This window comes from Accipiter gentilis, unplaced genomic scaffold (genome assembly GCF_929443795.1).
Source record: "Accipiter gentilis unplaced genomic scaffold, bAccGen1.1, whole genome shotgun sequence".
NCBI lineage: Eukaryota > Metazoa > Chordata > Aves > Accipitriformes > Accipitridae > Astur > Astur gentilis.
The window spans coordinates 1,229,963-1,299,212 of NW_026060824.1; the positions used below are offsets into that span (position 1 = coordinate 1,229,963).

At 51.8% G+C, this 69,250-nt stretch overlaps 2 protein-coding genes and 1 long non-coding RNA gene across 3 annotated transcripts; 2 read left to right on the top strand and 1 right to left on the bottom strand.

The window, feature by feature from the left end:
* The first annotated feature begins 26,525 nt into the window (after positions 1 to 26,525).
* LOC126036849 (uncharacterized) lies at positions 26,526 to 40,551 on the top strand. Its single transcript, XR_007505402.1, has 3 exons — positions 26,526 to 26,611; positions 30,570 to 30,906; positions 40,489 to 40,551. It is a non-coding gene; the product is annotated as an uncharacterized LOC126036849 (long non-coding RNA).
* Positions 40,552 to 41,756: 1,205 nt separating this feature from the next.
* Positions 41,757 to 44,412, top strand: LOC126036822 (electroneutral sodium bicarbonate exchanger 1-like). Its single transcript, XM_049797031.1, has 5 exons — positions 41,757 to 41,957; positions 42,766 to 42,834; positions 43,377 to 43,550; positions 43,650 to 43,805; positions 44,358 to 44,412. Exons 1-4 carry the CDS (start codon positions 41,769 to 41,771, stop codon positions 43,803 to 43,805), a joined length of 588 nt encoding a protein of 195 aa, XP_049652988.1. The 5' UTR covers positions 41,757 to 41,768; the 3' UTR covers positions 44,358 to 44,412.
* Positions 44,413 to 67,412: 23,000 nt separating this feature from the next.
* Positions 67,413 to 69,006, bottom strand: LOC126036844 (proline-rich protein 22-like; the record flags this gene model as incomplete). Its single annotated transcript, XM_049797061.1, has 3 exons — positions 67,413 to 68,337; positions 68,485 to 68,545; positions 68,928 to 69,006. Coding segments are annotated over 3 exons (1,065 nt in total), but the record flags the coding sequence as incomplete, so codon positions are not given.
* Positions 69,007 to 69,250: the final 244 nt, after the last annotated feature.

The following is a 69,250-nucleotide window of genomic DNA, read 5'->3' on the forward strand; positions in this document are numbered from 1 at the left end:
ATTCAGAGAACCCATCCTCATCTGCAAGTCTAGCTCCACTGACAAAGTACAATTAGCACCCTTCAGTCAGATCTCCTCCCCCCCCACCGCTCAAGAACAGAATACCTGCCTTACAGCTCATCAAGTTGAAGGACAGGGAGGGGTCACTCCCCACTTAAGACAGGCTCAACCTGGGGAAGAAACCAAATCCCTGTAATCTGCTACCCATCAAGTCACAACAAGGCTACGAGGAAGCAAAACCCAGCCTGAGAACAGCTTCCCCCCGGGGAGCCCTCCCGCCTTCCCGCCTCAACTCCACTCCCCGTTCTCTCCACCTCCTCCCCCCGGCGGCGCAGGGGAACAGGGGACGGGGACGGGGGCTGGGGTCGGCTCCTCACCCCTTGTCTCTGCCGCTCCTTCCTCCTCAGGGGGAGGAGGACTCCGCGCTCGGCCCCTGCTCCGCCCTGGGCTCCCTCCCTCCCACCCTCCCGCGGGAGACAGCCCTTCCCCAACTTCTCCAGCGTGGGTCCTTCCCGCGGGCTGCAGTTCCTCACAGACTCCTCCAGCGCGGGTCCCTTCCACAGACAGGGTGCAGTCCTTCCGTCACAGCCTGCTCCAGCGCGGGAGCCGCGGCCATTTTGGGGGACATCCGCTCCCCCGCTCCCCTCCACGGGCTGGGGGGGACAGCCTGCCGCCTCCCCGCGGGCTGCGGGGGCATCCCCTCCTCCCCCGCTCCTCCTCCTTCCCTGACCTCGGGATCCGCAGAGGGGTTCCTCTCACGTCCCACTCCCCCGACTCCCTCACGGGGCGTTCCCCTTCGGAAATCTCTTCTCCCAGAGGCGCTACCGCCGTCGCTGAGGGGCTCGGCCTGGGCCAGAGGCGGGGCCGGCTCCGAGCCGGGGGAGCTTCGAGCAGCTTCTCCCAGGAGCCGGCCCTGCGGCCCCTCAATACCCCCCCCCCTCCCCCCCCACAAAAAAAAAAACAACAAAAAACCGAAAGAGGGAGGGAGCAGATGCCGAGAAGAGCGGCGAAGGGCTGCAATGGTGCTCACCTCAGTCAAGAGGCTTCTCTCAGCAGAGGTGCAGCAAGCCTTCATCTTACTGGATTCCAAAGGATTAACAAGGAGCCAGCCTTCCCCCTACCTTGCCTGAGTCCTAGCAAGAGCCCATCTCTAGTGACCTGGTGGAGAGGGACCTACAGGACTCCTTTAGCACCTCTCACGTTTTGACACTCTCTGGGCAGCACCGAAGCTTGGCTGTAGCTACCTAAGCTAGTATGTGAGGTCTGAAAATCAGAGAGGGAGGTGATGCTATGCGGGAGAGCTGTGACCATGACCGCAGAAGAACAGGAGTTGAGGGTTAATCATCATCAGAAATCACTCTCCAGCCCATTAACAAACTAAACATTGCACAGGCTCATAGAAGTACACGGGTGACTGTCGTTACATCTGCCTCCATATTAGAGGGATCAGCACGGTAAAAATACCTGCAGTCAGCAAATATTCATGTTGCATTTATGAGCATTTTCATTCCAGTACACACAGTATGAAACAATATTATCCTGGTAGGAAGGCTAGGTAGGTATTCCAGCAAGGAACACTGCTTTGCTGCTATATTAATACCTTATATTATAGTGCAATAATCCTGTGCTCTACAGGGTCTCAGACTGGTTCATTGGAGGGGGAGGGGGAAGTGTATGGCTTTAAACAGCTTGCAGTATTGGGTTAAAGTAGGCACAGATGTTGCAGCAAATCCTTGAAACAACATAAACTCACCATGCTCATCTGAGCCTATCCAAAAACGTATTCACCGTGGCCATGTAATAAATAATTATAGGTAATTTGCTGATCAAACAAGTTAAGCAAGGGAAACGAACTTGTTACACCAGATGCGAGAACATCCTGTTTTGACAAGAAAAACTTACCTACGGAGTTATTTACTGCCATGAGAACGGAACCTTACAGTCTAGCAGTTGTTTAACAAAAATGCTGATGTTGGGCTGCAGTATTGTGATATCATGACAACCTATATCCTTGTTTAAATTTATGTAAAATATGTAAGCTTTCGATATACCTTGTGAATTTACCAAAAGCGAGCATAAATCCTGAGGAAGTCACGATTACGGAAGAAGGCAAGGGGTGTACCGAAGATGGAGACCGACCTCGGTGAAAATAAAAGAGACTGCTTGGCTTGCCTAATTTCGCCAGCCTTGGTGGAGCTGCGACTCCCCGACCGCCCAGCGCGCTGCTTTGTTTTCCTACCTTAATAAATATATAGTGAATACAATTTGAACTCAATTTGTCTCAATTCAAATATGACACTGGCGTAGGACATTCCCTTCTTCTCAGTCTTTTCGTTCTCCTTCAGGGGCCCAGTCGTTAGCAAGGCATGCCTTGTACAGACAAAGGATCTCTTATTTCACAGGACCTCCTCTTAAGAAAATCCCTCCTCAAGTCCATGGCTTCTCTCTCAAGTCCATCCTCTTTTGTTACTGTGAAATATGTTCATCTGATTCGTGTTAATACAAACACTGCTAATTGTTTAATTATTGCACAATTTACCAGAAATTTGTACAATGTAAATATACATATTCATAAGGTTATTCAATACAAAAACATACATATGCATAAGTGAGGCGGAGTAATTAAAAAGGCTCATGTCAGCAGTTCTAAAATGTATATGTCATCATTGCGCATGCTCAGATTTGTCTTTGGTAGTTGTTTACTTCTTCAGGGGTTCTACCTTCCTCTTCCTCTTCTGTCCTTTAGATGAACTTTAGTCATCTACGCATGCTCTCTTCTTACTAGGCAATTATAACAGTTTTATGGTTGCTTCTCATACATCTTATCTTAGACCTATATTTCAGTTCTTGTTATCACTTCCTTGGTTAACGCATCCGTCCTTGACCAGTACCGGTCCCTGACAAACTTAATCCCTGACAGACACCCGTCCTTGGTAAGCAGTGTTACAAGAATCACATGGTTACGAGAACAAAGGCAGGAGTTCGTATCTTTGCCAGCCCTATCTATTCAAGCAACAAGATTTTGTGATTGTTCATGGTTCCTTCTTACAAACACCAGTCTTTGTCTCATCTGTAAAGTTATAGAGAGACAATCATTGAGCAATTAGCAGTTCGTTCTCTATATCAATACGTCCATAGTTCCTTCTCTTTTTGCCAAGCCAAAACCGGTTTTGTTGTTAACTATCCTGGAGGAGAACTGAGGCATTTGGATGTGTGCTGGGCCTCAGGGATTGCAGTGCTGGGGATCTCGATGGGCCATTTGTGGTATGCATCTGCTGAGGGGGAGGTGTCTGTTGTGAACTTGTTTGGGTTCTGGTGACCGCAGCTGGTGCTGTGCAAGGTGTCGGCTGTCACACAGCATGTCTGCTGCCTGGTCAGAGACAAGTTTCTAAGCACCCACACAACCAGGAGATGGAGAAGAACACGCCTAGTATGAATATGTAATGGACGTTAGACTATAAAAGAAGCTGTCTTGTTTTTCAGGGCGCGCGTTGTGGTAGAGCAGAAGCTCCCCGCCTGCCCAGCGCTGTTTGCTTGCCTTTATGCATTTAATAAATTGTTAACTTTGTTTGGAATCCTGTTTGGGACTAAATTCATTTATAACAGTGACTCCTTTGGAATCCAGTAAGATGAAGGCTTGCTGCACCTCTGCTGAGAGAAGCCTCTTTGTTACTGATTGGTTATTGATTATGATTATGTTATTTGTTATTGACTAGTTAGTAGCTTTGATTTATTATTGATTTGGTAGTTGTTAGAATAGCTCATGTTTAATAAGAATATAAAATGGTAAGAAGTAGTTTAGCAAAAGTATCTCTATTGTATTTTGCACATTTAATTAACAACCCACAGCTGCTGTGAAACCCTCTGTATAACCCGGTACCAAGGCCGAAGGAATTGGCCAAAATCATCTAGTAGGAACATTTAGAATTTAGATAATAAGTAATAAGAACATATAGAAGCTTGGGAGCATGCAGAATGTGCTGTATACAATCACAAAAGAATAAGTATTGTCTAAAATTAGTTAACCATAGAAACTTTGACCAATTTGTTAGTATTACAGTGTTTTGTCTTAAGAAACTAAGAGAGATCGTTATGGACCTAGTTCTGTTGCTTAGAAACCCCACTTTGGTCAAGATTCCAGTTAGTGGAATTAAGTAAAATCAACCAATGAATGTTTTAGTATAAGAATATTGATGAAGTGGTGTGACTGAGGGCCAATCATTTGAAAGGTTAAATTTAAGAATTAACATTGAATGTATTTTATGTAATCAAATACATGATGGCGAAAGTCGTACTGCGCAAAACCACCTGAGAGGTCAACGATCGGACAAAGTGAGGAAGACTATGAAAGACCACCAGAGGACTCTAGAAGACCACCAGAGACCTTCAATGCGCATGTGTAAAGGACATTAGCATATGCTAATGACGTCCCAGAAATCTAATGGATATGTATAACGTTTCTCGGAAACCTAATGAATATGAATGAATAAGTTCAAGAGAAGGTGTATGATTTGGGTGTTCAGGTGGGCGTGGTCTTTTGAGAGGACTCACCCGCGCACCCGGCCGTTAATAAAGAAGTGTCTGCTTATCTACACTAAATTGGTGTTGATAAGTTCTTTATTCCGAGTTTTTCGGCAACATCATGACTGAGGTGAGCACCATTGCAGCCCTTCGCCGCTCTTCTCGGCATCTGCTCCCTCCCTCTTTCGGTTTTTTGTTGGGGGTGGGTGGGTGTGTGTGTGTGTGTGTGTGGCGGGGTTTGAGGGGCCGCAGGGCCGGCTCCTGGGAGAAGCTGCTCGAAGCTCCCCCGGCTCGGAGCCGGCCCCGCCTCTGGCCCAGGCCGAGCCCCTCAGCGACGGCGGTAGCGCCTCTGGGAGAAGAGATTTCCGAAGGGGAACGCCCCGTGAGGGAGTCGGGGGAGTGGGACGTGAGAGGAACCCATCTGCGGATCCCGAGGTCAGGGAAGGAGGAGGAGCGGGGGAGGAGGGGATGCCCCCGCAGCCCGCGGGGAGGCGGCAGGCTGTCCCCCCCAGCCCGTGGAGGGGAGCGGGGGAGCGGATGTCCCCCAAAATGGCCGCGGCTCCCGCGCTGGAGCAGGCTGTGACGGAAGGACTGCACCCTGTCTGTGGAAGGGACCCGCGCTGGAGGAGTCTGTGAGGAACTGCAGCCCGCGGGAAGGACCCACGCTGGAGAAGTTGGGGAAGGGCTGTCTCCCGCGGGAGGGAGGGAGGGAGGGAGCCCAGGGCGGAGCAGGGGCCGAGCGCGGAGTCCTCCTCCCCCTGAGGAGGAAGGAGCGGCAGAGACAAGGGGTGAGGAGCCGACCCCAGCCCCCGTCCCCGTCCCCTGTTCCCCTGCGCCGCCGGGGGGAGGAGGTGGAGAGAACGGGGAGTGGAGTTGAGGCGGGAAGGCGGGAGGGCTCCCCGGGGGGAAGCTGTTCTCAGGCTGGGTTTTGCTTCCTCGTAGCCTTGTTGTGACTTGATGGGTAGCAGATTACAGGGATTTGGTTTCTTCCCCAGGTTGAGCCTGTCTTAAGTGGGGAGTGACCCCTCCCTGTCCTTCAACTTGATGAGCTGTAAGGCAGGTATTCTGTTCTTGAGCGGTGGGGGGGGAGGAGATCTGACTGAAGGGTGCTAATTGTACTTTGTCAGTGGAGCTAGACTTGCAGATGAGGATGGGTTCTCTGAATGACATGCAAGAGGCGCCTGGTGACTCTTGGAAAGACATGTACAAAGACCATCCCTAGAAATATTTTGGCATTTGAACGTCTGCTGGGAAAAGTTGAAATTTCAGCAGAAAAGAAGTATGTTTTTTGGATGCGAGTCCTTCAGTGATCTCTCAAGTCTGTAATTTAAGCACTAAGAAACTCAACGATTAATATTGTATGGATTTGGTGCTTTGTTTTGTGGTTCGTTCTTTGGCTTGAAATACAGCCAAGCCACTACATGCTAAGCTCTAAGTTAACGTGGAGAGGATGGTTTTTACTGAGATGTGAAAACTCCCTGTTCTGTAACCAAATCTTTTTATGGGAAGCATTGTGGTCTTGGGCTTGGAATGAGCTGAAAGGTAGTGCTTATTTCCACTTGGAGCTTTCTTTTGGGTTTTCAGGCTTAATCCCAAACTGGTGGTGATGCAAAGGTGAAAAGTTCAGAGAGCATCTTTGTTTTGCAGACTGCTGAGAGGCTGGACAGTAGGCCTAGGAATGTGTTTTGCTGACTGTCTGGTTTTGCAGGGTCTAAATGACAGAACTGCTTGTGGAACACCGTTATCGGTGGGCTGACCGGCAACCTCAAGAAAAGGCCAAAGCCGAGGATCCTCAGTGACCCTAGACCTCCTGAAGAAAGCTCAGCGGATGAACTACCAGCAGTGGACAGTCCTGAGGCATTGGTGAAAACATCTTTCAGGTCTGGCGGATATGAGTTTACTTTGTTTATCCTCGAGAGAATATGCTTTTAAGATTAAGTCTGCAGCGTGGGTTTGGTGGGAGAAATCAGTCCCGAAGGATTCCGCAGTGCTGTGTATCTGTACTGAACAAGAGTGAAAACAGAGGTCCATAAATAATACTGGCTGGACTTGTCCTTTACTTCTCCGACCTCATTAGCCTTCCTAAAAGATGAAGAACTAGACAGATATAAAGTCTGTAAGTAGTCAAAATGGTCAGGAAAGACAGCTCATTCTAGGAAGATGTCTTTGAAGGTTGGCACTGTTTCTTCTGAAAGTGGTGTAGTGATGAAGACTTGCGCTTTAGGTCAGATGATGTGCTTTATTGATGCGAGGGAGAGCTAACCCTTTTCCTGTTGATGTGATGTCTTGAGAACTGTCTAGCATTAATTTATTTTGCCAAGGAGAAGGATTCTGGCCAGGGGCTTGCAAGCAAGCGGTCGCTGCTGTTGTAAAGTGCGTGATAGATCCTACCTCTTATTTAATCATGTGGACGTACAGTTGTCCGATGTTTCTTGGAGGCATGTCTTCTGAAAATGATTTTCCCAAACTGAGGTAAACTGGAGAAGCCGAGTGATCTTTGTCCAAAATGTGAAAATCGGCGTGCGCAGCAAAAGCGGAGCGAGTGGCAGAATTTATTTTTTCCAAGTGTTTTTTGAGCCTTTTTTTGGTCGTTGTTGAAAACCTATGCTCTACTTTTATAGTAAACACACATGTGTGCAAGCATGAAATGGTTTTTGCTTTGGATAAATTTCTCTTGACTACAGTGATTTTGATTATACCTCAGTCTGTCAAACTTATTTCAGTCTTCGTCTAAGTGTGATTTTGAAGGCGCTGAAGTTCAAGTCGTTGTATTAGGTGGTAATTTCAGATACCTTGTTTATGCTGCTTGACATTTAAAAACGCGTTACCACAAAGTGAGTTTGTCAGTCTATATAAATGAATCCTGTAATTCCCTGGGGCGTTTTCATTCTTTAATATTTCCATTGAAATGATTCAGGACAAGTGTTTCAGAACCTTTGATGGTTTTCTGGTTTTCTGGTGAGGCGTGGTATTGAATGGCTTTTAAACACTTTGTGTCTCTGGTGTTTAAAATGTGTAATTTCAAGAGCTCTAACTCTTTTTCAGCTTTCACTTCTCATACCAGATTCTGGGTACCTGCAGTCCTTAGGTTGCCGTCGTCACGATAATTTCAACCTTTTTATATGGCAAAATAATGTCGGAGCGTTTCAAGTGGCATGATTTGATCATGTGAGTAGGGGTGACTCTTGGAAGCAGTGAGCTTGTACATAGCATGAAGGGCTGGAAAATGTAATGAAGCAAAATAGTTTTGCTCATGCAGTTTAAATGGCTTTATAAACATTACCGAACCTTTGTATTTCACCGGTAGAGGAATTACTGTACAGTGTGGCATTTTTGGAGGCTTTTATAGATGGGAATCCAAACAAATTGTTGTTACAAAGTAGATTTTAATTGTCTAGTTTCATAAAGAAAGGAAGCCCCGTGCGCGCTTGAGCTCTGCAGGGGAGTGGAAGAGAAGAGGGTATGTTGCAATTACTGTCTAAAGACACGAGAAAATAAAAACACCGTGGTGTTTTTACTGAGTTTGGGATCATGTTGGTATTATGGTGCAAACTGGGGCTTAGGAGGCAGTAGCATCTTTTGTATGATGGGCTGCATGTTTGATTCCTCAAGGTCTTCTGTGGGTGGTGATCTTCAAGTGCTTCCGTGACAGATTTTGCCTGGTGTGTCTGAGGGTAAGTGATTGCCTGGCAAGCATGGACTTTCCTTGTTTCTTGTTTACTAGACGCTAGTGGAAGATCTTGCTACCCTGTTGCCTTTTGGGGACTGAAATGTGCTTTCCAAGTTGTCCAGTTCAGCATGTCTTAATTGGGAATCTGTTGGCTGAATCTCAGGGGGTGCGTGGGGCCACGTTGGGCTTGCATGAACTGATTTTACAGAGAGAAAAACCAGGCCTTGCTTTCGAACGTGACTGCTACGAACTGTAAAATGCAGCGACTCCCTTACTAGTTCTGATTGACTGCTGTTGGAGCAGTGTATGGCAAAACTATCCCTTCCATGCACAGCTAGAGAGAGAATGCCTGTCCAGTGTCAAAGGAGTGACGCTTGCTTGTGATTGCATATCTTTTTATGTGAATACATATAAGCAGCATGAAATCCCAGCTGCCACCTCTTGTATTAGATCTTGTTTTCTACTGTGCGGTACTTATTGTTCTGTAGCTTGGAAAATTCGGAGGAGATCTATGTGTGCTTTTGTTCCGCTTCCAGATCTGAGCTTGAAACGCATTTAAACATGGAAGGAGGAATGTGACTACTTCAATCATTTCGGTTGTACTTTTCCTGCGGTAATAATCCGTCTTTAAGATGTAAAGCAAAACCCAAATGAAACGAACCCCCTCTCTATACCTCTCTCTCTATTGCAGTGAGCGAGCAGTTGTAAGTAATTTTGTGTCTTGACTAGTTCTACTACTCCAGTGCTTAAAATGTAGATTTAAAATCCATTCTCCCTGGCATTTATTCTATTTGTCTAGTAAAGGCAGGGGAGGCCCCAACTTGAATTACATTTGAAAATACAGTGGAATATGGAGAATGGTGGATTATCCCCTTTTGACAAGGGAAAAAAAGTATCATGAGACACATAGAAGTGATTAGCTTCTTGGCCCACACTTTATGCAACAAACGCGATATATCCACTGTCTGTCTTTGCACCAATATGCAAGTTCACAATTTCAGGGGCTGTGATTCCTTTCTTTTTTGAATAGCTGTGCGTGGATCAGCATCCATGTACGTACAATCGTTGGCAGTGGCTGTGGACTGATGCCAGTGTGGAATATTAGGTGGTGGGCGTACAGCCTTGGGAGGGCTGCGTGATCTGGCTGTTGGCTGGAGATGTCAGCGGTTGCTGACACTGAAGCCTGTAACTCGGAAACTCTCTTCCCGGATCTGCTTTTTGATCTGCTTGGTCCCTGTAAAGAGTAGTGGTGCTATTGGTCTTGGTAAGAATTAACAGTGGTAATTACTGAGCTCATCGGGAGACTGTGTAGTAACTTTACAGGCTGCTTTAGCTTCCGTGTGCTGCTGCCTGGCAGCGCTACCCAAGCAGGCATTTTGATAATGCTGGGCTGGCACCCAGCAGGGGGAGCAGAGAAACGGGAGACAGTTTGGGTGCTGTTCTCCCAATACCACCTAGAAGTTTGTGGAAGTGCTTTATATTGGAGGATAGGGGAGAAACTGCTGCGTTTGTCCCAGACTGCTGCCTGGAGTGAACCAAGTCACCAGGGTGGCACTGTTCCAGCGGAAAACTCGATGTGTCCAAGATGTCATCATTTCTGCTAGACTTGTTTGGTTTTGATGTACGGGAGAGACGGGCTGTTCTTTTGAGTCCGAAGACCTGGGATACTGGATTGGGGTGTATGACTGTGGTGGTGCTTATGGGATGTAATGGCTGTGCTGGATCTCGTGGGAGGAGAGATCCCATGCTACAAGGTGACGGTGACATCCAGGGAGGAGTGGAGATGCTGGTCTGAGACAAAATGTTCAGTGCAACCTGCCATTCTGTGTGACAGCTGAAGTTGGTCTGGAATCGTGGAGTAGTCCAGCTGGCTCCATCTAGCCCGTGGGGGCTTGGGGCAGCAGTGATTCCAAAGTGATGAGTCAGGGTAGCAGGCAGCTGAACAGTCAGCAGGCGAGGCAAAGACCCTCTGTCCTGTACCAGACAAGCCTTACGGGATACCTATGTAGCTATACTGAACTAGGTATAGATATAGAGATAGATATGATATAGATATAGATACGATATAGGTATAGATATAGATATGATATAGATCATCTGTTACTGAGGCCATATGTCCTGGGAACCAGAAAGGCAGATTGAGTTCCTTCAAGGTCAGAGTGTTTTTAAGCTCAAGGCTTGCATGGGTTCTTAACTGCTGTCACCTTTCAAAATACTTTGAGCTTGAGACTGGTAACACCCCTGCTTACCTTCATAGCTGCTTTTCCTGTGTCAGCTGCAAAGTTTGTTTATCTTTCTAAGGATGGTTTGCTTTGCTTTCCTTATCTGCTCCTGTTCTGCTTTGGGAGTCTTAAATCGCCCTGGCAGCTAATCTTCCTGTCTTTCAGGTTCAGTTGTGAGTGATGTAAACTGTTGCTCATGCCAGCTACTGGCCATTTGATCGACAGGATAGAGAGGATGCTGCAGTGCTCCAAATGCGAAAATTTCAGGCACAGCACCGCGTGCTGGGAGTCAGCCCACGAGGCTCAATCATGTGGGTCAAGGTGGCATCAGTGGGAATAAGGGGTATGAGCCAGCCTTCCCCCTACTTTGCCTGAGTCCTAGCAAGAGCCCATCTCTAGTGACCTGGTGGAGAGGGACCTACAGGACTCCTTTAGCACCTCTCACGTTTTGACACTCTCTGGGCAGCACCGAAGCTTGGCTGTAGCTACCTAAGCTAGTATGTGAGGTCTGAAAATCAGAGAGGGAGGTGATGCTATGTGGGAGAGCTGTGACCATGACCGCAGAAGAACAGGAGTTGAGGGCTAGTCGTGGGGTAGAATAAAGCCCGCCTTCCCTCCCAGGTCTCAGTATTTGTTTATTGCCTTTTTTATTTGGATTTTCTTCTTGTTTTTTTAAAGAACACACAAAAATGAGAGATGAATCTCACTTGCCCTAACTTGTTAAAAAAAAAAAAAAAAAAAGGACATTTTCTCCTTGTTTTTTGTACCCATCTACTGCAGATTCAGGTCTCGCTAAACATTAAAATGTAAGCAGTCTCTCTGAAAACCACCCTTCTCAGCATCTTTTTCAATCCAGACTTGTTATAAGGCACTTTACTTGGATTAAACTTAAATTCATCGGTGTTGTATTCAAACCTGTTGCTTCTTCCTGTTCTTTATTGGTAGTCATTATGACGAATAAGAAGGGAAAAGTGTTCTGTTCATTAAGGAAATGGCTCCCATATCATTTGTCTCTCTTGTCTCTTGTTTTAATTGTGCCTCCCTTCTAGGTGCAAGTCATGCTTTGTGAGAGCTGTGCACTATTTTCCTGGTAGATTGAGATTTATGAGTCAGAGGGGGAATGATCAGAGGAGAAAGAGATTTATCCCAGTTACTGTTCAAAGGCTGCATTCTCTCTCTCTTTGTGTATATCCACAGGGGTCCAGGAGGAAGGTGTTTTTTCAGGCAGTTGAAAGAGAAATGGACTTCTCTGCCTTTTGAGTTGGGGTTTTTTTTAGTGTCCCAGTGTTCTTGTTCTTCATAGGATAGATGTATTACTGATGACAAGCAAAGCCAGAGATTCTGTCCCTGTAAATATCGGACACATGAAAAGACCCAAGTTGAGAAATTCAGATGGACTGTGGGTGTCCTAACAGAGCTGTGCCTCAGAAAGGCAGGGAAGAAATCCACTTCCAAGATGGGGATGAGAGTTTGAGCTGAAGCTCCATGGCTAAAGAAAGTCCTGGTAGTAAAGAAGTCCTGCTTTGAGGACTGCCCAATGCCTGTCCTTGACCACCCTTCTCTGCCTGACGTACGTCACGTGAATCTGGTACCATAATAAACTCTGAGCATTTGTTTTGCAGCTGTGCAAGGCTTCCAGGTCTGTCTTTGTAAGCATGCAGATCACCCCCAGTCCTTGACATGGACTACGGTACCTCCACCACGCGCAGAGGACAGTCATATTTTTAAATCCAGATGGTGGTATACCTCTCCAACCACGTGAGTCTCAAACGTCCGTGCGGCACTCCTGTGGGCATACAAGTCTGTTCCCGGGTCTGTGCTTAGTTGCTTGGCTTACCAAAGTTGCTAGCCCAGTCTTCCTTGCAGGTTTTCAGAAGAAACTGTATATGGGCAGAGAGTTGTATATAGGAAAAGACACTAACTTAAGGATAGCCTTTATTGTGATAAGGAAGTGTTTAATAATGCACTATTTAGTTGTCTCCACCATGAGCGATTAAAAGCCTCTACATACTAATATCAAACTGGGATGCCTTGCAATTCCTGTTGGCATAATTTTTAGCCTTGTTTCCTAAGGAAAACTGGCTATCCTTTTCCAAAGGAAATTGCTGTATATCTCTCAGTCAGCCTTCCCCTTAAGTTCTTAAGCATAGCTGAACTTGATCAGTAGCTTAACAAAATGGTAGGCATCTCAAAGGTATTGTTTAACCCCAGCCAGCAACTAAGCACCACCCAGCCACTCACTCATTTTCTAGTGTATTTCCTCCAGCCCTGAGATAAGACAAAGTGATAGGAAAGCAAATAAGCCCGTTCTCTCATTAATCTTTCAATTGCTGAATTTGTGTGTCTATTGACATGCAAAATGTGATTATACTTTTCCTTTGTCTTGTCAAAGGTGAAGTCATCTTTGTGACACTCCTCTGTCCACAGACACTTTCTTGGGAACTACCTGTTAAATACTTTCAGCAGCTGGCTTCTAAAATTCTCTGGTTTTGTTTGGTTTTGTTGGCCCAGGGATGGCCTCAGATGTGAGACCAGATTCTCTGCCAGTTTTATCCCTGCAGTTTTATCAGAGTACCTGCCTTTAGCAGGGCTGTACCAGTATATGCCTAAGGCAACTAAGGTGTCACAAGCTGAATGGCATTAGCTAATGGAGTGCAATTCAGATGGAGAGCAAGGTAATCCGATCAACCAGTTCTCTTCTCTTCTGAGTGCCTTCATACTTCTGTGGGAATTTCAAGGACTCTGGTGATAGAAACAAAGCACCAAAAGCTAACTTGACTCAAAATTTCAGATGGGTAGCATGAACAGCGACCATCTGTGGTTTGTTGTTTTGGTTTTGAATAGGAGATCTTTTCTGGAGAGGGGGTGAAAGAAACAGGTTTGCTATGTGACCACATTGAGCTAAACACTGGCTTTGTTGAACTCTGAGACAAAATGCTGGCTTTTGAGGGGCAAGTATGTGCAAATTTTAGAGTAAGTCCCCATGGCTGTAGCTCTGGCTAGACAACTGCACCCATGTTCATGCTGTTTGACATCCCCAGTACAGAAAGGCTGAGTGCTGCGAGGGATCCTTGCTATTCCATAGCACCTGACTACGGTCTGCCTAGTCTTGGAGAGCATTTGTGCCATACTTGACTTCTCTGTAACCATGCGGACCCCAGGGCCACCTCACTGTTACCTTTGTCAATGGCTCTGCCCTCTGTCCTCCTTGGCTGTTCTCTGGTGACCACGGAGGGATTATTTTTCAGTGGGATGTTACTAGCAGGACAGGAAAGGCAGGAGGGGTTCAGCTGTTTTGTGAGGGACAGCCAGAGCTGCAGGTAAGAGAGCTGAGGTGACCTGCGGTGACCTCCTCGTGGTCATGGATAACCAGCTGGTTCACATGCAGGGGTCTAGCTCCTGTGCCAGTTTTATGTTGTTGCATCGTGAGATTTTGTGTGATTTTTTTTTTTTTAATTGTTTTTGGGTTTGTTTTTTTTGCGATTCTTACTGAACCAAGGCCTGTCACCTCAGGCTGTTTCTGGCAGAGTGACACCAGCATCCCTTGGCAGGACTGGATTTGCAGGACTGGGCTGTGGGCTAAATGAGCTGGCAGAAAGTCTGGAGTAGTGCCAGGTCTGGGATGAGCTGCCCAGTCCAGAAGGAGAGGGTTGTGGTCATCATCCTCTGTCTGCACCAAACTCACATTACCCTGTGGCCTTCCTTGCTCGGCACCCGCCTGTTCAGTGTCAGCATTGGAGCGTGCAGGTGTGTGAAACTACAGCCCTCTGGCTTGTCCTCGACTTAGCGATGAAACTAACAGTCGCTTTCTGACAGAAGGCCATCCTTGGCTGGGCTGGGCTTGTCCACGGGTTCCCTGTTGTGTAGCATCTACTGGAGGATGGTGTCCATTTGTGTGGCACTTAGCATTTTCCTGGGATGACTGCCATAAGCATTCCATTTATGCTAGCGTCACTGATCAAGTCTGCGTGTTTTAGGGCTTTTGTCTGTCCCGAACTTGTAAGCAGTCAAGACCCAGGTGTTAGTTTAGTCTTGTGAAGCCCAGTGGCAGTTACCTGACCAGCAACCTCCTTGCTTGGTGCCCGTGTTGAGATGACATCATGACTGGTTACGGTGAGGCATCGTTGCATCTAGTTTTCTGGGTCACACTGGCTATAGCATCGTGCTGACCTGGCCATGTAACTACAGTGTTTTGGGCTATGCCTCTTCTCCAGGTGTACATTGACTAGTGATGCTTCAGGTGGCTTGTGTCCAGAAGATGCATCCAAACTACATATGAGTGGCAACTGGAAAGTGCATCAAAAGCCCACTATTTTCAAAGCGTAACTGCTTGTCGAACAAAGGCTGGTGCCTTGCTGCAGCCTAGGCAGTGTGGACATATGGGCAACTTAGCCTGCAAAGCGGCTTTGAGAAGATCGTCTCAATAGAAGCAATGGAGAGTTGAGAGAGGATCGCTGAGTTCATTTTATACCTGTTTCCTGAAATTTCTTCTTCTCAGCTTTATTCTTCTTGGTCATATATTCGTAAAATGAAACTCTTCTTTACAGGGAAAACACCCAAACTTCTGGCTCTGTAGTTTCCAGGCAGCATGGATTATAAAATGAAATAACCCAACTGTATATTTAGAAGCATGCAAGTAAATGTCTCGTAGCTAAACTTAATATAAAGGTACAGCTAATTGGAAGTAGTATGTTAACACAGAGAATAATGGTGTACTTATTTCCCATTTCACAAGGTAGAAGACAGACTTCAGTTAAATGAAATTGCAATGAAAATGATTATTATTTTGTTGTATTTCTGAGGAAGAAAGTAAACCTTGGAAATTTCTCAGGTGATTTTGGAACTTTCTTCTCTTGTGGGTGTTCTTTCAACTTTAAAACATTTTCATCAGAATTTTTTTGATGCCTGTAAAAATAGTAATAACGTAGGAGACTAGCAATATTAGATAAACAATTGTCAATTAAATCAATCTCACTGTTAAAACACAATATGAAAATGTACACTGCAAAGCAGCATGAAAAAAATGCATAGAAAAATGGCAATGCATGATTTTCAGAATCATGTGCTTTGTGGTTTTTACATGCCTGTTTAGTGGTTTGTCCTAGTCCTTACCAAACAGTCGTGTAAGGAACCAGCTTTGCCAAGGACCTTCCTTGCAACACTCTCCTTGGGATACCTAGTTTGTGACAGCAAAAATGGGAATGCCATGGAAAGGAAAATGAGGAATGAGAGGAGGTGGATGGTTTTCTGTGTGTGTGCATGTGTAGGTAGGGAGAGCCCTGGACCATTTCCTGAATGTCAGGCCAGGATCCTGCTGAGAGATGCTGGTGGTCCTGCAGGATAACTCAGCCCTTCGTTCTTCAAGTGCTCTGTCTGTGAGAAGCCTGGAAAAGGTGGCATATGTTGGAAAAGCAGGGCGTGCGGTACCAAGTACCTGCTTTTTTTTTTTACCCTGATAGGAGAGGAGGATTTGTGGCCTGTCACAGACTGCAAGTTTCCTCTCTAGTGTCAGCAAGTGGGAATTTTGCTCCTTCCAGGGCAATATCGTAGGCTGAGACCTATGAACACACTGCAACAACTCAGCCAGGAGGGAAGCCTGAAACCATACTGAGGGACAAAACTTAGCTGCTAGAAGAAGCATTAGAAACTGGCAGTGAAGTTTGTCATGAACAGGTCCAGCGAGGAACCGGCTATGTTGTGCTCATCTCTGAGGAGATGCAAAACCCACAGCTGAATACTAAGCAAAAAGGGGGAAAAAAGGAGGAGGAAGAAAAAAACAAGCAGCATCGTTTGGAGGAAAGCACGTATTTTTCACTCTCATGTAGAATACAGGAAGTTGGTTTCAAATGTTTTGTTGTTGTCATTACCTCTTTGATAGTAGTTCATGCTGCTACAGGAGAATCACAATTAACACTGATGAGGGTGTGAGGGTAGCGTCCATGATAGGAGGCAGCGCATTCCCCTCTCTCTGTGTTGGCTTGCAGAGCCTCGCTCCTCACTGAGGGCACACAGGCTGCCACACTGCTCTGAGCGTGGAGGCGGGTGATTTTGATGCTGAAGGTCATGCCCAGCTCCTCTTTCATGTGCCACAGGTCTGTGACTAGCTGATGAGTGTAGCTGCCCATTATGTATATGCAACGGGAGAGAAGAGGGCTGTTTTGCTGGGGCTCTACAAAAGCTGTGGACAAGAAGACCCAATGACAGAGGAGCGATAGCTCTGGTAAGCCAGACCTCTACGCAGTGGCTGATGTTAGTGTTTATCTGACTAGTGGGTAGCTGGAAGTGTTGTCAAATGGCAGATAAAACCCTAAAAACGTGCACTGTGACCATCCTTTTAGGATTCGTTGCAAGTAACCATGGGGCTAGGGATGCAAGAAGTCCGTTTTTATTTCCCTGTTGTTCAGTTCAAGAGTGAAATCAGGAATAACTTTTAAGTGAGAGTCAAATGGACTGCAAGCCTGTAGATGAAATACAGGGATGGAGACTCTGACCTTGTCTATCCACAAAATAGCAGTGATTTAGAGATCAGTTTATGAACTTATTACTTGCATCTATTTCATTGAATTCAGTAACTGATGTGTGCAGCATTCCCTTTCTAGCACACCTGGGTGGAAGAAGATGTTATCATGCCAGTTCAGGCACTCCTGCAGCAGCAGGAAATCACAAATAGAATAGCTGTTGTTTTCTTCCTTCGCTTCCTCTAGATGAACATCTGAAGTAAGGCAGAGGGGCATCTTTCCACACTGTCATTCTGTGTATTTCTCTTTCTTCAGCCTGTTTCCATTGTACTTTAATTTTGTGCAGAAGTGATGGCTTGCCCATGACCCCTGGCTGATGGTTGTTCTCTCATTTGGCCCTTGTCAGGGCAGAAGCAGGCGTACTGTGATTGCTTTACTCACCACGTTAGGCTATCAACCAGCATTTGTTGATCACTTGTGCGCTTGCAGATTTGAAGTTGTCATTCCTTCCATTTGCCACAGTTCTGTTTTCTTTTTTCTTTTTCTTTTATTTTTTCTTTTTCTTTTTCTTTTTCTTTTTCTTTTTTTTTTTTTAAAGCTTCTGGCACGGGACACAGCCCTCGCTATACTTTAAGTAATCCTCTCTGCACCCTTCCCAAAATTCATGGCTATTATTCAAGAAAGCAAAGAAGGGCTCAATGAACAACACTGAGGCAGAAAGAATGAAGTCCTGACAGTTTATATTTAACGGATGGCATTTTTAAAAATTCCTAATTAAATACCACAACCTTTTCTCATTTCAATTGTTGGCGATAGTTTTGCAGTAGCCCAGTGTGAATTTACTGTTCTCAGGCAAGAGAGGAGCCCTGTTGGTGGGAGAATTGTGCGGGTGGTGTAACACATCGATCTTCCAGCTCACCTTCCTGTTATTCAGATGCCAGAGTTTGTGATCAGTTGTATACAGCAAGTTGCCTATATTTGTGTTTCACATTTTGGTGGCACTTGCAAGATACCTACTGCTATGTGTTAGTCTTGTATTTTGCCACTAGTATGAGATTGCTGCTGAGCTGCTTCAACCTTGTGGAGAATGAAGTCATATATGTAAAAAGTAAATTATTTGGCATGTGCTTGACTTGCTACCCTGACTTTTTATGATGTTGTGAGTCAAATTCAGAGTGTTTGTCCTCACCTTCAGTGATCTGGATTGGCTGTAGTTCAAGCTGCAAACGAAGGCTGTGGTCAACAGCCTTCTGGACAGTGGAGCTTTTTCTACAAGCGTACCAGTCTGTATAGAAAATGGAAATAACGTTAGCTTTCAAGGGTTTTCTGCATTTTAATGGAAACTTACAATTCTGGACAAATCCTGTGTGCAAAGGTGGCTGGGTTAAAATCTAAGAGTGAGTCCTAGGCAACCAAGAACAAGGGGAAGTTTGACAGAAACTGGTCCAAATTCATGCAAGCATTTGGATGAGTTAGCACATTTTATTTTTTTTTAATAAACTTGAGGAGATCTTCTTGGCCTCGTTAAGGTATCTTTCAAGGTTGTTAGTTCCTGCAACAGAGAGGTTTCTGTAGTCATCCTGAGCCCTTTCAAGCATGGGCTGTTTGGCTGAGCAACATTAATTGAGGAGTGAGGAGTTTGTGGAGTCTGCTATTAATAGCTGAGTACTAATAAGGTGATCCAGGAGAATGTAATAGTTTATGAGGTTGGGGGGAAGGGGGGTATAAAAGAGGTGCAGGAGGGGAAAATATTCCGCAGGTGAATCATTCTGATTTAGATAAATGGTTCTCATTCCACCTCCCAAAATGTGGGTTAAATATTCAGAACAAGTAATTGTGAAGTAATGGACAAAACCTGACATGCACCTGCTGCATCATGTCTACCTCTTAATGAACAGTAAATGATGCAGCTGCTTTGCCACACTGGGTGTGTTTAGCTACAGAAGTGAGGAGATGGCAACAGAGAGCTGTGATGAGGCTGTGGTAGGTTTCTGTTTTTAACAAAGGCTGCCAAGTGTCAATGTGTAATTTATGATCATTTCAAGAAAGGCTGCTTTTAGATTGAATATAGATGGGAAACAGGCGTGTCCTGTGTGGCAGATTTATGCCCGAAGTCCTGTACTTTTAAGAATATAAGTGAAATTTGAGAACAAGTAATTCTTAAACCATATTTACTCTGTCCACTGTAAGTTAGGAGTAAGTAGGTGCGTATCAGAGTGATAAAGGAGAAGTCAGATGCTGTTAGCGGGTTTTACTGAATGAACCTAGTCTATAGCGTCTCTCTTGGTTCTTCTCCTGGAAGAAGAACCTAGTGCTCTCTTTTTGGCATCTGCATGGAGATACTGTTGCATTTGTTTTTTCCTTGATGGCAATTTTGTTGCCCAGTTGACAGCTTAAGAAAATTTCTTCTCTAAGCAAATTGCCTGCAGTTTGCCAAGGGCAGGACTGAGGTTTGTGTGGGAAACCATCTTGGTTGTTGTTCATTGCTGATTTTGTTTGGTGTCAGAGGTCTTTGCTGTGCTGGAGGTCTCACTTTCAGGACAGAGTGACAATTAGAGCAGTCAAAAATTCCCTCCTCCTTTTGAGGTTCCTTGCATGTTGATGCAGCTCCCCAAACGTTTCCCAGAGGCGGGCAGCCATATAATTTGTTGGAAAAGCAGTAAGGTAACCTTCCAGGTGCTTTCTACATTGCTTGTCTTCTCATATCTCCGAGAAGGGATTTGATGGTGGGGAAAAGAAAGCAGACTAGAAGCAGAGAGTACGTGTCATTTTTGCATAGCTTTTTTTTGGTACCGCGGTTCTAGAAGAGGGCAGGGTGTGGTGTGTCAAAGCCAGGGCAGATAAAGTGTTAGTACACAAACTTCCTAATTTGTCTTTCCTTCCTGTACAAATAAGCCAGTACTTTATAATGCATGAACACAGCTAATGTTGATGAATGGTGAAACCGTGTAGCATGGAGGCAGCAGTGTTTTGGGATTACCATATTCCCCAGTGGATACCTGCAAGTGCTGCAAAAGAAAGAAACAACACGGAGAACATGTAGGATGTGACTGATGCGCCGTTATCCCACGTGCTGCCGAGCAGAGACAGTCTGTGACTTCTGTGTCCAGAGGGACTGTTTATTAAGGAGAAAATGTACAATTGTTTTGTGTCTCCTTCAGGTGGCTTGGATTACACGGCTTTGCGTGCTCACAGCAGCATAATTCCTCTGGGAATGTCCACCCAAGGAGAACCGATGTGGATGTGCAGAGCTCTGAGGTGTCCTGGGAGTTGTGGAGTGGCAGGGCTGCAAGGCAGCAGGAGCATGTCTTTGCTCCCGCATGATGCAGAGGGCTGCATGCAGAAACATAACAGCAAATTATAGATCTTTGTGGGTCCCAAGCAGCGTGAAAAATCTGCCCGTTGTCCTTTTAGGCAGTAGTGGGGTGGAGGAAGAGATCTCCATAGCCATACCTGGTCTATGTTTTTTTTCCATGTGGGCAACGAAAGGATATGCCTTGGCATTTTTGAAATCAGCGTTTTCTACTTGTGTGTTTTTCCATCCAGCCTGAATTTTCAGTGATATTAAAGCATCTTTTTACCTTCCCTGGTAATGGAAAAGGCACATATCGCATTGTGCCCACCTCAGGAACATTGCGCTTGGTGAAAGACCTATGATGTAAATGAGCATCCGACTGGTGGATTTACAGGCGAGGGATGTTTTGGAGTTGCACATACAACTGGACTGCTGTAAAACTTAGAGATGTTTTAAAACTCAAAAAGTGTTTTTAAAACCTGAAATCAGTTGTTTGTTTTGAGTGGGCCCATGTTTAGAGATGGGAATATTGAGTACAGTGTAAACCAGTTGGAATTACAGAAATGAAGGGTCTCACCCAACTGGCTTACCAGTGGTGGAGATGTAAGGATAAAAATGAAACAAATTGCCAGTTAACCTCTTAACAGTTTGTTGTACGTGTGACAGACAAATCACTGATCTACCTGTGCTGATTCCCATTTCTCTATGATTCGTGCACAAAACCTTGCACTGTGCAGAGTGCGTGAAAGATGGTCAGCCTTTCAAGCCATATCACTGTGTAATCTTTGTATTAATCATAGAGCAATAACTTGAAATAACATTCAGGGTAGGTGAAAACAGCCTTGGACTCTAGCCTTTCTGTTGTCATCTTCACCTCTGGAAAGAAACTAAAACTATAAGGTGTGTTGCAGTGAAGCTTACAACTTGCAGTTAAGTGAGTAGGTGTATACCTGTTTTCTCATGTTGAGATATGTTTTTTCAGCTATGAAATGAATAACTGATCATTTGAAATGAACACATGCATATGTATTTTAGAATCTGAGGTATGTAGTTACAGGACAGTAAGTTCCATGCTGGTGGATAGCAGTGTAAAGATAATATACAGCAGGTTTTTCCAATAGCTCAGTTAACTTTATGACTAGAAAACTTGCTTCCAACAATTACGAACTGAGATTCAGAAGAAAAAAAGCCATCAGTACAGTGTGAAGTATTTTCAATGCTAAACTGTGTGCATGTGTTTTTCCTTTGGAGGCAGGGCTACAAACCATGCAGAAACACACCAGCATACTTGAAGAGCTGCTGACATTTACTACTTCCTGGCAATTTCTTCTGGAGAAACAAACAAACCCCCCATGAAGCCAAAACACACCCTCAGGGGCAATACCCTTGTATTTGTCAAGTATGTACAAGTGGAGAAGGACTGTTAAGTACTCAGCTCAAAGGAGTCCTCTTAGCTGCAGATTTTTGAAAACAGTTAATAAAAGCAGCAGCTCTTGCTCTTGAGAAGAGTACTGTCCAGTTTCAGAAGGCAAATCCTCTTCTGCTTTCTCCCTTCTCACCCAGTAAATTCACTGTATCACGTGCATCTTAGTCCTGTGTTTGTCTGCGCTGTGGATAGAGGATGCAGCACCCATCCTGGATGCACCAAATGAGACTGTTTTAGCCACCTCGTTAGCCTTTGCACAGGCATTGTCTCACAAATGCCAGATTCTGTAGGTGTGGGTACCTGTGGGAATCCTATGTATACCTAAGCGTTGACCAGCTGATGTTGCCAATGAGATGGTATTCAAAGCAAGCTGTGATGAAAATAGCCCTACTAAGATAAGTTGCTCTAAATGAGTATGCGTATATGAAGGAATGAATACTGATAAGCAGTGCAGGTAATTAAGAAAGTTTATAAGAAAGGTCTCTGTGCATACAGAGTGTCTGGCACAGGATGCACGTTAGGCACCTATCCATCAGGTAATTTTAGCAGAGCTTGAACTAAAGCAGACTCCTTTTATTTTCTTTAAAACACTGAGCTTTGTTTTTGTTAATACATCCGCCAAGGTTTTGATTAATTTTAGAAGTCCTGATCTCTAACTTGCCTAGTTTTTCAAGCTAAGGAGAACAAGCTTAATCTATGACTATTTACCTTCTGCAACGTGGTAATACTTTCTACATCAGCTTTTATGGTATGCAATTTGATTATGGAACAGCTGCATAACAGCTTGACTTAAAATCAGTTTTACAGAAAGAGGACAACTTTAGGAGTACAGATACGTAGAGCATATCCATGATGTTTTGCTAACTGAAGGGGACATGCAAGAGCATGCTGTGAAATACCATTCACAAAGATATTTCTAAGTGTACCAAGGCGAAATCGTACTGTACTCGGTGAGCAACCTCAAGTAGGATCCATGGTTCTAGTGCGAGGCAGAGGGGCATATGTGTAAAAGCGATGAAACTGTACCCCAAGAAGTTATAAATAATAAGGAAGTTTGGGTAATTGGTGTAAACGGTGAATATTGGCAAACATAACTGCAATACTCTGTCTTGGGAAAGGGAGAATGAAAATAGCTCTGGTGCTATTTTGTTGCGAGTTTCTTTGACCTGTGAATCAGCCTGTTGAGCTACAAGACCACTCTGGAGTAAATTATTGGAATTAAGCTTTTTCAGTTTTTCCCTGGTCCTGTTCAGAGCAGAAGGGATGAGATATATATATAGGTATGTATGTTAGAGTTTTGATAAAATGCACTTAAATCTTGAGCCTGTTAAAACATTTGGTCTCGTGGGGAGCAAAGCTTGGGTCAGTTAATGGGTCCTTGGGTTAGATGATGTCTGTCTGGCATTTGATTGCATTACTTGAAAACCAAATGCATGATTTATTTATCCGCTATAGAGAAGGAGACATACAGGAACATAGGAAGGCCGAGAATTACATGGACTGCGAAGTATTTTATTTGGGCTTTTGTCCAAAAAAAAAAGTGCCTTTTCAGTAAACTGGTAAGATGTAAGGGCTCAAAAAATGATCGAGAGGGTAAGTCGACCAGACTGAGTGGAATTCTACCAATGATGCGTTCTGTGGTAGCTGTAGTAATATAAGAGGTAGTGTACCCATGTATCAGTGCTATTTTTATTTCTTTAAAAAGATGCTGTTGCCTCGTACTGGGAGGAATCCAAGTCCCATAATGGCCCAACATTCCGAAAGTCAAGGTGGGGAAGATCTGCTAGTGCAAGTAATTAATGAACAGGCAATACCTGGTGAGGGTGTGTTGGTACGGCTGGTGGAAAGCGCTCTCTGTGTGTGCAGTGGACAGTCTCAGAAGTACCCCGCTTCTTTGGAGGCAGAGAACGACACTGTCGCTCTTGGCATCTGTTTTGTCTGGGATGTTTTTAGAGGAAACGCGTTTCAAAGTGTACTGCCCTGCTTGCACGTGCTGGAGAGGTAGCTTATGGCTGTTGCTTCCTTGGTAAGGAGAAGGAGGCAGCAGTGCTGTGCGTGGGGTAGGTGTGTAAGCAGGGGGTGAGCTGGCAGCAGGGCTCCTGCCTGCGTACTCCAGCCCCAAGTGTAGCCCTGGCCACAGGTGTCCAGATGTAAGTGTGGGGGCACAGCACGGAGGGAAGGGCCTTGCCCCTGTTGCTCAGAGCCCTTCTGCAAACCCCACGTGTCCCCCACGTCCTGTCCCAGACTGCTTCCCACAGGGAGAATCTTGCCGCCCCGCTCCTTCCAGAAGGTGGAAGGGGAGTGATAACGGAGACTATAGTCGCTAATACAGACTTGCCCTGTTTGGCAGCCCCTCACTGCAGAGCCCCTCGCCCTGCTGCAGAGCCCCTCTTCTGCCCCCTCCCAGGCTCCCGCGCCTTCCAGCTCAAAACTCCTGTCTTCTCTTCCAGCCCCAGCTCCTGGCACCGATTTCCAACACTCATCTCCCAGCTGTACTTAGAAAAATGTCGTTCAGAAAAGAGCCCCGCAGCTTAAAAAAGAGGACAAGGCTGAGAAAGATGGACCCATTGTAGACTTTGTCAGGCCCTTTATTTATCCTGTGATTAAGGTTGGGGTGACAGAGGTGTCGAACTCTGCAGAAGAACATTGCTGCTGTAGCAGAAGGTGCTTCAGAGGTAGGAGGCAGCTGGAGCCCGCACGGGCAGCATTTGGAGGGGGCCAAGGGAAAAGGTGCTGGAGAAAGAAGGATGTGTTTCTGCATCTGGTGACCTCTGTGGGATTGTGCTTGTTGTCACAGGGTCATTTACGGTGTTGTTTCAAGGATGGGGTCTTCATGCTTTTAGTCGGTTAGGAAGCCAGCGGTGCTTTAGCTTACATTTCACCTCTTGTTTTTTCTTTCATACTGTCCGTGCAGAGAAAGCGCAGGCTGGATTTAAACTGGGGCTGCTGTTTTCTCCTGGAGATTGGTGAAACTTTCCTTGAACAGAGAGCAAAAGGAATTTGTTGGAACTTTTGCAATAGCAGTGATGTGTCAAGGTTAGAAAAAGTCTAACCATGCATCAGGCTCCAGTGTCTGGCGGTACAGGAGAAAAAAGTTTGCCTGAAAATCAAAAATGTTGTCTCTGGAGTGCTGGAATGCATTTTCCTTTTGACTGTCGTGGGAAATGCAAAGCCAGGAACTGGCCCAGCAGTAAACTGATTTGGGGCTCGATTTCTTCACCCTTACACTGAGCACCTTATTTCAGAGGGCCTATTCGTGAAAGCAGCAGTAGTGCTCACGGAGGAGGATGCTGTTCTGTTCAGTAGAGGGGGCAGAACCGTCCCTTCAGAGGCTGCTTGAGCTACTGCTTGCTTTGTAAAGCAGCACAGCAACCTTCCTTCCCCTCTGCTATTTTCTTTCTTTCTTTCTTTATTAAATAAGTGGGATTTATTTATTAAAAGTGAACCGAAGGATGTGCTGTGAACACCAGATTAACATGGCTATGCAAACGAAGGCCTCTGGTATTTGATAACTTACCTAGTGAGTGTGATTGCCTGGTCACCAGCTGTTAGAGTGAATCCTGGCGGAGAACAGGCAAAGGGGAAAGTCGTCACTAGATTAAATAAGAAAGAAGCAAATAAAACCATCAATAACTCGCTAACAAAATACTTACCTCCCTGTCATCCTCAGGAATCCATTTCTTGTAGTTCTGCAATTCACTGTTTTCTCTAGCTGAAGAAATGGTGTAATTATATTAAAAAAAAAACCTGCTGAAAGGATATATCCATCAAATAAAATGTACATAGAATGTCTTCATATGTAATGTTTTTTTTTTACCCAGGAATATGAAAGGTACCTTCTTCTAAAACAGCATGGTTGTAGATTAGTTCATGTATTCCTAAATACAGCTAAGTAAGCTGTCAACTTAAAAGATTTGTCTAAGTTAGTAGCATTTCTCTTAAATACAGCCTGTTAATGTTAGCATAAATGAACGGAAGGAGATAAAGAATGCTGTGCGCAACTGTGACGCAAGCTACGCTCAGGTGAGACTACTAAAAGAATTAGTAGCCTCAAACAGGAAGGGGGGAATTGATAGCATATTTCCATACATTCTGTATGGTATGTCTAAATATTTTGATGGTTTTAATATTTTGTACCAGCTGTGGAAACTGGTTTGCTGCTAGGTGACTGTAAAAGTGAGATTTGGTAAATAATTGAAGTTTGATTTCACCGGAGCTCTGATTCTTAAAGTCGCTTTCCTTCGCCGTTTTTTAAAATGATGGCTGCATCAGCCGGACAGATGGCACTGTCGAGGGGCTGCAGCTGAGCACCCCCGGTGCTGCTCCAAGCCTGGATGACTCATCTCTCCAAGGCAGCTGCACCCAGGAGCGCTCTGCCACCTGCTCTTCCAGACCCGGCGTTTCTCATTCAAACTGAGATGACGCGTCGTGTTGAGCCACGTGCAAGTAATTTCTATAGGATTGGCTTAACATGCAGTAGTGCCGTCTGCCTGCGCACGGTTGGCTTCCACCGCTGGTCAATGGGAGTCTCTGCTGGCAAATAAAAATGGAATTGAATAGAAGGGAATTGAAAGTCAAAAGGGCCCTGTAATAATTTTAGAGTGCCTGAGGCACCACGCTGAAGCCCTGGCATTATAAATAAGGGTAATGCACTAGAGACTGAATTGCAGTCAAAGCAGCTGTAAGAACGTGGAGTGTGTGCTGAGCTTCTTTAAGGTGCGTGGAGTTAGATTATGATCTGTAGGCAGTGCAGGCAAATCAATATTTGCTCACCGATGTATGTAGTGACCTTAAAGCCTGTGATTAGAAAGGCCGAAGGGATGTGGGGAATGTGAGCTGAAGGCTCCAGAGCCAGGAGTGTGAGAGCTGTATTGGAGCAGCCCGACCCTCTGGTTTTCTCAAAATGTTTCCAGGGGCTGAACAGTGGAAGGGGCTGACTGTCGTCCCGGCTCACGGCGTCTCATCTCCTGGACCGTCTGTGTGATGATGTAGTCTGCTGACCTCTTGCTGCATTTCACAGTAATTACATCTACCTAAAATCTGGCGTTTAAAAAAACCCCAAACAAGCCCCTGTTTATGAATAAGGTTGGTGGGAGGATGGGAAGAATCCGAATGTCCTGGCTGAGCTCACTGTTCCTGACATAAACTGGAGTAAATCCAGTACTGTCATTGGGCCCGTGAGTGTTAACAGCAGCTCATGGCAAATTGCACGGGCTGCCCCAGAAGGGCTGGAGCTGAGTCGGAGGGTCAGGCAGGGGAAGCGTAAGGGTTGGCCTTGGTGCCTGCTGAAGCTGGGCAGATGCTGTGGGCCAGCCTTGGGACAGCTGGTACAATGGGACGGCTTTAATAGCTCGATGGTGAGGCGTGATGGCAGGGAGGAGAGCGAGCGCTTCTTGAGTTGGGACTCAGTGTCTGATTTCAAGTGCTGGTGGCTGAATTTACCAGCTCAATGCATTTATTCCCTAATAACCCTCTCAGCCACCATAGGCTGCATGTGTCTTGCTTTGTGCCATGTGCAGGATGACAATCCCTTTTTCTGCAAAGGTAAATGGGCTTGGGAAGAACAGCAGTTAAAGGATGCCACTTACTGCTGCGTTTTGGGTGCAGACATATCCACAAATCTTGCTCCCACCAAATTGTAGCATGCATGGAGAGCTTTACTGGTACATGGGTGTAAATCTTCAAGCCCCCAAGCTGAAATGTACCATTTGATAAAGTTTCCAGGCACTTTCTGGCTGGTGCAGTGATTTGTTTCTTTTTTTTTCTTTCTGATTTTTTCTCCCTCCTTGCTGATCTTACAGCTGCCCAAGGTGCAGCCAGAGAAGTGGAGGAGGGTCCCTGCCTGGCCTGCAGCTCCCTCCCTCGCCGTTCTTAGGGTGATTGGGGGTTATTTTGCTGTGTCAGTGAGGCAAAGCTGGGCTCTCCGGGGCTGAGTGCGCTGGGACCCGAGGAAGGCCGTGATGGTCTTGAGGCTTTGAAGGGCTGTGCACCGAGCCCTGTCCCCGCTGGAGGGGACGCTGGTGGTGTTCAAGACGAAGGCCTTGCAGGCCTTGCTGTCATGCGTGTCCTTGTCCCCCCCGGCCCCCAAGGTCTGTCGTTGTCGCAGGGGCTCTGTGCTGCTTTCTGCGTGGGGTCGTGTCCGTGAGTCCTGCAGGGACCTGTCTGTCCTGGCCTCCCCACGCCTGGGGAAGGGGAGAGGGGAGTCGTCCGTGTCCCACCCCACCATTGCCTGCCCCGCTGGTGGTGACTGGGCCCTGGGGGTGGCTCCGTTCCCCTCGGGGCTTTCCCCGGCTCGGATCTGGGGCTCAGTGGGGCTTTTGCAACTCTTGGGTGCTGTTTCTTGGTGCCCCCTGCTCTCCCTCTCCGTCCCACACAGGCACGGAGCGGTTCTGGAGAAGGAGCTTTTAATTGAAAAGACAAGAGAAAAGGTCCCATCCAAGCTGGTCTAACCCCTCCCTAGCCCCCTCCCCGGCCCCCCCTTCGACAAATACCCCCCCCTCCACTCCCACCCCCCACTCCCCCCATCTCCATCCCTCTCACCCCTGTCTAATCCCCATCCCCCCCTCACACCCTCACATTGGCTGCCAGAGCCCTGCGCTTGCTGGGTGCCATTGGCAAGGAGCTCTGCGCCTGCCTCTTCCTCAGCTTGCCTGCCGTGGCAGGTGGGGACGGTGGCAGGTCCATCCCGATATCCTGTCACGGCTCCTGGGGCTCCATCCCGCCGCCGTTGACTATTTTGAGGCTCAGCATGGCGTCGCTGAGCTCGGGGATGCAGTAGTCAGGGGTGAGCATCTCCTCAGGCAGCGAGAACGAGCTGAAGTCGCAGTCGGGGCTGTCTGCGCCGGTGCCACCAGCGTCCCCAGGCATGGGGCTGCTGCTGGGAGCATGCTGGCTGATTGCCAGCCCGCCCAGGGAGCAATCAAAGAGCATTAGGGCCTCTTGGAGAGCCACTTTCTCAGCCACGGCAAGGGCATCTCCAAGGGCTTGGCTGGGGGGGACGTCGCTGCCTGGGGGTGCCCCCGCAAGGTTGGCCGCGCTGGAGATGTTGATCTTCGCCAGCTGCCCCTCGATGTGCTGGTAGCTGGGGCTGCATGTCGGCAGCACTGGGCAGGCTGGGGCCACCACTCTTGCCTGACGTTGGTAGGGGGCGAGGTACTGTGTCTGGCCCTGGGAGGTCCTTGTGACTGCCCAGGCCAGGGGGGCCCCGCAGCCCCAGGGCTCCCACAGGGCAGCCCCTGGCAGAGAAGCAGCGCCTTGGCCGAGCGTGGCGCTGGCCGGTGGAGGCAGGTCGGTGGTTGTCCACTGGATGCGGAAGACCCGGGGGTCGAAGAGGCAGCACATGGAGCCCTCTGCAGACCTGTGTGGGTGAGGGGGAGCTGTGCTGGGCCCGGGTGACTGTCCAGGGGCACCCGCCGAGCCAACATCCCCCAGCTCTGGGCCAGGGGCGTGGGGAGCTTGTGGCCGGGGCGATCCCCACGGGGTGAGCCGCTGTGCCGGTGGGACGGGGTTGCAAATCGGGGAGGAGACTCACATCTAGGAGGTGAAAGGGGAGAGGTGGCCCCAAATATTTGGGGAATTCTCTGCAGATGGGTTTTACTGGGCACGCGCCGCCCGGGCGAGGGCAAGGATGCTCACCGGGGCTTGCTGAACCTCCATGCGAAAAGTGCTGGGGGAATGGGTGTGATGGGGATGGCGAAGGTGCCAGAGCAGACTGGGGTACCATACCTGCTGGTGGTGCCTGGGGGGCCCGGGGTGCCCGGGCTGCAGGGAAGGGCTGCTCCCGCGTGGGCAGGCGGCACGGGTTGGCTGAGCCTAAGAGAATGAGACAGGAGCGATGGCCGGCGGTCACCTCTGCTCTTGCCCCCCAAGAACGTCCCTGGGCTGCAGGGGTTGGGGTTGGTCCCTACCTCGAGGGTAGAAGGTTTTGGGGAGCACGAATGGCTGGAAAAGCTGGGGCGCCGGGGGGCCCGAGGGCCCAGGCAGTGGGAGCTGCATTGGTGGCCGCGCCATGGTCCCTTCTGGCTGTTGGCTGCCAAGGAGTCTTTGGCGTCTCCCAGGAAGGAATGCGGGGGCTCCCTGTGTTCCACCCCACCCCCAAGAGCCTCCCCAGCTCCTCCTGGGGAGGGAAAGGGTTAAGGGAGGCTGGGGTGCCCCCGGGGCCTACAGGCGGCTGTTGGGGTCTGCAGGTGCAAATGCTCTTTGCTTTCAACAGTATTTTTCCGGTGGGGGAAGAAGAACAAGTTGATTCAGCCGAGCCAAGCGGGGACCAAGCTGCAGCCGCAGCCTCCTTGCACCAGATGGCAAATGCGTTTGTGACCGTTACCCGCGCTTCTGTTCGCTGCGTTGACCGGAGCGAGGCAGAAATAGGAAAAAGGGCGCGCACCTCGAGGGCGCGAAGGAAGGTCACGCGGTGTCGCTCGGTGGCACGCTTTCCCCCAGCCCTCGCTCCAGTAGTGCTGTCAGGTCTTTCAGTCTCCTGCTGGGAAAAGCAGCAGTTCTGGATCCCCCTGGGAGGGGGTGGCCCTTTCCCTGGGTGCGTGACACCCCGGAGGAGACGGTACCCGCCGCCGCGTGCTCCCAGAAAAGGACTGGATTCTGCCCAACGTCCGGTGTCGGGGCGCTGGGGCTGTTTGCGCTCTACGGGACCCCAGGGATGGGGTTAGTACATCCCCTCCTCGTGCTTGGAGGATTCGGCGCTAGCAAGGACACCCCAAGGGTAGCAAGGACACAGGCCTCTCGCTCCCGCTGTGTGAACAGTGTGTGGCCTGGGGGAGTCGGGACAACTGCCGTGAACCGGAGGCCAAAGATCTCTCCTGGCCTGTATCCTGGTAATCAAAGAGATTGCGCTCTGTTCGTGAGGCACCTCTGGCTGCAAGATTGTGCAAGGCCATGTGCTGCGTAACTTGTGGCAGGGACCGATGCTGGGGGCGTGAAGGCAAGCGCGCTTCTAAAAGCATAAAACTCCGTTTCATTTCAGAGCGCAGCTGAGCCACCCCGCTCCTCAAGACTCTGCCATCTGCACCGACCGCTGTGGCTGGGACCGGGCAGTGCTGCACATCCCAAAGGCCACCAAGTCACACCCGTGTCCCTGCTGCTTTGCCGGGAGCTTCTGCGATGCGAGCGATGTTCTGGGGGCTGATCTCTTGGACTGCAGCTACTCCGTCCCGGACCGGCAGCTGGCCAGGAGGGTTGTGTCCCAGGTGGAATTCCACCTCTCTGACGAGAACCTGGCCAAGGATGCTTTCCTCCTGAAACATGTCCAGAAGAACAAGATGGGCTTCGTCAGCATCAAACTGCTGCCGTCCTTGAAGAAGGTAGGCAGCGCGTTGCGTTGGCCAGCCGGGGTGGGAAGTGGCTTCCACGTGGAGGATGCCTGGGTGTCTGGGTGTGCTCTGGCTGTGTGTGGTGAGGTGTACGGGGAGGTCCAGGCTCTGCTCAGGCCGCCTGTGTCCCAGCAAAGTGCTGGTGGTGCAGAGCTGGGTCCTGCTCTCTGCCTTCAACGTGCTGCAGCAGTTCTCCACCCAGGGAGGGTGGCTGGGGAAGCGGTGAGCAGTCCTCAAACCCCAAGCCCAGGGCTGGGTTCGCCTCTTCTGCCCGTGGTTCCCCCAGGCTGCTTTGAGAGAGGAGAGCTCGTCCTCCAGCGCTGAGGCTCCTTTACGTTTGGGTTTGGGGCTTTCTCTTTTCTTTTGTTTTTCCTCCTCCTCTTGAGCAGAATAACCCTCTGTGGCCCCCGAGAGCTGTGGGCGGTGGCGGTGCAGCTGCTCAAGGGGACGGTTTTGGGGCAAGGACAATGCTTGGGGCGAGTCAGTGTGCGAGGCGAGACACTGAGCAGCAGCGGCACTGGGAGCTGCGCCGTTCTGTTGCTGACGTCACTGCGCCTGCCCGGGGTCCGGAGCGGCTCCCGCTGCCCCAGCGGCACCCCTGGGACTGCCCGAAGGAAGGGGCTCAGCCCCCCCAACCCCCCGGTGCTGGGGGACCTCACCCTGCAGGTGAGGCTGCTTCTCGAAGGTGCCGTGGGCTGCCTTGCCTCTGGGTTGTGGAGCTGGGATGGGAAATGGGCAATAAGGAGAGGTGAGCTTTCCAGGCACTTGCTGGCTGGTGCTGAGATTTGAGAGATTCATTTTTTCCCCCCTTCCCGGTCTTGCGGCTGCCCAAGGTGCAGCCAGAGAAGGGGAGGAGGGCCCCTGGCTGGCCCGCAGCTCCCTCCCTCGCCATTCTTGGGGTGATTGGGGGTTATTTTGCTGTGTCGGTGAGGCAGAGCTGGGCTGCGGGGCTGAGCGCGGTGGGACCCGAGGAAGGGCGTGATCGTCTTGAGGGTTTGAAGGGCTTTGCAGCGAGCCCTGTCCCCGCCGGTCGGGTTCAAGACGAACGCCTTGCAGCCCTTGTTGTCGTGCGTGTCCGTGTGTCCCCCGGCCCCCAAGGTCTGTCCTTGTCCCAGGGGCTGCGTGCTGCTTTCTGCGTGGGGCCGTGTCCGTGAGTCCTGCAGGGACCTGTCTGTCCTGGCTTCCCCACCAAAGGGCTGCTTCCCCTGGGGAAGGGGACAGGGGAGTTGTTCCCGTTCCCGTCCCGCCCCCCCCCCCCCCCATCACCTGCCGCGCTGGTGGTGACTCAGGCCTGGGGGTGGCTGGGTTCCCCTCGGGGCTTGCTGGCTCAGATCTGGGGCTCGGCGGGGCTTTTGCACCTCTTGGGGGCTGTTTCCCGGTGCCCCCCGGGCTCCCTCCCCGTCCCACACAGGCACGGAGCGGTTCTGGAGAAAGAGCTTTTAATGGGAAAGACAAAAGAAAAGGTCCCACCACAGCTGCTCTAAACCCACCCTACCCCCCACCCGCCTCCCACCCACCCCCTCAACCCCCCCCAACCAATCCACCCCCCTCCCCTCCCACCCCCCACTCCCCCCGTCTCCATCTCACCCCTGTCTGATCCCCCCCTCCCACCCCCCCACTCCCCCCATCTCCATCTCACCCCCGTCTGATACCCCTTCACACCCCCATGTCGTCTGCCAGAGCCCTGCGCTTGCTGGGTGGCATTGGCAAGGAGCTCTGCGACTGCCTCTTCCTCGGCTGCTCTGCCGTGGCAGACGGGGATGGTGGCAGGTCCATCCCCGCATCCTTCCGCGGCTCCTGGGGCTCCATCCCGACGATGTTAAATACGTCGAGGCTCAGCGTGGTGTCGCTGAGCTCGGGGATGCAGGAGTCGAGGGTGAGCAGCTCGTCCGGCAGCGACAAGGGGCTGAAGTCCCAGTCGGGGGTGGCTGCGCCGGTGCCCTCGGTGTCCCCAGGCACGGGGCTGCTGCTGGGACCATCCTGGCTGGGCCCCACCGTGTCCAGGGAGCACCCAAGGAGCCTGAGGGCCTCTTCAAGAAGCTCCTGGTCAGGCACTGCAAGGAGCTCTGCGATGTCCCCCAGGGCTTGTGTGTGAGGGGCAGCGCAGGGGCTGGGGGGGACGTCGCTGCCCGGTGAGATGTCGCTGCCCAGGGGTGCCCCCGCAGGGGTGGCCGTGCCGGAGGTGTCGATCTCTACCAGCTGCCCGTCGATGTACTGGTAGCCGGGGATGGATATCGGCATCACTGGGCAGGCTGGAGCCACCCCTGTCCCCTCTCCGCTGGTGCCCCCAGGGTGGCCAGGCCCGGGGCTGCTGCTAGGACAGCCCTGGCTGGCCCCCACCGCGTCCGTGGAGCACTCAAATAATCTGAGGGCCTCTTCAAGAAGCATGTCCTCGGACGCGGCAAGATCACCTGCAGTGTCCCCCAGGGCTTGACTCTGGTGGGCAGCGGATGGGCTGGGGGGGACATCGCTGCCCGGGGGGATGTCGCTGCCCGGGTGGATGTCACTCCCCGGGGGTGCCCCTGCAGGGGTGGCCGTGCCGGAGGTGTTGATCTCTGCCGACTGCCCCTCGATGTGCTGGTAGCTGGGGCTGCATGTCGGCAGCACTGGGCAGGCCGGGGCCACCCCTGTCCCCTGTCCACTGGTGTGAGCAGGGTTGCCAGGTATGGGGCTGCTGCTGGGACCATCCTGGCTGGCCCCCACCACGTCCCGGGAGTAGCCAAAGAGTCTGAGGGCCTCCTGCAGAAGCATCTCCTCAGTGACTTCGAGGTCGCCTGCAGTGTCCCCAAGGTCTTGGTTGTGGGGGGCAGCGGAGGGGCTGGGGGGGACGTTGCTGCCCGGGGGGATGTCACTGCCTGGGGGTGCCCCCGCAGGGGTGGCCGTGCCAGAGGTGTCGATCTTCAGCAACTGGCCCTGGATGTGCTGGTAGGTGGGGATGGAGATCGGCAGCGCCGTAGGGGCTGGGGCCACCACTCTTGCCTGGCGTTGGTAGGGGGCAAGGTACTGTGTCTGGCCCTGGGGTCCCCCTGGGGCTGCCCAGGCCAGGGTGGCCCCGCAGCCCCAGGGCCCCCAGAGGGCAGCCCCTGGCAGAGAAGCAGCGCCTTGGCCGAGCGTGGCGCTGGCCGGTGGAGGCAGGTTGGTGGCTGTCCACTGGATGTGGTAGAGCCGGGGGTCGAAGGGGCAGCCCCACGGAGCCATCTGCAGACCTGTGTGGGTGAGAGGGAGCCGTGCTGGGCCGGGGGGACTCTCTGGGGGCACCCACCAAGCCATGCCCCAGCTCTGCGCCAGGCGCGCGGGGAGCTGCTGTGCCGGTGGGACGCGGTTGCACGTCGGGGAGGGGACTCCCTTCTAGGAGGTGAAATGGGAGAGGTGGCCCCAGATATTTGGGAAGTTCTCCGCAGATTGGCTTGAGTGGGCACGCGTCACCCAGGCGAGGGCAAGGGTGCTCCCGCGGGCTTGCTGAACGCCCGTGCGAAAACTGCCGGGGGGACGGGTGTGACAGGGATGCCAAAGGTGCCAGAACAGACTGGGGTGCCATACCTGCTGGTGGTGCCTGGGGGGCCTGGAGGGGCCCCCATGGCAGGGGTGCCCAGGCTGCAGGGAAGGGCTGCTCCTGCCCGGGCAGATGGTACAGGTTGGCTGGGCCTAAGAGAGTGAGAGAGAGAGGAGCCGTGGCCGGCGGTGAGCTCTGCTCTTGCCCCCACGAGCGTCCCTGGGCTGCGGGGCTTGGGACCGGTCCCTACCTCCAGGGTAGAAGGTTTCGGGGAGCACAAAAGTCTGAAAACGCTGGGACGCCGGGGGGCCCCAGGGCCCACGCGGTGGGAGCTGCCGTGGTGGCCGCGCCATGGTCCCTTCTGGCTGTTGGCTGCTAAGGACTCTTTGGCGTCTCCCAGGAAGGAATGCGGGGGCTCCCTGTGTTCCGCCCCCCCCCCCCCAAGAGCCTCCCCAGCTCCTCCTGGGGAGGGAGAGGGTTAAGGGAGGCTGGGGGGCCCCTGGGGCCTAGAGGCGGCTCTCAGGGGCCGTGGGTGCCAATAGTCTTGGCTTTCAACAGTATTTTTCCGGTGGGGGAAAAAGAACCAGTTGATTCGGCCGAGCCGAGAGGGGACCAAGCCGAGGCCACAGCCTCCTTGTGGCAGGTGGCCAACGCATTTGTGACTATTGGCCGTGCTTCTGTTCGCTGCCTTGGCTGGAGTGACGCAGAAATAGGAGAAAGGGCTTTGAGGGCGCGAAGGAAGGTCCCGCGGTGTCACTCGGTGGCGTGCTTTCCCCCAGCCCTGGCTCAAGGAGTGCTGTCAGGGCTTTTAGTCACCGGGTCGTAAAAGCAGCAGCTCTGGATCCCCGTCGGAGGGGGCCGCGCTTGCCCTGGGTGCGTGACACCCAGGAGGAGACAGTACCCGCCGCCGCGTGCTCCCAGAAAAGGCCTGGGTTCTGCACAACGTCCGATGAGGAGAGGCTGGGGCTGTTTGTGCTCCACAGGGATGGGGTTAGTACATCCCGTCCTGGTACTTGGAGGATTTGGCGCTCCCAAGGACACCCTCGGTAGGAACGCAGGCCTCTCGCTCCCGCTGTGGGAACGGTGTGTGGCCTGGGGGAGTGGGGACAACCGCCGTGAACCGGAGGCCCAAGATCTCTCCCGGCCTGTATCCTGTTAATGAAAGAGATTGCTCTCTGTTGGCGAGGCACCTCTGGCTGCCAATTTGTAAGTCGTGGCAGGGACCGATGCCGGGGGCGTGAAGGCAACCGCGCTCGTGAAAACATAAAACTGGATTTCATTTCAGAGCGCAGCTGAGCAACCCCGCTCCTCGACACTGCTTTGCCAATCTTCCCGGGGGAAAAAACTCCTTCCTGAGCCCAGCCCTGGTGCCCCGAGCAGGGTCCGGGGAGCTCCTGCGGGAGAGCGCGTTTGGGGTCAGCAGCCAGGGTCCTTTTCCAGCCTGTTTGGTGCAAAGGCATGGGTGGGCGTGGGGCATCAGTCCCGGGAGAGCCGTGGCAGACTCCTCATTCCCGGGAAGGGCAGGTCGCTCTCGCCGTGTCTCTGTCCTGCGCCCACCCGGGTTTCTTTGTCCTGCCAGCTGCTGCCCAGCAAGGAGGGTTCGGCTGAGCTCAGCAGGGATGTCCCGGGACCCGCCGAAGGAGAGCTCCTGCTTGGTCAGCATCCTGACCGCTAGCCCCGCTCTCGGGACGGCACGGCACGTCCCACGCGTGAAGCGGTGCCTGGGCTTGCCCTGGGAGCGGCACGACTCGGGAGCGTTCTCCGGCTGCTGCGGCTCCCGTCCGTGCGATGGACGGAGGCGGCGGTTTCCCTGGCGGCTCTCCGCTGGTCTCGGCCCGCGGGCCGCGACCCCTCGGGCTCCGTTTGGGCAGCCCTGCCCCGCACGCTGGGGATGGAAAGCGGCGCGATCCTGCTGCAGCTGCAGCTGCCGCGGGGACAAAGCCATGGGGGAGAAGGGGTGGGTGCTGCGGAGGGGAGGCGGGCGGGGCTGGGTGGGCTCTGGGCAGCACCCCCCGGGGCTGTCCCTGGCGGGGGTCTTCCCGGCCGGGCCTCCAGGATGGCTGAGGAGGCCGGTGCCCGCTTTTCCAGGGAGGAGCTGGCCGGGAGCGTGAGCGTGAGGAAGGGCAGCTGCCCGGCTTTGCGCTCCCCGGGGGCCCTCGGGCCTCCCAAGGGGCCGGGCCAGGCCGGGCTTTCCCCCTCTGCCCCCCCGGTTTTGTCCAGCTTTGCGCTCTGGCTTCACGCGGCGCTTCGGCGTCGATCGGAGAAGCCTTGTTTCCCGCCCTGCAAGGGTGACTGACGGACGCTGGCTTCCCTCTCACGGATGAACGGGAATCTGGCCTGGAGCTGAAAGCAGAAACTCCGTGGGCTTTGGCACTGGGATTTTCCTAGCTTGCTCCCGCCAGCGTCCGAGGGGACTCTAGATTTCGTGGAGCACCGTCGGTCAGGATGTTGCTCTCGGGGAGGGGCTTCGGGCCTGTTTCTGGACAAAGGTGGTGGCGGCGGGGGAGTGAGCGAGCGAGCGAGCAGCCTCGTGGTGCTTGGTCGCCGGCTGGGCTGAAACCACCACAGTCCTTGTTTGCTGACATCATCGCAACTGGGGAGAGAAGGGGCTGAGCTCCCAGGGCCACTGCCAGCAGACTGTCATTAGGCACCAGAGTCAACGTTGACTCGAGAGGCCTGGGCAGAGCCCAGACCCCCCTGAAAGCAGCTGCAAGACCTGCCACGAGGTACAGGCCAACTCCTCTGATGCTTCGGGCTCACGCTGGAACCCCAAGCGCTCCAAGCCCCAAAATGCAGCTGCCTCTGCAGCGCAGCAGCAGCAGCAGCCAGTGCCGAGCAGCGTGGGGAGCTGGAGCGGGGGGGGGGGCGCCCGGGCCGGGCTCGGCTCCCTTCGGCTCATCTCGTTTCTGTTCGGCTCCCTTCATCTGGGCTCGGCTCCCTTCGGCTCATCTCGTTTCTGTTCGGCTCCCTTCGGCTGGGCTCGGCTCCCTTCGGCTGGGCTCGGCTCCTTTCGGCTGGGCTCGACTCCCCTCGGCTCGGTTCGGCTCATCTCTTCGTCTGGGCTCGGCTCCTCTCGGTTGCGCTCGGCTCCTCTCGTTTGCGCTCGGCTGCCCTCGGCTCCGCTCCGGCCGCAGCCCCGGCCCGGCCCCGCCTGAGGCAAGGGCGGGCGGCGGGCGCGGCGGGGCCGGTGGCCGTGGCGGAGACGTGCGGCTGTGTGTGGAGAGAAAGGAGTTTCTGCCGGCTGTCCCCGCAGGGAAGGGACCCGCAGCCGCCGGGGGTCTCCCTCCCTCCCTCCCAGCCTGGCGTGGGTGGCGGGCTGCGACACAGTCCTGCCCGGGCGTTCTTGGCAGCCCCCGGGGCAAGAGGCCCTGGAGGGAGCTTCAGGGAGGTCGGCAGTGGCGTTTCCAGAGCAGTCGCGTCCCGTTGGCTCTCCTGCTTCCTTCCCTCGGCTGGGAGAACGGAGGACGTCCTCGACAGCAGGTACCTACCTGTCGGTTGCCTGAAACCAGGCGGTTCCTAGGAGACACTAAATTGGGACGGGACGGGGGGGGCTGCTCTTTTCCTGCCCTCTTTCACTGACCGTGAAAGCGGTCGCTTCCGAGGGGCTACTGCGCTTGCACGGGAGTGTAATGGGAGTAACGGGAGCTGTAAAAAGCGCTCCTGTTCCAGTGCCGTGGGTGGGTTTCGTGCTTCAGTGGGAAAAGAGGCTGGTTTTACTGACGGTGTTTTGAAATTTTGTTTAAAGCGTTCAGCTGAGAAGCTCTCGAGCTTCTGTAGTGGTTTAACCCCAGCCGGCAGCTAAGCCCCGCACGGCCGCTCGCTCGCTGCCCCGCAGTGGGAGGAGGGAGAGGATCGGAAGGGTGAATCAACTCGCGGGTTGGGATAAAGATGGTTTAACAACTAAAAGCTGTGCACGCCAGCAAAGTCAGGAATTCAGTCACTGCTTCCCATTGTCTGGCAGGTGTTTAGTTTGCAGGAAAGCAGGGTTCCATCACGCCTAACAGTTACTTGGGCATGTCCCCCCTTCCTTCTTCTTCCCCCAGTTATATTGCTGAGCGTGACATCCTGTGGTCTGGAATATCCCTTGGGTCAGTTGGGGTCACCTGTCCCAGCCTTGTGCTGCCCCCCCCCCCCCCAGCTTCTTGTGCACCCGCAGCCGACTCCCTGGTGGGGTGGGGTGAGGAGCAGAAAAGGCCTTGATGCTGGGTAAGCACTGCTTTCAGCACAAATCCAAAACGTAGCCCCGTGCAAGCTACTGTGGGGAAAACTAACTCTCTGCCAGTCAAAACCAGCACAGCCGTGGAGCTCTGTACGCAAAGTATGTCCTTCTTTCTTGGGCTGTCTGCTGGTAGCAATGTGCCTTTTGCTGGCCTGGCAATCTGGCGCTCAAGTGTGGATGTGGAAAGAGTCTTTGGAAACTCTCAGTGGCAGCAGTTGTTTGTTGTGCTCTTGGGATTTTTTCTTTCACAAGGTTCCCCTTGCGCTGCCACTCCTCTTTGTGATGTGTTTGTGACAAACCTGTCCTGTTGTTTGGAAAGAAGAGCGTGCCTCTGCTGCAGGCAGAGGGGCTGAGCAGGCCTTTTAGGATAACTGCTGCTCTCAGTTTCTAGAAGGCACTGTAGTGGCAAGCCTGAGAAAGGAGAGTGAAGGGAGAGTGTTTTAGTCTGTGGTACTGCTGGCATGCAAGGCAGAGAAAGGAAAGTGGCCTTTGGGTGTGCAGGGGACAATGAATAGGAGGGTTGTGGGAGGTAACAGTTGTGTGGTAAGGCTGCAATGGGAAGTTTGAGTTAGCAGCCAGCAAAGTAACTAAAGCACAGGGTGCTGAGCAGCCTGGTCAGCTGGGGAGGATGTAAATCAAGTGAGGAGGATGGTCCTTTAGAAGTGAAAAAGAGACTTTCCCTGAGGGTGTTGCCCTGGAGGAATCTGCTTGTGTCTGCTAGTCAGGCAGACAGAGATGATGGGCAAGTGCTTCTGTGAGTGGGCAAAACCTTGACCAGCTCAGTCGAGGAGCTCTGGAGCTTTTAGTTTGAGAGGGGACTGGGAATTGCCGGAGGCTGCGATCTGTAATAATTCCAGAAGTTTGAGCTGCTCTGAAAAAGGAGCTGGAGCTGCTTAGGTTTAAGGGTTGTATTTTTAAGCAAGTGCCTCTAGATTGGGTCCTGCTGAAGGAGTGTTCTGTAGGGCTCAAACTTGGTCTGAAACTTTATGAGTTGTTGCTGTCTCAGCCTCTGATAAAAAATGAATAATGACAGTATTCATAAGTATTAATAAAAAAGCCGTGGCTCAGCATAATCTGGCTCCCTGTGTACGTTGTTGCAAGGGTGTGATCATCATCAGACAGCAGTTCAAGGTTGATGCCCTCAGATGCTTTTGGAAAATGTTCTGAACTGTTGAGGTTAATTCTCTTTTCAGGTGGTGGCACCCATGCAGAAACTAGGACTTGATCAAGCTAGGAATCATTGGCCTTGCAGGCCAAGCTCTGCAAGAGCTTGGATGTCCCGCACTCATTTCCATGAGTGCAAAATCATCGTAGCGTTTCCCACATGCCTCGTGACCTGCCCCAGATTGAAGATTTTTGGTGTTTGATTTTTTTTTTATATGTTTTTTCTCCTCAGGTAGTAGGAAGTCAGGTTTCCAAAAGTTTTGGGGGTTGGGGTTTTCGGTTTGTTTTTTTCCCCCTACCTTCTCTGCATTATGTGCTCAAGCAGAAAGTAGATTCGAATGAGGAGCTTCCTTTTGAGGACTAAAGGATGCCTCAGTGCCTTGTTGCCATTGTAGCTGTGAGTGTAGGCGTAGTAGCAGACATCTCTTTTCTTATTTTTAATATCATTATTATTATTTTTAGGTTTTGACTTAAACCAACTCTTGTCGGCCTAATTAAGCTTTTTTTATTGTCTGACCCCAGATCTCACAGGGACAAACACAGCAGCAGTATCTAAGCAAGGGATCAGGCTGCATGTGCTCAGAGGGGTGGTGGGATTTGATTAAGCAGCCTTAATGTTGTGGATGTCCGCAACTCTTGCATCTCACGTTACGGCCCTGTTTGCCATGCCCCTCTCACCTCTGGTTTCTTGCACCAGGTGCGGTCCACAGTGAGCGACTTTGCTGTTTTCCTCACCATCGTCATCATGGTGCTCCTTGACTTTGTGGACCCATCGCCGAAGCTCCAGGTCCCCCATGCTTTCAAGGTAATGGGGTGTTTTGGCACGTGGGGGTGCCACAAGGTGATGCCGGGGCAGGGCAGGGCTGAGTCTGGAGGAGATGCTGGTGGTGTGACCATCTCCTCTTCCACCTCCAAGTGCCTTGCTTCCTCCTGGAAACGAGAAGATGGCCCCAAAACTAGATACCTACGGGGGAAGTATCTAGAGGTGCTTGCAAAGAGGAGACTGGCACTGCTGAAGCCCCCGGGAGAGGGGGACATGAAGCCAGGGCTGGGAGGTGCTCTGACACAAGGAGGGAGGGGAAAATGAAAGCCAGTGGAGTGCCTGGGCTGGGAGACAATGCTGATGTGTGGGCTTTGTTGCAGCCTACCAGAGACGACCGCGGGTGGTTCATCAACCCCATAGGTCCCAACCCTTAGAGGGCGGTATTGGCTGCGCTCATCCCAGCTCTGCTCTGCACCATCTTGATATTTATGGACCAGCAGATCAGTGCCGTTATTGTGAACAGGAAGGAGCACAAGCTGAAGGTAAGGGCCTGCGAGAGATGACTCCAGCCCCTTCTGGGCTGCAGGTCTGGGGAGAAGCTCTTATTCCCGATGCTTTCTGAAGGCATTGGTTTGGGACAGGGTCCGGCTGCGTGGCAGGATGCTCTCCTGGATTAACGATGATGCAGGGAGCAAGTGACAGGGCAGTTCAGATGAGCAGCCTTTTGGAGGAGCAAATTAATCTTGGAGCAATATAGAAGCGTGTTTTTGTTTTAAAATGGCAGCAGCAGCAGGTGCGGGGAATGAATTGTTTTGATGCGCTGCCAGGGATAACTCAGAGTCACACCTTCCTCGCAAGTGGTAGAATTTTCTTTATGAGTGGAAAAAAGGTTTTGGTGGTTTTGGGTTGTGGCTTGTTGTTTTTTGAAGTATTTATCGCACGAGCTCTGCATATCCATTGTGTCTGAACTCCTGCCAGATTTTCATGCCAGGTGCTTGTGCAAAGCCTGCATACACGCTTACTTGTTTCCATTTCTTGTTTTGAATTCTGAAGAAGTTGACTTGTGCTCGAGCAGGGTTTGAGTCTGACTTGCGACGTTATCCTTGCTCTTGTGCTATGGGATGCTCTGTTTCTTGTTTTCCTGCCTGCAGAAAGGATGCGGGTACCACCTGGACCTTTTTGTGGTGGCCGCGATGCTCGGGGTGTGCTCCGTGATGGGGCTGCTCTGGTTCGTGGCTGCGACCGTCCTGTCCATCACCCACGTGAATAGCCTCAAAGTAGAGTCTGACTGCTCAGCTCCAGGAGAACAACCCAAGTTTCTGGGGATACGAGAGCAGAGAGTCACTGGCTTGCTGATCTTTGTGCTCATGGGCTGCTCCGTCTTCTTCACTTCTGTGTTAAAGGTGAGAGGAAAATGCAAACCACCCAACAACCGCGAGCTTGTTGGAGGTTACAGCAAAACAGTCCCCTCTCTGCAGGCCTGAGTAGTTAGTTGTGGAGCGGAGGAGGAGGAGGTGATCCCAACCCTTGGGGCTTGACCCACGGTGGGAACCAGCCTCAGTTAGGCTTTGCAGCCCTTCAGGCCCCCGTTTGGTGTGCTCAAGGCGAGCGAGCAACGCAACTGCTTGAATTTTTGGGTGTCTTTCAGGCCCGCCCATGTTTATGGGTTACAGTTGAGCATATTCAGACCAGCACATCTGCTGTCTTTCAAACAGGCAGCCCTTTACTGGCTGCAATTTGCTCCCCAAATGCCCGGGAGCAGCCGTTCCCAGGAGCTAAACACACTGAGGTCATCCCCGTGGGCTTCCTTGCACGTTCCTCCCACAAAGTAATCTCGTCTCTAGGCTAAAAGGAGGCCTGTGGCCTTTGCCTGTTGCCCCAAGAATAGGCAGAAGTGTTTCTTCTACCGCCAGAGAATGCGGCATAGGGTAGCACGGGTGAAATCGCCTGTTTTCCTCCAACCTTTCTGGAAAATAGGATTATTCTGAGGAGAGGTAACTCCCAAGTTCAGCCTAAAGCAGAGCCTTAGCTCACTCGTGCGCACAAAATCTTTAATGGTTAAAATCTGACCCATCTCTAAGCCTGAATGGAAGCTGGAAAGCTTCAAGCAATTTTAGGCAGTGCCCATGGAAGAGGGTGGTAATACTGAAAATGCAATACAGAAAAAGAAACGATTGCTTTCTTCCTTTTTTTTTTTCTTCCCCCCCCCAGTTTATACCAATGCCTGTGCTTTATGGCGTCTTTCTCTACATGGGTGTGTCGTCATTCAGAGGAATTCAGGTACGGACTGTTTTACAGCATGCAGCATGCTGTCTCCCTGGTATTTTGTCTCGGTAGCAGCAGGGAAAAAAGCAGTTGCATGGGAAAAACTTCTCGCAGAGCAAGCAATGAAACTCTTTTGTGTAAGAAAAAGATTGGTGGAGGCACAGGAGTTATATAGGGCTGGGAGGACCAGGCAAGTTCAGCGCTCTCTGTTGCAGGGTTTAGGGCAGGTCAGTGTTTGGTTACGTGAAAGCGGGGGAATTCAGTGCAAAGGGAAGGCAGTTTCTACCACTGGTGGAAATCCTCGCGGGGGGATTCAGTGGGCCAAGAATTGCTAATAATGGAATGGCATGGAATAGTTGCCGTTTGGTGGGCAGCTCTCAGGGGCAAGCCGGTTGCTAGATGGAGCGAAGGGAAAATGGGTGCTGCTCCCAGGAGGAATGCGGTGGGATCCAGGATTTCTGACGGCAAGCGAGATGCTGCAAAGTGCCTCCACATCTCGAGAGGGCCAGCAACTTGCCGCAGTCCCAAGGTGGCAACCTTTCCCTTTTATTTTGCAGTTCTTTGATCGCTTGAAGCTGTTTTGGATGCCGGCGAAACACCAGCCGGATTTCATCTACCTGCGGCACGTGCCCTTGCGAAAGGTGCATTTCTTCACGGCGATCCAGCTGACCTGCCTTGTCCTGCTCTGGACCATCAAGGTGTCCCGTGCCGCCATCATCTTTCCCATGATGGTAAGAGCTGCCACCGCTTGGCAGTGGGGTGTTTGCAGCGTTGGAGTGAGAGGTGGCATCGTCTCTGAGCTCACCGCATCTTCCCTCTTATTCGTGAAGGTTTTGGCTCTCGTCTTTGTCCGGAAAGCGATGGATTTCTGCTTCTCAAAGCGGGAGCTCAGCTTTCTGGATGACCTTATGCCAGAAAGGAAGAAGAAGTTGGACGATGCTGATGTGCGGAAAACAGACTCCACAATCAGTAAGATTGTAAAGTAGGTATGTTCATTCAGCGCTGGGCAGCACGGGGGGTAGTCCCACCAAGGTCATGCGCACCTGATTTGGCAGTTCACTTTAAATTTATACAGTCAAGTGTTACATATACATAGAGTTTCGCAGTATGCTTATACATAGGCATTATCTATCCCCGCTTCTTATTAAAATTAGCTCTAGGAAGTCATTTCCATAGTCTCCTCTCAATTGCGCTTGTGCAGTGCCTCCTTATGGTGGTTGTCTGGTGGTCGTGAAGATGAAGGCTATATGTCTTCTTCACGCTGAACCCTTAACCTTCTGTCCCTGCGCAGACTCAGTTGTCTCTTGGCATTTGTCCAAATCCTAAGGCCAGTCTTGGCTGGTTCTTGGAGTTGACTGCGGCTTCTTATCAAGGACTATCTCCTGTCCCAGTCAGCCTCAACAATGCAAACGTTAAACATCACTTCTCATCCCCTTGGGCCGTATCTACCTCTATTGAAACTTCTTTAACTTCATTATAAGCTAGATAATTATTAAACAATTCCCATCTACATTCATAAATCTACTATATCTACTAAGGTTCCTTTGGTTCCCCGTCTCAATGCCAGAAATGAAGCCGGAGAAGAAGAAGAGGTAAGGCTTGCTGGGTCCTCAGGGCTGGACATCTCCGTCGGGCTGTGAGATTGCCTGTTTCTCTTACAGCTTGTCTGGAAACGTTGGGGGAAGATCAGCATCCAATCGAAATAGATCCCAATAGCCTGGATCCCACGTTGTAACCTTTGTTTCCTCAAGTAGCAGTGAGCTGAACAGTTGAATACAGGTGTAATTTTTAAAACGAGTCGTTTTTCACAAAGGTCATTATCATTATGATGATTATTATTAAATGCTGCTGCTGCTGCTGCTGTTGCTGCTGCTGCTGGCAAGATTTGCTCATAATCGTGTTTTGAACACACAATCCCCCTGCCCCGAAATCTTTGGAGTGAACGGTTTCTCCCCTGCTGCACTAATACCTATAGCTGCCAAGGGGCAGAAGCAGAGGGCAGACTGCTAAGTTTGTGCTGGGCATTCAGCTTATCTCCACTTTGACCAAAGACAGAGAACGTGATTTGTCCCTTTTTTACATCAGGAGTCCAGGAGGGTGATGGAAGCTGCTGCTGCTGCAAGTTCAGTTCAGCTGCACGTGGGGAAGACCAGTGACGTGGATATCCCAAAGCAAAGCAGTGACAGGTAAAGCCCCACCAAGCTCCAGGACCCCCGGCAAGATTTAGCTTGAAGGTGTTTGGCAGAGTTTTCTCCACTTGCCTCTTTGTGGGGGATCCCGTGGAAACCAGCAGGCAGCTTGGTGGGAAAATCAAATTCAGGGGCAGGGCTGCAGAAGGTGATTGCAGGGCTCTGACCGCAAGCAGAGTGGCTGCAGCACTCGCTTTTGACCCCAAACCTTGCCTCATCAGTGCCTTTACGGTAGCTGGAGATCCTCATACTTACACATGAGGAGTTGCAGGCGTGATCTGTACCAGCAGTGGCTTAGGAACCCGGACCGGGGCTAAGCCCCAGCAAGAGCCTTTGCACAGAGCTGTTGCTCTGCAGCTCCCCGGCTTGCCTCCCAAAACTCCTCATCCAGCAAAACCTCCCACGCTTATGCGGAGCTTTGATTCTCGGGGCTCCACTGTTCCTCTTGCTGATGCTAATGCCCTTGGCATCAGTTCCCATAATCACGGATTGCTATGTAAAATATTTATTGCAGGACTGATCCTTCTGAGATTGTTATCCTGGATGAAATGTCACAAACGACCATATGGAAGGCTCTCACTTTGAAGACAGAAACCCTTTGAATCCAGGGAGGAAAAAGGTAAAGGATTGCACGTGAACGTGACCGTGCTCCTCTGCAAGCGACGGCGCACACCTACGCTTTTCCCACGCTTTGGCCGGCAAGGCTGAGCAAACGGCCTGTCCCTGGGAACAGGCATTGTGGACCGTGGCATGCAAACCAGCTCCTCTCTGCTGGGGTGGTCCCCCAAACAGGGCTGAATCAGCAGCAGCTGGCAGGTCTTCCACTGATGATGCTCTCCCTCTTTTTCTCTTCCCTTCGCCTTTCCCCACTCCCGCTTTTCATGTTTAGGAATCTTGACTTTGAAGAAGAGGAGTGAGAGCGTGACTCGGGGATGTGCCAACGCAGACAGAGGGAGAAAGCGCTTTGTTTCAGTTGGAGGATTCCCATTAAAGCCATGCAGATGTTTTCAGTTATCCTTGGTGTGCTTCAGGCATTCAGTATCTCTAGACCAGCAAGCTGAGGTGAAGGTCACAGTCAAGGGGAGTTTGGTGGTGTTAAGTCTGTGTGCGTACGTGCGTGTGGGGGTGTGGGTTTGTAGTGGTAGAGGGACTGCTACTGCTTTATCATTCAGTGCTCTTCTTTTAATACCTAATTCCTCCTCTTTTTTTTTCCCCTCTTTTTTCCAAATGTAAACTGGGAATGTCCAAAATAATTTTCTGTTATAGTTGATGCATTCTCCACTTTCTTCTTGATCATGACCGGGTTTTTGGTCTGGTTTGGGGTCCTGGCTTTAATTCACTCTTATGTCTCTTACTGGTACGAGAGGGATGCCCTCTGCAGCAGGGCAGCATAGAGAGCGTCCGAGCAGTTGGCCTAAGGTGAAAGAAAACATTTGCTCCCTGCGCTCCAGTTTTACCTCTCTTGGTCGGTTTGGTTTTGGGTTTGTTTTTTTTGCTTTGGCTCTGCCATCAGCCTGGGAGCTGCAAAATGCAGAACTGCCACCTTCTTGTCCCCTGGGTGTAAACTGCATCTAAGGGAGCACTTCAGGTATTTGATTTTGAATACACCGTATGGTCACAGGAGTGGCCAGATGAGACCTGGGGCTCTGTGTCCCTGGGCTGCTCCCTCTGTTGTTCCTCCACTTTCCTTCTGTATTGGATCTGGCTGAGTTGGAGTTCCTTTACCCCACAGCAGCCCTCGTAGTGCTGTGCTCTGTACTGGTAGCTAGAAAGCTGTTGATAACACAGCAGTGTTTTGGCCATGGCTGAGCGGTGCTGGCACAGCATCAAGGCTGTCTCTCTAACATTCCCCCGTCTCCAGTAGGCTGGGGGTGGGCAAGATCTTGGGAGGCGACGTAGCCAGGAAGAAGAGGCATCTAGGTAGCAAGTAAATCTTAGGTCCCTTCAGATGCTGGGGACCCTGCGTTCATGCAGCATTGGGCAGACCCCAGATGGATTTTCCCTTGGCACGCTTTACGGTGGAGAAGCGGAGAAGTTCCTCCTTTTGGTCATTCACGGTATTATGCAACTTTTCTTAGAAGAAAACACCTCTGTGCGTAAAGGATGTTCACACGCGGACTTCTCGCTGCACTTTAGGTAACGGCAGGGCCGCGCAGGTGGCGTAATCGCTGGTACCAAGCAGGAGCTGCCTGGAGGCTCCTCTGTTACAGTCAACCAGCTCCGTTTATCCTGCGGCCAAGGGACATGTGTAGGGACGCAGCCTGAAGGCCACGCTGCACGTACAGCGCAGCACAGACCTGCACCCGCTCAGGGTAACTGTTAGGTGGATCCCTAACTCCTGGAGGTACAGTGATCTCCCAGTCAGGATCTCTGCACCAGGCTGTGAAACTGCACGGTAACTCGGGAACCGGAGAAGGTCCAGATCTGGAGGGGATGGTTAACCACAGGGCCTCACGTTGAACCTCCTCTAAGCTCGTCCTGTGCTTACAGGGTTCTCGAGCTTCTCGGGCATCTCCCAGACTGGCCGGTTACTGCCAGCTCCCTCGTTCCTACGTTCCCCTCCCTGCCTGCCTGCCCCACTTTGGCCCCTGCAGCAGCACTCAGCTGAGCACCCTCCGTTGCTCCTGGGGAAAGAGCGTCCTCCTTGCTCTCCGTGGCGTTCCCCCAGCACACGGTGCTGTAGCAAGGACAAGGCAGTCAGATACAGACACAGCCTGTTGAACAGAGCGTCCTGCACGCAGTGCTTCCGATAGAGCAGCTCAGGAGCAAGGAGGTGAGCTGGGTGTGCTGCCTCTCACAAAGAGCATTCTACATCGGCGACCTTCCCCGTTGGACCCTCTGCAGCCTCTCTTTTTCCCGGTGTTGTAGGTGTTAGGTTGTGTGGTTAAAGGTTCATCTCCACAAACGCAGAGGAGGACAAAGGAGCAATGGCAGGCAGGGGAACCCCAGTGACCTAGGCAGAGGCAAGGGAGCACCCTGCTGTGGCTTTTGCCAGGGCTGTCACAGGAGAGGGCTCGACCACATTGCCTGGGTATGAGGCTCACCAGACAAGTATTGACTCTCCCTTGCTCACTTCACAGACTGACGGGGGGAATGCGCTTCTGTGGCCATGCCCTGCCTCTGAAGCCCGGCCGTAGACAAAAAACCGGCTCAAACTGTGAAGGTTACCAGGCAACACGTGACTGGGTGCACGTGTGCGGCAAGGTCTGTGCGTGTGAATGTCTGAAACTGAGTTCTGAGCTGTCAAGCAGAAGCCTGCTTCTTGCTACACGCAGCCAGCGTGGGCTGGTTGTAAATTTGGGTAACACCTGGAATAATCAAAAGTGGCGTGTCCCGAATCCTACAGTTAGTAAAGAGCTAGGAGAGAGAAGCCTTAATTTGGAGGCTGATCAGGCATTGTACTGCTCACATAGACAGATTAGGAAAACTGGGGGCGTGGGGTTCCAGAAAGAAGAGGTGGTGTCAAAAAGAAGGGTTCCCAGAAAGAAGAAGGGATCTTGAAGAGAAGCAAGGGACCCAGGAAGGAAAAGGTGAAGATCCTGGCTGGAGGAAATATCCTGGAAGTGGCGGAAGATCTTGGAGACCAGAGAGCCGCGTGGAGACAAGTGCCAGGGGATGCCCAGGGACCTTGACCAGCACCCTGCGAAACTGGTAAGGGCGAGCAGCTGCACAGCAGGAACCAAGGTGACGTTCTGCCTGACCTTCCCGGACCTGCAGTAGCTGGGATAGGGGAGTTGGATCAAGCAACTGCAGGATTCAGTAGGAATGCATTTCACGAAGGTAAAGAGGACACAGCAGTGGCTTGGAAATGCTGGTTGGTTTAATGGTAAAACTGGAATTATTCTGTGAACTGTGCATTCCTTTTAATATGGACTTAATTTAAAATAGCTGCTTTGAAGTTGTTCTGACTTCACCTTAATCGACACCTGCAATCTTCATCATTTTATCTCCTCCAACAGCCAAACCATACCCTGCCCCTCCCCACCCCCTGCAAAAAGAACCCCAAAACCAACCCAGGAAAAGAAAGACTTCAAGGGCAAGCTAGGCAGCAAAGTTGTGCGAGATTGGTCAAACTGCTCAAAGTTTGCCGAGAGATTGGAGCTTGCAATTCAGATGTACGTCGCTCAGCGTGGGGAGGGTAGTACGCACCTTTCACTGGAGTCAGAGGGAAAAACGGGGAGAAGGGAGCTGCAGCGTAAAGAGTAAAGGACCTGACATTCTTAGGAAAACTCTCCTTTTTCTTTCCTTTTCCTTGCTCCTTCGCTTCCAGATCTCCGTGGTCGCAGTTTGTGCTGCCTCACCTCCAGCACAGCGTGCAGAATGAAACGACGGTCACAGAATTCGTCCTCCTGGGGTTCTGCAGCACCCCAGCCCTGCAGCGCTGCCTCTTTGGCCTTTTCTCTGCCCTCTGCTCTGCCACTCTGATGGGAAACGCACTTGTCTTTCTGCTTATCTGCCTGGACTACTGCCTCCACAGCCCCATGTACTTCTTCCTCTGCCACCTCTCCATCGCGGACATCTGCTACGCCTCCAGCAATGTCCCCCGTATGCTAAGGAGCCTCCGTGGACAAGGCAGAACCCCCTCCTTTGCTGGGTGTGGGGCACAGAGCCATCTTTATTTAATCTTTGCACTTAGAGCGTGCGTGCTGCTGGCCGTCATGTCTCATGTTCGCTACGTGGCAATCTGCCGTCCCCCGCGCTATGCCCTCATCGTGATCTGGAGGCTGCGCCTCACCCTTGCCACATTTCTGTGGGCTTTGGCGTTCGTATTTGGTACACTGCAAGCCTCTCTGGCTTTACACCTGCCTTTCTGTGGCCCCTGCGAGGTTGTCCACTTCTCCTGTGAAATTCTTGCTGTCTCAAAGCTGGCCTGCCCTGCCGCTCCTGCCAATAAAGTCCTGATCTTTGCTGTTTGTGTGTGCTTCTTCCTCTTCCCTTTAGCCTTAATCCTGATTTGCTCCCTGGACAGCCTGGCCACCGATCTGCGCATCCGCTCTGTGCCAGGATGGCACGAAACCACCTCCACGTGTGGCTCCCACCCGACCGTGGTGGGTGTCTTTTATGGAAACGCCATCTTCGTGTACGCGGGGCCCGGGAGCGGTAACTCCTCTGGGAGGGAGAAAGTTCTTTCCCTTTTCTACAGTCTCGTCAGCCCCAGTTTGAACCCCGTCATTGACAGTCGGAGGAACAAGCAGGTGAAGGAAGCCTTGCTGAAGCTTCAGAGAAGGAAGAGGGTCTTTCATTCCGTCTAGCTGGCGCTCTAGGCTTTCACCTGTCTCCTGTCTTTCTGCTCTGTCTTCTTGAGCTCTTGGGGAATGTTAAGTGGTTAAAACGTAACACAACACATGGGTATTCAAATGCATTTGTCTCTTGTTTCTCTGTGCAGTCTGATGAATATCATGACACAAAATGACTCATTCCTTGTATTGCAAATAACTAATTCTTGTTCCTCAGATGCAGCCGTCCTAGACAGGTAGTATGTTTCACCGGAACTGTTGACCCAAGTGGAAAAAACAGTCTTCTCGGTTCTAGCTAGCAGTCAGGATAAACTACTGTGTAGCAGGGTTTTTTTCTGAATCTACCCATTGATCCAATAAGATATTCTTTTTCCTTACCGTATTTGTACCTCTTGTTATCCTCAGGATGCTAGAGCTTCAGCTCTACTGTTAGAAAGAAAAAGAGAGAAAACATGATGCTGCTAATGGGCTTTGCCTCTCAGGAGGGTGAACGAGCCTGTGAAGGGTTTTCTTTCTGCACACTTTTGAGCCTGACACCTCTCATGCAGGAATGTTCTCTATTCTGGAGAGTTTTTGCTCAAAGCAGAGCTGGCTTCTGCCCAGGCACTAAGTTTTCCAAGCGGGAAGGGTCTAGGGGTGCGTGGCTTTAAATAGCTGCCTGGATCCGCATCATAGCTTGTGATTTCATAATGGTCCCTATTGTGTCTCTGGAGTTGGTGCACACTGGGTGCCACTTAGCTCCTCCCGTGAGGGCTACTCCATCAGTCCCTGGGGAATCGGGCCCCTGACTGACCTGGAGGTTCAGTTGTCCCCAAAACCCAGTGACTGACGTGAGGATGAACCCAAACGGGCGTTACAAAATGACACTTCTGGAAGAGTTACAGGTAGCACGGCCGGGGCTCAAAAGTGCAGTTTTGTGGGTTGGGGGTTTTTTTTCCATTTTGGAAATCACTTTTTTAGACAGGAACCTCAAGAACAAAGCGGGAGGTGGGTTTTTTTTTTGTCTGAAACACTCATCCCTCTCCTGCTGTATTAAATACGTCCAGACTCTCGTGTTATACAGTACAGGTGATGTTATGGGCTGTTTTATTTGCGTATGGGAAGAAAAACCTCCTACAAGTCCGTGGTTTTAGGGCTGTGCCTGAAGGAGGAGGAGGCACGCAGAGGCGTGATGGCTCGTGGACTCGCGTGGATGCAGGGGTGGGTGATGTCTGGGAGGACGTAAGGGAGCTCTCCACCCCCAGCCCCAACTTTTCCCTTCTTGTCATTGCTAAACAGAGACATGACGAGGAGGCAGTGATTGACCGGGGAAGAAGGAGCAACGCTGTCAGTATTTGCTATGAGAAGGAGGAGTTGGAAGGTGAGTCTCTGCTGAGATCCTGGTGGAGGAGCCACTAGCCCAGCACGTTTTCCCATTGCACAAAGTCTCTCCAGTGTGCCTTGTTGGGTGTCAAATCATGTGCAGCGAAACGTGCCGCGCTTCTCAATAAAGCAACACAGTTATTGTCACATTTTTTACTATTATGGCTTTTTAAACGGAGGGAAAAAGCCTCCCGGGAGGCCACGGTGTGAGTTGTAGCCACGGGGCTTGATAATTCACGGCTTTTTTTCTCGCAGAGGTTGCTCCTGGCTTGGAGAGGTCAGGAGAATCATTTCAGGGCTGCAGACACGGGGCTGTGATTTTCTTTTTTTGTTCTGGAGTTCATTGCAATGGGACTGATTTGATCGTCTCTTGTCGCCTCGTGCCATACAGAGCTTTTGAAAATAATTAGCTCGTGTTGCTGCTTAATGAGCAAGTCTGAGTGTTGTCCAGCCGAAGCTGGAATTTGAGAAGAGGTCCGATACTTTCAGGGCACTTTTAGATGACCCGGAGCCAACACTTGTTGTTGCTGTGTTGTTGCAAAGCTCGAGTAAAATAGGCTTGGAAAAAAGGACGTCCAGTGAAAATAACATTAAGGGAAGCTGGCGTTGCTCCTGGGATTGAACCGTGGCTTAGCAAGGCACCGGCCACCTCAACTATTGCCGCAATGCCGAGAGCGCTGCAAAAAACGCTGCTTTTTCACAGGCCACCGGACCCTGTACGTGGGCGCGCAGATGCCACTGGTTAGGCAGAGCCACCGGCATCACCGACGCCACAGCCAGAAGCATCGGGAAGGGGAACGGGAGAAGGAGTCTGCCCCGACAGAGCAGGGCTACCACTGTAAGTCCCACCGCGGCATTCGCTAAACTGGGGGCAACGTGGGCACTGGGGCCTTCTGCAAGCACGTCCCCGTGGCTAGTTTGAGTGAGTTGCTGTTCTTCCGAGGGAAAGTGGCCTTATTGAGCAACACCCTCTTTTTCCCAAGTTTTACTTTCTTTTTTTTTTTTCTTTTTTTTTTCTTTTTTTTTGTTTTTTTAAGTGCAGTTAAATGCATAATGGGTTTAGGCTCGTCTTCCTTAGAGGGATCCTGGCTTTAAAAATGGCAATGTGGGGAAGGAAAGCAGCCCATCCTTATGCAGAGGTGGACCAGATGCTTCTCCTTCTTCACGGCTCTGTGCAAGCCCAGAGAGACGCAGAGGAGAGGGGCCAGCCCAGTGTTTATGGCTGCACTGGTGCTGATGGCCACTTTGCACGTGAGGGTGACAAGCTGTGTTCAGGCGCAGTAACGGGATGGGTCTTTGCCTTCTGCCCCCAGGCTCCCCGTCCCAGCGGGTGCAGTTCATTCTCAGGACCAAGGAGGACGAGCAGCACATCCCTCACCACTTGTTCTCCGAGCTGGATGAGATCCGTGTAAAAGAGGGCCGAGATGCCGAGTGGAAGGAAACGGCAAGGTAAATCCCTGCTGCTTTGGCTGCGGTGGGAGAGGAGTCCCCGCACTGGCAGCGCCCGTGGGCTCTGCTTTCTCCTCTCCAGGACGCGAAGCTTTTGCAGCTGCAGGTGGCGGCACGAGGAGCCTTCTCCTCTTGCCACCCCGTGGCTCTGTCAAAGGGGCTGCAGAGCTGGGGCTGTTTTCGTGCAATGGGGCTGATCGCACCCGATGTCCGCAGGTGGCTGAAGTTTGAGGAGGACGTGGAAGATGGCGGCGAGTGCTGGAGCAAGCCCTACGTTGGCACGCTGTCCTTGCACAGCCTCTCCGAGCTGAGGAGCTGCATCAGCAATGGGTCGGTGCTGCTGGACGTTTGTGCCAACAGCATCGAAGAGATTGCAGGTACCGTGGGCACTGCATCTCTCCGGGAATGGCCGAGCTCAGCTCACCACGGTGCTCTTCACTCCCAAATCAAACCCTGCCCCAATGGCACGTCCTTTTCCAGAAGTGCCACTGTGTTTTTCTCATGAGCTGTTTTTGGATGTAGACTGGGCGTGCAACAGTCGCACTGTTTTTTTATTCCAATATGGGGTCCTTTTGAAAGCAGTTTGTGGAGTTGGAGAAGCCACTAGAGAATATTCTGCAGCCAAAAAGGAGCGTGTGTCAGGGCTTAGCAGGCTGCTCTTAGAAATACGGAGTCTGCGTAAGAGCTGAACCACCTTAAAGGAACTATTTCTTACAAGCTGTTTCCTCGCATTCTTTGTTTTACTTTTGCCTTAACATCCAGCATTTAAGAGTTTTAAGGCAGAGTTTCTCTGGCGATGACCAAGCAGTGTATTTCTGTGGGGAAGATACTTGAAGTTAATTGCAAAAGCCACTTTGGAGAAGTTATCTTTGACTGGCAGCAGGTCTCCATTCAGCCCTTTCAAGGGCTGGAGAAGTCGGAGCCGTTCTTAGCATGTTTCTCCCTGGGCTCAGCAAATTGCACTCGATCAGCACGGGAAACTGGGAACGTCTGTGCTATAGATTGCTTATAATTTGGGTAAACATGTAGAGTCAGAAAGGCCAGGTCGGGCAAGAAAATTGCATTATTTAGAATGGGAAATATTTATCTTAGCGGAATGATGAATAAGCACTTGGATGATGTTTCTTAGCAAAAGAAAATTCTCGTTTTCACTGCAAAGGCTGAACATTATTAAAAGGCCTTGCTATGCAAGGCTGAGCGGGCATTAGGGTGCAGCCTGTGTGGCACAGCCTTCCCTGGGGGCTTTGGGGGTCGGGACTTGTTGGGGTTTCTGCTCTGATGGCTTTGTTTCCCTTTGCCATCCTCAGATCTGATCCTGGCCCAGCAAGAACAGTCCACGGAGTTTGACGAGCACGTGCGGGCGCAAGTTCGAGAAGTCCTTCTGAGGAAGCACCACCATCAGAACGAGAAGACAACCAACCTTCTCCCCGCTGTCTGCTCGTTTGCTGATGTGAGCAAGAGGCAGTCGGACCTGCACCTCCTCTACAAGCCAGGTGAGGGTTTCTGCAGGGCTGTGGCCCCATTAGACTTGCCCAGGCAAAGGAGAAGCGTCCCAGTTGCTCCTTGTCCATCTTTCTGAGTGTCTTTCTTTTTCCTACCAGCCCAAACAATCACCCCTTGTCCTTCTCCCACCGCTGCGGAAGCTAAAGATGGGGTGACCCGTGAGAGCAGAGCTATGGATTTAAGCAAGGTGAGACACTCGTAGCTTTCTTAATGCCTTTAGGGCCAGATTTGCTCTTGCAGAGTGTGCTGCAGAGCGCTGTGGGCTTTGCTTTTGGGGTAATTGCCTGAAAATCGCTTGTCGTGCCCAGGCGGAGCTGCACTTGATGAAGAAAATTCCCACCGGGGCTGAAGCATCCAACGTGCTCGTAGGAGAGCTGGATTTCCTTCACCAGCCCATCGTGGCATTTGTCCGCCTGAGCCCGGCTGTCCTCCTCTCAGGCATGACGGAAGTTCCCATCCCAACAAGGTGCGAATGAGAAGCGCAAAATTCTTCCGTAAAAAAGACACCCAACCAAACATCAAGTTGCAGGCATCAGTTTGGTGTCCCAAGGGAACAAGGCTAGTGGGAGGGGGAGCAAGCACGTTTCCCCCACCCACGTCTCCTCGCCTTCATTTCTCCATTCCCTGCTGTAGCTTTTAAACCCATCGGCCAATTGTAATGAAAGTTGGCCCCCAAATTACATTTGCCGTCTGTTTTGAAGAATTTCAAATTCATCGCGGCATCGCTGAGCCTACGTGTCCCGTCTTGAGCCACGCTCTGGGCTGGGAGCTGCCAGGGCTTTCCTTGGGTGCTCTTGGAGCAAAGACACCTTCTTCTCTCTCTCATTTTCTTTTTCTTGCCCAGGTTCCTGTTTGTTTTGCTTGGACCAGAAGGAAAAGCCCATCAGTACCATGAGATCGGCAGGTCCATGGCCACTATCATGACGGATGAGGTGCGACAAGATGAGATAGCTCCGGGTCATTTTTGCCTTTCTTCAGCTCTCCCTGTCTCTGAAGTAGTGAGGAAGAGGATTTGCTGTCCCAGCTGCCCGCAGCTCTCCAAATAGCCCAGCCCTCTTTCTCACCCCAAAGCAAACACGCAGATTTGCATCACCCCACATCCTGGAGGCTGAAATCCCGCCCGGGGTGCATCCTGCACCTCATCCTTCTCGCCGGGGTCCCCAGCACGCTGTCCCCAGTGGTGGCATTGCCAGGGCCAGTAAAACTTCTCTTGCTCTTTAAGCAGAAGGGTATGGTGTGCCATGGGGGACGGGGGCCTCGTGGGGGAGATGATTACAAGTGCCGTGATGCACAGATTTTTCCTTTTGGGGGAATATTTCCTGCCCTTTCCAGCAGGGAATTTTGGTGAAAAAGCCTTGCGTTTAGCCAAGAGCTTATTGCACTGGTTAGGACATCCGAGCTGGGTTGTCCTCTCACCAGGTTGTCTTCTATTGGCAGGTTTTCCGTGACGTTGCCTATAAAGCCAAGAATGGGGCTGACCTCGTGGCTGGCATCGACGAGTTTCTGGATCAGGTCACGGTCTTGCCGCCAGGAGAGTGGGATCCATCAATCCGAATCGAGCCCCCGAAAAACGTCCCTTCGCAGGTGGGTGCCACATCGGCGGGAGGCATGAGGGGGATGGGCAGGATGGCTGGGGATGCTGTTCAGGGGCCCAAATTCACAAGGTCCCACTCTGACACAGTCACAGAGCCAGACCAGAAGCAAAACAAGCCAGTGGTTACAAGTCCATAGCTTTATCTCACTTCCATTTTAACAGGAAAAAAGGAAGATGCCAGGAGCTCTTGATGACAGTGCTTCTCACAGCACGCTGGAGAAACACAGTGGGCCTGAACTGCAGCGGACGGGAAGGTGGGAGCTGTAATAGTTTGGGGTTTTTTTCTGTTTGCCTCTCAAATCTGAGCATGCACCTTCCCTTCTAGCAGGTCTTTGGGGTTAGCTGGTTCAGTGAAGGGGCTCCACATTGCCAGCTTGGTCCCCTGGGCTGGGCAGGGGGGAGATCTGGGCAGCTGGGCTCAGCCCCAACCATCACCGTTGCACGCAGGTTTTCTTGATTTGGGCTGAAGGAGAGTGCTTCTTTTTAGCCACGAAAGTTACTCTATGCTTGTGATTGCCCTTCTGCAGCAAAGCAAAGTCGACGTGTTCCTCCAAGAGAACAGACTCTCTTCTTTTTCCTTCCTGCAGGCTCTTTGGAGGTTTGACCCTGGACGTGAAGCGGAAAGCCCCGTGGTTCTGGAGCGACTTCCGGGATGGTCTGAGCCTGCAGTGCCTGGCGTCCTTCCTCTTCCTCTACTGTGCCTGCATGTCCCCTGTCATCACCTTTGGGGGACTGCTGGGGGAGGCGACCAATGGCCACATAGTGAGCACCTCTCTCTGTTGGGGGGGATGGGGGAGGGTAAAACTCAGGCCAAAGTCCCTGCTGCAGTGAACCGGCTTTGGTTTTTGTTTCTCCCTAACGATTTATTTACTCACGGCTGCCTCTCTTCCCCGGACAGAGTGCCATGGAGTCGCTGCTGGGCGCGTCCATGGCCGGCGTCGTGTATTGCCTCTTTGCCGGCCAACCTCTCACCATCCTCGGCAGCACCGGACCCGTCCTGGTGTTTGAGAAGATCCTCTACAAATTCTGCAAGTAAGGCAGGCTGCCGCAGCTGGGTGCTGCGAGAGCCTTCAGAAGGGGGCAGTGATGGAGAAAAGATGCTTTTCTTTTCTTTTCTTAGGGGTAGTTGCTAGATTTTAGTGACAGTCCTTTTGTTGCGATGGCTTTGATGGGAGATAAACCACCCTTATTGCCATAAGGTTTATTATTAAGCCCCAGCTTGCTGGCAGCAGGTGACTGGGTGCAAACCCAGCTGGTTTCAGTGTTAGGGCGTCAGGGTGATGTGGGAGAACACCACCTGGCCCAAGAGGGACCTGACCTCAAGCAGCCTCCAAGGTGTTAACACGAGATCCGTGTTAAACAGTGGTAACTAAATAATTGGCCTCTCCTGCTGTGGGTCTACACCCTGCACCACAGCCCCGAGGCTCTCTGTAGTAGTACATGGAAACTGCATTTCCCATCCGCAGCCTTGACACGCTCCAAAATTGCTCCCCGTTTTCCCCAAAGGCAGGCATGGCTCAGGGCCTCTTGCTGGCCTTTCCAGCCTTTGTTTCATTCTGCTTTCCCAGGGAATACACGCTCTCCTATCTGTCTCTGCGGGCGTGCATTGGGCTGTGGACCGCCTTCTTGTGCATAGTGCTGGTGGCCACCGACGCCAGCTGTTTGGTGTGCTACGTCACCCGCTTCACGGAAGAAGCCTTTGCCTCCCTCATCTGCATCATCTTCATCTACGAGGCTCTGGAGAAGCTGAGTCACCTGCGAGACACCTACCCTGTGCACATGCACAGCAAGCTGGACTTCCTCACCAGCTACTAGTGGGTTTTTTTCCCCCTGAGAAAGCTGCTGCCCCTTGGCAGGAGCTCCGGGCTGCACCTCCATCACCTTTCCCTTACCCCTGTCTTGGCTTCTCTCCTCCCAGCTGTAAGTGTGAGGCACCGACCCATCCCAGCAACGAAACGCTGCGTTTCTGGGCGAGCAACAAGATCAACGTGTCTGGCATCGCCTGGGAAAACCTCACGGTGACCGTAAGTGCCCCGAGCCACTGCTTCCTCGTGCCGCGTCCATGGGGTCCAGGGGCATTTGCCTGGTGCAAAAGTCAGAGCCCTTCAGGGAATGATGGGCTTCAAACTGTGCTAGTGCTGCTCGGAAAAGTCCTTGCCTAAATGTAGCGTGTGGTTTTAAGCCGCTTGGTCCTGGGGAGGAGAGTCCACCTTGTCCAGTCTACCCCAACGTTGTGGGTAGCAAGTGTCCCCGTCAAGCCTGTTGCAGGACAGTATTTCTGACTGGGAGGAAGGTTAAGTAGTGGGTGGTTTGATTATTGTAGAAGTTGTAGGACTTAAGTTCATGCTTGAAAGGTAGTAGCTGGCCTCCTTAATGGGTTCCTAGTAACTCCAGGCCTTGCTTTCTCGTTCAGTGCTGTCTGTAGGTACGTGCATAAATTTGCTTGTCTGAGCAGCCTCTCAGGCTGTTGTTGCCGGAAGCAGAGCCCGGGCCTAGGGCAGCAGGCTCTTATGGTGGCCTTCATCCCCTCTTGGCCAGGTTCTGCAAGACCTCCCCTGGGGAGGGACGATCTGTCTCTTCTCCTCCTTTCCTACCATGGTTGTCTTTAGCCCTCCTTCCCTCTTCCCTCTCTCTCTATCCCCAAGAGTTTCCAGTGTTTCCTTCCCCTCTGGTGTCTTCTTTAGCCACGATTGCTCGAATGGCAGGCAGAGAATGTGCCAAGGGTGCGTGGTATGGTGTCCCCTCACATCTCATTTCTCCGCTGTGTAGTTCAATGTGTCACTTGTTCAGCTGCTGCTGCTCATTAAATATAAATCTCTATTGGCAGGAGCAGTTACAGGGTCGTGGATCTTGGACCAAGATCCTCAAAACCCCCTAGCTATGCGAGGTTTCCCTGCCGCACGTGCACTGCCTTTGTGTCCTGACGCTCTGTTTCTCCAGGAATGTCGGTATTTGCGTGGGGAGTTTCAAGGACCTGCCTGTGGACGCGACGGCCCCTACACCCCTGACGTGTTCTTCTGGTGCTGCATCCTCTTCTTCGCCACCTTTGCCCTGTCAAGCTTCTTGAAGAAGTTTAAAACCAGCCGCTACTTTCCAACCAGAGTAAGTAGAAGATGGTGGCCAGTGTCCATCTCCACACTCATTTCCCAAAATGGCTTTCCTGGAGCACTAAGCAGTATTTGCCCTGCCTTGGTCAAGCTGGGAAACGTTGGCCTTGCAGGCCAAGCTCTCCAAGAGCTTGGATGTCCCGCACTCATTTCCATGAGTGCAAAATCATCGTAGCATTTCCCACATGCCTCGTGACCTGCCCCAGATTGAAGATTTTGGGGGGTTGATTTATTTTATTTTTATTTTTTTTTCTCCTCAGGTAGTAGGAAGTCAGGTTTCCCAAAGTTTTGGGGGTTGGGGTTGGGGGATTTTTTCCCTACCTTCTGTGCATTATGTGCTCGAGCGGAAAGTAGATTCGAATGAGGAGCTTCCTTTTGAGGACTAAAGGATGCCTCAGTGCCTTGTTGCCATTGTAGCTGTGAGTGTAGCTGTAGTGTCAGACATGTGTTTTCTTATTTTTAATATTATTATTATTATTTTTAGGTTTTGAGTTAAACCAACCCTTGTCCGCCTAATTAAGCTTTTTTTATTGTCTGACCCCAGATCTCACAGGGACAAACACAGCAGCAGTATCTAAGCAAGGGATCAGGCTGCATGTGCTCAGAGGGGTGGTGGGATTTGGTTAAGCAGCCTTAATGTTGTGGATGTCTGCAACTCTTGCATCTCGCGTTACGGCCCTGTTTGCCATGCCCCTCTCACCTCTGGTTTCTCGCCCCAGGTACGGTCCACAGTGAGCGACTTTGCTGTTTTCCTCACCATCGTCATCATGGTGCTCCTTGACTTTGTGGTTGGGATCCCATCGCCGAAGCTCCAGGTCCCCCATGCGTTCAAGGTAACGGGATGTTTTGGCACGTGGGGGTGCCACAAGGTGATGCCGGGGCAGGGCAGGGCTGAGTCTGGAGGAGATGCTGGTGGTGTGACCATCTCCTCTTCCACCTCCAAGTGCCTTGCTTCCTCCTGGAAACGAGAAGATGGCCCCAAAACTAGATACCTACAGGGGAAGTATCTAGAGGTGCTTGCAAAGAGGAGACTGGCACTGCTGAAGCCCCCGGGAGAGGGGGACATGAAGCCAGGGCTGGGAGGTGCTCTGACACAGGGAGGGAGGGGAAAATGAAAGCCAGTGGAGTGCCTGGGCTGGGAGACGATGCTGATGCGTGGGCTTTGTTGCAGCCTACCAGAGACGACCGTGGGTGGTTCATCAACCCCATAGGACCCAACCCTTGGTGGACGGTGTTGGCTGCGCTCATCCCAGCTCTGCTCTGCACCATCTTGATATTTATGGACCAGCAGATCAGTGCCGTTATTGTGAACAGGAAGGAGCACAAGCTGAAGGTAAGGGCCTGTGAGGGATGACCCCAGCCCCTTCTGGGCTGCAGGTCTGGGGAGAAGCTCTTATTCCCGATGCTTTCTGAAGGCATTGGTTTGGGACAAGGTCAGGCTGCGTGGCAGGATGCTCTCCTGGATTAACGATGATGCAGGGAGCAAGTGACAGGGCAGTTCAGATGAGCAACCTTTTGGAGGAGCAAATTAATCTTGGAGCAATAGAGAAGTGCGTTTTTGTTTTAAAATGGCAGCAGCAGCAGGTGTGGGGAATGAATTGTTTTGATGCGCTGCCAGGGATAACTCAGAGTCACGCCTTCCATCCAAGTGGTACAGTTTTCTTTGTGAGTAGAAAAAATGGTTTGGTGGTTTTGGGTTGTGGGTTGTTGTTTTTTGGAGAAGTATTTATCGCACAAGCTCTGCATATCCATTGTTTCTGAACTCCTGCCAGATTTTCATGCCACGTGCTTGTGCAAAGCCTGCATACACGCTTGCTTGTTTCCATTTCTTGTTTTGAATTCTGAAGAAGTTGACTTGTGCTCGAGCAGGGTTTGAGTCTGACTTGCGACGTTATCCTTGCTCTTGTGCTATGGGATGCTCTGTTTCTTGTTTTCCTGCCTGCAGAAAGGATGCGGGTACCACCTGGACCTTTTTGTGGTGGCCGTGATGCTCGGGGTGTGCTCTGTGATGGGGCTGCCCTGGTTTGTGGCTGCGACCGTCCTGTCCATCACCCACGTGAATAGCCTCAAAGTAGAGTCTGACTGCTCAGCTCCAGGAGAACAACCCAAGTTTCTGGGGATACGAGAGCAGAGAGTCACTGGCTTGCTGATCTTTGTGCTCATGGGCTGCTCCGTCTTCTTCACTTCTGTGTTAAAGGTGAGAGGAAAATGCAAACCACCCAACAACCGCGAGCTTGTTGGAGGTTACAGCAAAACAGTCCCCTCTCTGCAGGCCTGAGTAGTTAGTTGTGGAGCGGAGGAGGAGGAGGTGATCCCAACCCTTGGGGCTTGACCCACGGTGGGAACCAGCCTCGGTTAGGCTTTGCAGCCCTTCAGGCCCCCGTTTGGTGTGCTCGAGGCGAGCAAGCAACGCAACTGCTTGAATTTTTGGGTGTCTTTCAGGCCCGCCCATGTTTATGGGTTACAGTTGAGCATATTCAGACCAGCACATCTGCTGTCTTTCAAACAGGCAGCCCTTTACTGGCTGCAATTTGCTCCCCAAATGCCCGGGAGCAGCCGTTCCCAGGAGCTAAACACACTGAGGTCATCCCCGTGGGCTTCCTTGCACGTTCCTCCCACAAAGTAATCTCGTCTCTAGGCTAAAAGGAGGCCTGTGGCCTTTGCCTGTTGCCCCAAGAATAGGCAGAAGTGTTTCTTCTACCGCCAGAGAATGCGGCATAGGGTAGCACAGGTGAAATCGCCTGTTTTCCTCCAACCTTTCTGGAAAATAGGATTATTCTGAGGAGAGGTAACTCCCAAGTTCAGCCTAAAGCAGAGCCTTAGCTCACTCGTGCGCACAAAATGGCAAAAAAATGGTTAAAATCTGACCCATCTCTAAGCCTGAATGGAAGCTGGAAAGCTTCAAGCAATTTTAGGCAGTGCCTGTGGAAGAGGGTGGTAATACTGAAAATGCAATACAGAAAAAGAAACGATTGCATTCTTACTTTTTTTTTTCTTCCCCCCCCCCAGTTTATACCAATGCCTGTGCTTTATGGCGTCTTTCTCTACATGGGTGTGTCGTCACTCAGAGGAATTCAGGTACGGACTCTTTTACAGCGTGCAGCATGTTGGCTCCCTGGTATTTTGTCTCTGTAGCAGCAGGGAAAAAAGCAGTGGCATGGGAAAAACTTCTCGCAGAGCAAGCAATGAAACTCTTTTGTGTAAAAAAGAGATTGGTGGAGGTACAGGAGGTATATGGGGCTGGGAGGACCAGGCAAGTTCAGCGCTCTCTGTTGCAGGGTTTAGGGCAGGTCAGTGTTTGGTTACGTGAAAAGCGGGAGAATTTGGTGCAAAGGGAAGGCAGTTTCTACCACTGGTGGAAATCCTCGCGGGGGGATTCAGTGGGCCGAGAAATGCTAATAATGGAATGGCATGGAATAGTTGCCGTTTGGTGGGCAGCTCTCAGGGCCAAGCCGGTTTATAGATGGAGCGAAGGGAAAATGGGTGCTGCTCCCAGGAGGAATGCGGTGGGATCCAGGATTTCTGACGGCAAGCGAGATGCTGCAAAGTGCCTCCACGTCTCGAGAGGGCCAGAAACTTGCCGCAGTCCCAAGGTGGCAACCTTTCCCTTTTATTTCGCAGTTCTTTGATCGCTTGAAGCTGTTTTGGATGCCGGCGAAACACCAGCCGGATTTCATCTACCTGCGGCACGTGCCCTTGCGAAAGGTGCATTTCTTCACGGCGATCCAGCTGACCTGCCTCGTCCTGCTCTGGACCATCAAGGTGTCCCGTGCCGCCATCATCTTTCCCATGATGGTAAGAGCTGCCACCGCTCAGCAGCGGGGTGTTTGCAGTGTTGGAGTGAGAGGTGGCATCGTCTCTGAGCTCACCGCATCTTCCCTCTTATTCATGAAGGTTTTGGCTCTCGTCTTTGTCCGGAAAGCGATGGATTTCTGCTTCTCAAAGCGAGAGCTCAGCTTTCTGGATGACCTTATGCCAGAAAGGAAGAAGAAGTTGGACAATGCCAGAAATGAAGCCGGAGAAGAAGAAGAGGTAAGGCTTGCTGTGTCCTCGGGGCTGGACATCTCCGTGTGGCTGTGAGATTGCCTGTTTCTCTTACAGCTTGTCTGGAAATGTTGGGGGAAGATCAGCACTCAATCGAAATAGATCCCAATAGCCTGTAACTTTTGTAACCTTTGTTTCCTCAAGTAGCAGTGAGCTGAACGCTTGAATACAGGTGTAATTTTTAAACCGAGTCGTTTTTCACAAAGGTCATTATCATTATGATGATTATTATTAGATGCTGCTGCTGCTGCTGCTGCTGGCAAGACTTGCTCATAATCGTGTTTTGAACACACAGTCCCCCTGCCCCGAAATCTTTGGAGTGAACGGTTTCTTCCCTGCTGCACTAATACCTATAGCTGCCAAGGGGCAGAAGCGGAGGGCAGACTGCTAAGTTTGTGCTGGGCATTCAGCTTATCTCCACTTTGATCAAAGACAGAGAACGTGATTTGTCCCTTTTTTACATCAGGAGTCCAGGAGGGTGATGGAAGCTGCTGCTGCTGCAAGTTCAGTTCAGCTGAACGTGGGGAAGACCAGTGATGTGGATATCCCAAAGCAAAGCAGTGACAGGTAAAGCTCCACCAAGCGCCAGGACCCCCGGCAAGATTAGCTTGAAGGTGTTTGGCAGAGTTTTCTCCACTTGCCTCTTTGTGGGGCATCCCACAGAAACCAGCAGGCAGCTTGGTGGGAAAACCAAATTTGGGGGCAGGGCTGCAGGAAGTGATTGCAGGGCTCTGACCGCAAGCAGAGTGGCTGCAGCACTCGTGTTTGACCCTCAAACCTTGCTTCATCAGTGCCTTTACGGTAGCTGGAGATCCTCATACTTAACACATGAGGAGTTGCAGGCGTGATCTGTACCAGCAGTGCCTTAGGAACCTGGACCGGGGCTAAGCCCCAGCAAGAGCCTTTGCACAGAGCTGTTGCTCTGCAGCTCCCGGGCTTGCCTCCCAAAACTCCTCATCCAGCAAAATCCCCCACACTTATGCGGAGCTTTGATTCTCGGGGCTCCGCTGTTCCTCTTGCTGATGCTAATGCTCTTGGTGGCATCAGTTCCCATAATCACGGATTGCTGTGTAAAATATTTATTGCAGGACTGATCCTTCTGAGATTGTTATCCTGGATGAAATGTCACAAATGACCGTATGGAAGGCTCTCACTTTGAAGACAGAAACCCTTTGAATCCAGGGAGGAAAAAGGTAAAGGATTGCACGTGAACGTGACCGTGCTACTCTGCAAGCGACGGCGCACGCCTACGCTTTTCCCACGCTTTGGCCGGCAAGGCTGAGCAAACGGCCTGTCCCTGGGAACAGGCATTGTGGACCGTGGCATGTAAACCAGCTCCTCTCTGCTGGGGTGGTCCCCCAAACAGGGCTGAATCAGCAGCAGGTGGCAGGTCTTCCACTGATGATGCTCTCCCTCTTTTTCTCTTCCCTTCGCCTTTCCCCACTCCCGCTTTTCACGTTTAGGAATCTTGACTTTGAAGAAGAGGAGTGAGAGCATGACTCGGGGATGTGCCAACGCAGACAGAGGGAGAAAGCGCTTTGTTTCAGTTGGAGGATTCCCATTAAAGCCATGGAGATGTTTTCAGTTATCCTTGGTGTGCTTCAGGCATTCAGTATCTCTAGACCAGCAAGCTGAGGTGAAGGTCACAGTCAAGGGGAGTTTGGTGGTGTTAAGTCTGTGTGCGTACGTGCGTGTGGGGGTGTGGGTTTGTAGTGGTAGAGGGACTGCTATGGCTTTATCATTCAGTGCTCTTCTTTTAATACCCAATTCCTCCTCTTTTTTTTTCTCTTTTTTTCAAATGTAAACTGGGAATGTCCAAAATAATTTTTTCTTATATTTGATGCATTCTCCACTTTCTTTCTTGATCACGACCGGGTTTTTGGTCTGTTTTGGGGTCCTGGCTTTAATTCACTCTTATGTCTCTTACTGGTACGAGAGGGATGCCCTCTGTGGCAGGGCAGCATAGAGAGCGTCCGAGCAGTTGGCCTAAGGTGAAAGAAAAGCATTTGCTCCCTGCGCTCCAGTTTTACCTCTCTTGGTTGGTTTGGTTTTGGGTTTGTTTTTTTTGCTTTGGCTCTGCCATCAGCCTGGGAGCTGCAAAATGCAGAACTGCCACCTTCTTGTCCCCTGGGTGTAAACTGCATCTAAGGGAGCACTTCAGGTATTTGATTTTGAATACACCGTATGGTCACAGGAGTGGCCAGATGAGACCTGGGGCTCTGTGTCCCTGGGCTGCTCCCTCTGTTGTTTCTCCGCTTTCCTTCTGTATTGGATCTGGCTGAGTTGGAGTTCCTTTACCCCACAGCAGCCCTCGTAGTGCTGTGCTCTGTACTGGTAGCTAGAAAGCTGTTGATAACACAGCAGTGTTTTGGCCATGGCTGAGCAGTGCTGGCACAGCATCAAGGCTGTCTCTCTAACATTCTCCCCTCCCCAGTAGGCTGGGGGTGGGCAAGATCTTGGGAGGCGACGTAGCCAGGAAGAAGAGGCATCCTGGTAGCAAGTAAATCTTAGGTCCCTTCAGATGCTGGGGACCCTGCATTCATGCAGCATTGGGCAGACCCCAGATGGACTTTCCCTTGGCACACTGTACAGATCCTGCCTGTGGAGAAGTTCCTCCTTTTGGTCATTCACGGTGTTATACAACTTTTCTTAGAAGAAAACATCTCTATGCGTAAAGGATGTTCGCGCGCGGACTTCTTGCTGCACTTTAGGTAACGGCAGGGCCGCGCAGGTGGCGTAATCGCTGGTACCAAGCAGGAGCTGCCTGGAGGCTCCTCTGTTACAGTCAACCAGATCGGCGAGTGGTGAGCAGTTGCACTGCGCATCATTTGTACATTCCGATCCTTTTATTATTGCTGTTGTCATTTTATTAGTGTTATAATTATCATTAGTAGTTTCTCCTTTTCTGTTCTATTAAACCATTCTTACCTCAACCCACGAGTTTTACTTCTTTTTCTGGATTTTCTCCCCCATCCCACTGGATGGGGGAAGGAGGGGGGGGGGGCAGTGAGTGAGCGGCTGGGTGGTGCTTAGTTGCTGGCTGGGGTTAAACCATGATGGAGACAGTCACAGCAGCACAGAATGGATGCTGAAAGGGACCTCTAGAGGTCATCCAGCCCACCTCGGCTGCTCGAGCAGGGCCAGCTGCAGCAGGCTGTGAGTCTGCTTCTCGAAGGTTCTATTGGCTGAGTTGCTCCCAGGCTGCGGAGTTCGCATGGGGAATGAGCAATGAAGAGGGATGAAGTTTCCAGGCACTTTCTGGCCGGTGCAGTGTTTTTTATTTTTATTTTCCTTCTGATTTTTTCTCCCCCCTTGCTGGTCTTGCAGCTGCCCAAGGTGCAGCCAGACAAGTGGAGGAGGGTCCCTGCCTGGCCTGCAGCTCCCTCCCTCGCCATTCTTGGGGTGATTTGGGGTTATTTTCCTGTGTCAGTGAGGCAAAGCTGGGCTCTCCGGGGCTGAGTGCGCTGGGACCCGAGGAAGGCCGTGATGGTCTTGAGGCTTTGAAGGGCTGTGCACCGAGCCCTGTCCCCGCTGGAGGGGACCCTGGTGGTGTTCGAGACGAAGGCCTTGCAGGCCTTGCTGTTGTGTGTGCCTGTGTCCCCCCCGGCCCCCAAGGTCTGTCGTCGTCGCAGGGGCTCTGTGCTGCTTTCTGCGTGGGGCCGTGTCCGTGAGTCCTGCAGGGACCTGTCTGTCCTGGCTTCCCCACCAAAGGGCCGCTCCCCTTGGGGAAGGGGAGAGGGGAGTCGTCTGCGTCCTGCCCCACCGTTGCCTGCCCCGCTGGTGGTGACTGGGCCCTGGCGGTGTCTCCGTTCCCCTTGGGGCTTGCTGGCTCGGATTTGGGGCTCAGTGGGGCTTTTGCACCTCTTGGGTGCTGTTTCTTGGTGCCCCCTGTGCTCCCTCCCCCTCCCACGTGGGCACCGAGCGGTTCTGGAGAAACAGCTTTTAATTGAAAAGATAAGAGAAAAGGTCCCATCCAAGCTGGTCTGACCCCTCCCTAGCCCCCCCCGCCCACCCCCCCTGCCATATGCCCCACCCCTCCTCTCCCACCCCCCACTCCCCCATCTCCATCTCACCCCCGTCTGATCCCCCCTCACACCCTCCCGTTGGCTGCCAGAGCCCTGCGCTTGCTGGGTGCCATTGGCAAGGAGCTCTGCGCCTGCCTCTTCCTCTTCTTGTCTGCCATGGCAGGTGGGAATGGTGGCAGGTCCATCCTGGCATCCTCCCAAAGCTCCCGGGGCTCAATCCCGATGACGTTGAATATTTCTAGGCTCAGCATGATGTCGCTGAGCTCAGGGATGCAGTAGTCGGGGGTGAGCATCTCCTCAGGCAGTGAGAGCGTGCTGAAGTCGCAGTTGGGGGTGGCTGCGCTGGTGCCACCAGCGTCCTCGGGCACGGAGCTCCTGCTGGAAGCATCCTGGCTGACCCCCACTCCATCCAGGGAGCAATCAAAGAGTACTAGGGCCTCATGGAGAGGCACTTTCTCAGACGCTGCAAGTTCACCTACAGGCTCCCCAAGGGCTTGATTGTGGGGGTCAGCGCAGGGGCTGGGGGGGACGTCGCTGCCTGGGGGTGCCCCCACAGGGGTGGCCATTCCGCAGGTGTTGATCTTGGCCAGTGGCCCCTCGATGTCCTCGTAGCCGGGGATGCGTGTTGGCGTCGCTGGGGGGGCTGGGGCCATCCGTCTCCCCTCTCTGCTGGTGCCAGCAGAGTCCCCAGGCATGGGGCCACTGCTGGGACCATCCTGGCTGACCTCCACTCCATCCAGGGAGCAACCGAAGAGCCTTAGGGCCTCTTCCAGGAGCATCTCCTCGGACACTGCAAGGTTGCCTGCAGTGTCCCCAAGGGCTTGGTTGTGGGCAGCAGCGCAGGGGCTGGGGGGGACATTGCTGCCCAGGGGTGCCCCCACAGGGGTGGCCGTGCTGGGGATGTTGATCTGTGCCAACTGCCCCTCGCTGTGCTGGTAGCCAGGGATGGACACTGGCAGCTCCAGAGGGCCTGGGGCCACCCCACACCTCTGATTTTCATAGGGTGCAAGGTATTGTGGTTGGCCCTGGGGGGTCCCTGGGGCTGCCCAGGCCAGGGGGGCCCCGCAGCCCCCGGGACCCCACAGGGCAGCACCTGGCAGAGAAGCGGCGCCTTGGCCGAGCGTGGCGGTGGCTGGTGGAGGCAGGTCGGTGGTTGTCCACTGGATGCGGAAGACCCGGGGGTCGAAGAGGCAGCCACATGGAGCCCTCTGCAGACCTGTGTGGGTGAGGGGGGAGCCGTGCTGGGCCGGGGGAACTGTCCAGGGGCACCTGCCGAGCCGGCCCCGATGGCTGACATCCCCCAGCTCTGGGCCAGGGGCGTGGGGAGCTTGTGGCCGGGGCGATCCCCAAGGGGTGAGCCGCTGTGCCGGTGGGACGGGGTTGCAAATCGGGGAGGAGACTCGCATCTAGGAGGTGAAAGGGGAGAGGTGGCCCCAAATATTTGGGGAATTCTCTGCAGATGGGTTTTACTGGGCACGCGCCGCCCGGGCGAGGGCAAGGATGCTCACCGGGGCTTGCTGAACCCCCATGCGAAAAGTGCTGGGGGAACGGGTGTGATGGGGATGGCGAAGGTGCCAGAGCAGACTGGGGTGCCATACCTGCTGGCGGTGCCTGGGGTGCCCGGGGTGCAGGGAAGGGCTGCTCCCGTGCGGGCAGGCGGCACAGGTTGGCCGAGCCTGAGAGAATGAGACAGGAGCGATGGCCGGCGGTCACCTCTGCTCTTGCCCCCCAAGAGCGTCCCTGGGCTGCAGGGGTTGGCGTTGGTCCCTACCTCGAGGGTAGAAGGTTTTGGGGAGCAAAAATGGCTGGAAAAGCTGGGGTGCCGGGGGGCCCCAGGGCCCAGGCAGTGGGAGCTGCATTGGTGGCCGCGCCATGGTCCCTTCTGGCTGTTGGCTGCCAAGGACTCTTTGGCGTCTCCCTG

Bases quoted from the DNA above. Each gene is read 5' to 3' on its own strand.
- LOC126036822 (XM_049797031.1), top strand. From the start codon at position 41,769: ATGGGGCTGCTCTGGTTCGTGGCTGCGACCGTCCTGTCCATCACCCAC. The intron at 41,958-42,765 runs GTGAGAGGAAAA...TCCCCCCCCCAG, and splicing joins TCTTCACTTCTGTGTTAAAG to TTTATACCAATGCCTGTGCT. The intron at 43,551-43,649 runs GTAAGAGCTGCC...TTATTCGTGAAG, and splicing joins CCATCATCTTTCCCATGATG to GTTTTGGCTCTCGTCTTTGT.